The sequence below is a fragment of the Thunnus albacares genome, chromosome 11, assembly GCF_914725855.1.
Source record: "Thunnus albacares chromosome 11, fThuAlb1.1, whole genome shotgun sequence".
Taxonomy (NCBI): Eukaryota; Metazoa; Chordata; class Actinopteri; order Scombriformes; family Scombridae; genus Thunnus; species Thunnus albacares.
This window is the reverse complement of record NC_058116.1, coordinates 26,517,422-26,589,510: the sequence shown is the minus strand read 5'-3', so window position 1 is coordinate 26,589,510 and position 72,089 is coordinate 26,517,422. Positions and strand designations below refer to the sequence as shown.

General features: G+C 39.6%; 2 protein-coding genes across 2 annotated transcripts; one reads left to right on the top strand and one right to left on the bottom strand.

Annotated features, from left to right (window-relative positions):
* Window positions 1-28,269: 28,269 nt before the first annotated feature.
* igfbp5b (insulin-like growth factor binding protein 5b) lies at window positions 28,270-43,183 on the top strand. Its single transcript, XM_044365727.1, has 4 exons — window positions 28,270-28,984; window positions 38,707-38,921; window positions 39,257-39,376; window positions 40,926-43,183. Exons 1-4 carry the CDS (start codon window positions 28,651-28,653, stop codon window positions 41,055-41,057), a joined length of 801 nt encoding a protein of 266 aa, XP_044221662.1. The 5' UTR covers window positions 28,270-28,650; the 3' UTR covers window positions 41,058-43,183.
* On the bottom strand, window positions 42,347-71,592 carry igfbp2b (insulin-like growth factor binding protein 2b). The gene is made up of 4 exons (XM_044365728.1): window positions 70,958-71,592; window positions 59,321-59,472; window positions 55,531-55,671; window positions 42,347-50,808 (listed from the first exon to the last, which is right to left on the bottom strand). Exons 1-4 carry the CDS (start codon window positions 71,316-71,318, stop codon window positions 50,653-50,655), a joined length of 810 nt encoding a protein of 269 aa, XP_044221663.1. The 5' UTR covers window positions 71,319-71,592; the 3' UTR covers window positions 42,347-50,652.
* Between the last annotated feature and the right edge of the window lie 497 nt (window positions 71,593-72,089).

Here is a 72,089-nt window from a genome sequence, read left to right as displayed (position 1 = left end):
CGCATAGTCTTCAGATGAAGATGATTTAGCCCACTCACCAGCATTCACTGTGTAAAACCCATTTAGTTAGAAAATTGATTATCCCCCCACCCCTAAAATCATCTAATTCTGTACAATTTGATGCTATATTTAAAGAGGGAGCTGTGTTTTCCTCAATCTTGAGTTAATGACACAACCAACTTATTAACAACAGAAAAATATCTGTTATGGGAATATATAATACACAATGTTGGAGGTCCCCTTTAAATAAAAGTTTGTGTGATCCCTACTTTCTCAAAACTCCAACAATCACAACTGTTTATGAAGGTGACATCATTATATAACAAGCTAAAGGAAGTAACTCATTAATGCCAGCAAAACCACATGATATTCCAAAAAGGATAGGACATGGTTTACAAGGCAGAAAAGGGAGGGCCGAGAAGCCTGTTAAAATGTGACTCGTCCAGATAAGTAATTGCTGCTGATTTTGCCAAAGACATAACATCATAAAAGCAGCATTCATTTAAAACTGACTTGGCACACACACATATAGCCTCCCTAATGTGAACAATATGAGAGTGTATGGGTTTGCAACACTTTAATACATGCACCAGGTGGTCTATTTAAAGTCAAAGTGAGAAAAAGAAATCGTGGTGTGCATGTGTGTTTAACACTGAGAAAGAGTGGACAGTAACATTTGTATCTTTATAGCCAAGGTTCTGCAGCTTTGGATAAAATGGTCATCATGCAGTATAACTGAAACTGCCGCAGTATCTGAAGTCCAAATGGTGCCTTGTCTAATTCTATCACAAACAAATATGCTACCGATACTGGTGATGATGATGAAGTTGACTGTTGATGTCATGCAACATGCATTAGATAGGAAGACATCATAAATTAATACAAACCAGAATGCAGTCATACATTTGCATACACTGGAGTCCAAAAAACAAGCAAATACATGAATGAACAATTTACAAACTTAGACCTTCATGTCAACCTTCATGTCTTTGTTACCATATGTATATACTGTATATTGTGTATATTATTCATGAATCAATGTAAACTTAATTCTATATAACATCCATGGAGAATCCTGCACTTTACATCCTTAGCAATATCCACCTGACTTGCACTAATGTACATTGTATTATAATCTATCTATCTATCTATCTATCTGTCTATACAAGATATTTAGATTACTATTAAAGCATATATAATTGTAACCTATTGGACAAATCAAATGAAGATAAATTGAGCTTTTCAGTTTCTGCTGGTTGTTCCTGACATTTTGAACGCATTCTTTATCGCAAGCAGATTACAACAACTTCAGTGAGAGAAAGGTGGTGGATAGCTATGTTGAAGTCTAAACAAGCTATCAAAGTAGACAACAAAGAGAACAACACTCGCAAGAAGCCGTCTGCCGTTGTTGTTAATGTCATGTTTCTTCCTCCTCTTCCGATGAAATGCCAATGAAAAACTATGAAATTCCACTCTACTGTCACCATATGTTTTGTCACCAATATGACAGCACTTCTACAAATCTCTGATTTCCCCATACACACTACCACGCCAAGCCACGCCATGTTTTTAGATTTACACACTCTGGAGGCAGTTTTGGAAAAGCTCAGTTTTCAGAGGGGAAAAAAAACACTGCTGTAGTCTGAATAGAGGGCCAAAATCGAGAGAAAGAGATGCATATACAAATTTAGTGTGGACATGGTCTCAGTTTAAGTGTGTAGCAATTAGTTTTTATAATTTGATTGGAAATATGTACTACTAAAACATATATCAGTTAACATGATAATGGATCTTGTGGCCCTTTGCCAAAATTCTGTTGGATCTTGGTTATTTCAGCTGATACTGTGCTCTCACTGTACATATTCCCATATTAACTTGTGTTTAATGAAATTACCAAACAGAATGTAATATTCCAGAACAGGAATACTGTGTTAATTGTGCAGAGAAGGAAAGGGATGGGTACTTAATGGGAGCCTGGCAGCTCAGTTTTGCCCCGGGGCCAATTAGCAGGTTAATTCGGCCATGATTTGTCATTGTAGTATGTAGAGTACAAAGATAAATGGGACTCCCTTTCAAGTTCTGCCAAATCACACCACTCACACACTTCTTCCTGAATATTTTTGAATCAGCCGACCTCAATATCTAGAGAATGGATACAAGTTTTTAATTGTGCAACTAACAATCTTTGGCTGTTAGATAAACTAGATGTAACATTTGAGAGAAAACAACTACATGAATAAAATAACTTGGATCATTAAGGACCTCAAACTGTGAGGCTGAGAAGCGCCATATACTTGGCCTGAATAGCACATTACATAATTTGTATCTATCCGTATCTTTGGCACCCACGCGTCTTACTGCACTTAATGAGATGGATGGAATTTAGTTTTAGGAGTTTAAATTCATACTGTGACTCCTAACAAACGTCTCCTCATAATTAATCTAGTTTGCAGCTGGCCAAAAAGGGCTCCGTACTCATGTCACTGCTCAGATGTTTCTACTGTATGTCAAAAAGTCATGTTAGTTCCATCTTCTGTGGAAACACAAATACACTGATGCCTCCAGCAGATACTGAATATGCTTAATGTTGCATTTCTGCTGCAGTTGTTTTTTTTATTGTTGCTGTTTTTTGTTTTTTTTATACGTGGAGGTTTTTTGTTGTCCTATAGAGATTAGCAGAGATTGATTTACTGTCTCATTTACTTGGATTTATTCTCATCTACTTAAGACATAGTGTTTACAGACCAAAAATCATTTGTTATTATGTGCTGCCAATGATCTGTCATTTGGCTTCTTCGTGTCCTGTCAAATTCAGCAGGCTTTTCTGAAGGATCTGATGATGGATGGGAGCGAGCAGCAGAAATGGACAAAATGTCTCATGCCGCAGTCTGTTTCTAGTAAAAGTTTTATGAGCGTGTCCTCTCCCTCATTGATCTTATGTCAAGTGGCTCAACACAAAAAACCAGCAATCAATCATGTCACACCTATGGAAGGAAGTGGTGTGGCCTCTAAAGCCGACAGTTTGACACGTATGCAAAAATGGAAAAAAATCACAGCGGAGATTGATGCTACACAGATTATATTTTACGACTAGCCTGGGAAATATCATTTAAGTTCTTCATACCCCCCCCCCCCCAAAAAAAAAACCCCAAAAAAACCCTACAATAAGCTGAGCCACATCTGTATTTTTTGTTATGACAGCGCTGTGTAACATGAACAGCTGGGGGAAAAAGCAAAACAAACCAGCAACTCTGAGATGAAAATAAATTGTCTTTTTAAAAGATAAACATTTCAGTTTCTGGAAAATTTCACCACAGTGTAAATGTGTGGACAACAAGGAAAAAAAATCACATTTTGAATATTATCAATATTATCTACTTATTTACAGTAAAACAGGGTTATTTAATAAAGCTTAAGGTTCGATTCAGATTTAGCTTTTGTCATTGAGGATTATAAACTAGTGGTGACATCGACTGTTTCCTGGTTGGTTTGTGCCAGACAGGGATGCCTCATTGGAGGAATGTGAGGAACTTTTCCTGCTTGAGCTGGCAATGTTCGAAAGCTTCCCATGTGTGTGTAAGACTTATACCAAATGAGTTGGAAGGTCTATATTAACACAGAAGGGTGGATCAGAAGGCCTTGCATAGCCATGATCTCACCACAAAGCAATTCAGACTTTAAGTGCAATAACACATCAGTGTTTCACTTAAGTCTAATGGTGGAAAAGCCTTAAGAGCCTTAAGAGTCCAGTGAGTTTGAGAGTAACATGGTTCCCAGTTCACAGTAGTCAAAGACATGCAGAATATTTCATTTTGTCGCTCCCCTGCTGTCCCAAAGCTTTTTGCCCTTAAACTCCCCCCTCTGTGAAAGCTTGTTAATTCGTGCAGGCTGGTTCCACATTGCCACACCATCAGTCCAACACAAAAACCTCAAGGCATTGTTCAATCTTTGGGGACATTTAGAAATCTGTGTGTGGGCTGGTTAGCTACCTCAGCCTGTTGACAACATTTACAAATTATCAGAAACTTTATAAGTCCAGGGCTCATTGTGTTCATTAGTCTTTTGTATTGTAGTTTCTAAAGAAAAGAAACGCTATGACGTTGCCTTAATGACCAAACTGTAGCCATGGCGTTTGCCAATTGCTTTGTTAGACTCCATTGCCACGTCTTGGTGGGCATAAATGTCAAACAATAGCCCTTTTTTAGTCACATGCACAGAACTGTAACCCTATGAATCACTGTGGCTTTTTCTTGTCCTTCAAGGCGTTGTTTGGGTACAAGGAATTCAGGCCTTGGCAGCTCATTTTTGAACAAAAGCTGACGCTCCACATTATGTCTGCATTACCACTTGTGCTCATCACAATGCTACCCTCCCGACGCACACCCAAACCTTCGTCATTGCTTGATAATAGCGATCTTGTCTCCACCTGTTTATCTTCGCTCCATCACTTGCTTCGCTTTCACTCTGGTATGCACAATGCGTCGTTGTGCGCACAGCGAGTCAAGCAATTAGGATACAGCCTCTATCCAGCAGATGCCAAGGCTCATTCACACTCAAAGATGTCAGCTCTAAATCTTATTTACTGCTTGTTATTCTAATGACACATGGTCATGCCTTTTTGGCTTCTTTTCAAGGACTTGCAGTATGTACAAAGCAGAGTCGGATCACTCTGAAATGAAGGAATGAAGTGGTCATACATAAACTAATTACAATGCTAATTACTACAATGCAGTCCACCATATATGCATTCTTCAAACTGATACTGTAGTCATGTGTTTAGCTCAACTGAGGTTGCCTCCTACAAAAATACACTGACACCATTACAGATAACTGCACAGAAGCTCTCCTTCAAACTGAATGCAATAGCGGTAAACCTAAATATCTAGAAAATAGGCTTGTGACCATATGTTTGCCGCAGAGAATACACAGAACCAATGATCAAAGTGAGCTACAGCAAGACACTACACCCTCAGCCACAGCAGGTGATTATGGCAGAAACGTTGGCGCTTGTAGCCCATGTTGTGGCCTGGAATCATAATAAGCAAAATGTGGGAAGCTTCTTTTATGTGCAACTCCCTTGTTTAACATCTTTTAGTCATGCAAATATTTCTTAAGTATCAATTCAAATGAGCGCACTGTGATTCTCATCAAATCCGCTTACACATTTTCATATTTATGCTTGCTCACAGCCTCCTCTGCATGAGTTCAAACACAGACATACACAGACAATATAACTATTTCAAGTGCCTGCCAGCATTTGAGAAGTAATGGCTAAAACGACGTGGTATGACAGGTCCTCTCTGCTTTATTGCCAGAATGTATTAGTCTTACAGTTATATACCCCTGTTCTTTGTGTGAACTATGATTGCTGCAGGATGAACTAAAACACGTTTTATAAATTCTAAAAGGGATATGATGGGCCTTGGCCATATTTCTTTGAGGCTGTTTCCCCAAGGGAGGAGATGTGAGAACGCCCAACTTGACTTCAAGGAAAGACAACATGGTCTCTCGCCCCGCTTCGGCGGGATGCAGACGCGTGCTCTCCTAAAACAATACTGAGGAGCAGTCAGCTTCATTTACCATGATAAAGAAAAACACCGCTTTTTCTCTTAAGATCTAGTGGGTGAGTACTTTTCAGAGAATGTTGTAGTAGATATTTCCACCCAATGTTTCCATTACTAGTTTTGATGACTAACAGTGGTTCAAGGGTGACGGTGTTTTCATCTGCTTGGCATTGACAAAGACTGGGCCTTATCGCCACGCTACATCATGTTAATGTCCAAGTATCCATCCCTCTTTTCCTACATCTTTGTTTTTCCCTCTATCATGATGTTTTCATGTCTGGCCCCCTCTCCCTTCCTCACCTCTTATACAGTGTCTGGGCTCGTCATTGTACCCACAGGGAGTATCAAGCTTCTAACCTCATTGAGGTGTAACTTCTCCCTGGTACCAAAAGAATCCTGCTTTTGTGAGTAGGAAACAAAAGTGTTAAAGTCATATACAAAAGAGTCATTAGGAGAACTGTTGTTGGAAAGTGAGTAAGCCCTTAGATCATGGTAAAATTAGTTGACGGCACTGTTTTCTCTGCATTCCTACGACATAGAGCTCAGAACTTGTAACCATCCTCAGAGTTTTCTTTATTTGATTTAGATACCATTCATCTGTCATGTACAAGTTGTAGTTACATCATTCATTGTCTGCCTTATTAACTCACTAATTTTATTTCAAAAGTTGACATTATGAACATAATGCGTGAAAACTCTATCCAGAAAATGTTTGTTTGCTGAACTACTGTTTTTATTCAAAACATAAGTGAGATCTTCAGATAGTTGCAAGCTTGCAGCAATTAGAATAATTGAACAAGTCTATTGTGTTGAATTAAAAATGTTTTTCTTTTGCTGTTGCAGCTGCTAATATAGCGTTCTTATAAACAACAAATCCCACGAGAAGACCAAAATCTTGTCTGTGCAGCCAAAGCCTGATATATCTTATTCCTTTATGTAATGAAACGTCATTGCTATTTCAAAACTACTAAAACAACTCTTTCTTGTTCCCTCACTATCATTAATATGGCAACTGTAGTTTAATGTAGTCAAACCCACATACACCTTCCTAATGTAAATACTCACTAAAGCGCTAAATTTGTATACATCCTCAACTGAAAATAGTCCCTAACAAATGCATGATTCCCTCCTGTTTGAGTAACATTTGCCAAAAATTACAGTGCCCGGCAATTTTAGGAAATTGCTGAGCCTTTTTTTTTTTTTTTTAAATCAAACAATATAATTGTGACCTGTTTTTTACAAATTTACATTTCTGGACAAACCGATGTGCTCGGGGCTGAGTACCACATACAGAGTCGGGAAGTTGGAAATTATTGAGAGAAAGAAACCGTCTGATGCATTTTGGTTTGAGTTGTCTAAACATGGTTTTGGTCTTTCCATGGGATTTGTTGACAAAAACAAAAATCTAGAATAGCGCCAGACTTATCCTTTAAAGTTAGTAGGACAGCAGGCCTATCTTCCATGATGCTGTGCATGTGGTCTGACAGCATAATCTGTCCTTGAACAGTCCTGAGCTGGAAGTTAACATAAAAACAGTCTAGGTTACTGAGGCTGCTTTCTACTTGAACATGATTTGACCATGTTACAGTATGCATTCAAGGGTTAATTGTTTAAAAGAAAACAGAACTGTTTTTTATGGGTTCACAGTTTTTTGTGCTGGTTCGTGCTATTTTTTTGTTCCTCTGAAATGTTTCCACAGACTATTGTAGGATCGTTAATACTGTATGTGTGAGATTAACTACAATTTTCTTGCAAATTCTCCCCAATAAAGGGTTTAATGTGGGCACAAAAATGTTTGAACGACATTTCAAGCTATTAGTTGGTCTTTTGTTTTCAGAACTTAGGCAATTTGATAGAACTCAGAACTCAGACAATTTGAAAGTTATAGATTTTGTTCAACCTCAAGTTCCCTGTGTTGGCCTCAAAAAAGACATAATTTCACATTAGAGCAGGTGTCTTCTGAACGTTCTCATTTAATGTTTTCTTAGGGGGCATCCTGCTCAGGGGCCTTATGGGACCAGATGTGCATCTTTGGTTCAACCATAACTGCCAGTTTCTGATAGATTAGTGCACAAAAATAGCAATTTTCCAGCATGTGACTGATGACTGTTACATTTTGATAATCAGAGGCAATGGGATTAAAGGGGTTCAAAGCATCATTGGATCATTTTTGGTGTCTATCAGAGAAAAACCCTGCTTTCATCAATTTTGCTCAAGATGCACTACATCAAACACAGTTGTCAGTATTCATGAGTGGGAACCCAGTGAAGGATTAGGATCTTGTCACTGCATTAGGACTTGTATTGGTTGCGTGTGGGAAGGGTTGTGTGCACATGCCTTATGTGGTCTTGGTGAAGCCACTCATTGGTTCATCACCATGACAGTTAAAATGGCTGCTGTGGAAACCAATTTTCTTTGCCATTTCTTTTTTTTTGCAGGAAAAAAAAGAGAAATCATTGTTTAAGCACATGATTGTCACTATGATTTTTCATATAATACATTTATTATATATATATTAAATAGATTTTTGGGGCATTTTTATGCCTTTATTAGAGATGACCATGGGGAGATGACAGGAAATGGAGAGGAAAGAGCAAGAAAGGTTGTCTGACCCGAAACTGGGGACGATTATAATGCATGGCTACTCTGATGTCATGCAAGAGTAGAAATATTAAACAAAGGCCAGGAATAAAATACTGAAATATATCTATACAAATAATCTTTGAATTATCCATAACTTTTGGTAAAATTTAAAATCACATATTGCGGAAGTAATCATTTTGCAGTACAAACTGTATTGCACTGAATCAGTCTTCATAAATCTGTCAATGTGTCTGAAGGTCACCACACCTACAACAAAATTGTAATGTGGGGAAAACACAAAAAAAGAAAAACCTTTGTCATATCCTTTGCAACATTGTGTTACCACTATCTAACTACAATGTGTATTGCGTTCTCTATTTTTGTGGCATGATTGTGACATTTAGGTCCACACAATGAAAGATTGGTTTCTGCAGGCACATTTGCTGTCAGACACAGAAACACAACCCTGGAATGTCTTACTTGGTGAAAGGAGAGAGACAAAAAACTTACTGAGGTATTGTATTCAACTTAAAGTTTTGCTGCAAAATAGTAAGTAAATTTCTCAAAGTTTGCAAAGTTAATCCATTTTTTCCTCAAAGCTGCAGCACAAGATCTTCGCAGGCATGTCTGTACTATCACATAAATGTTCTGTTAACATTATATTCTGTGTACAACTCTGCATTTCAGTGAAGCGTACAATGTGAGAGAAGGCAATGAAACTCAGATACGGAAAAAAGGGAGTGGGGTCTGTGGCATCATGTTTTACCTTTCCATGCTCAGTTGCACGGTACATGAGCATTATCAGATTGAGATTATCATCCATCCCCAGCTGTTCCCTTTCACACTGGCCCCCGCATCCCCCCTACTATCAACTTCACTGCCACCAACCATCCCATTCCTTTCTGTTCTTCCCCTTAACTGAAAAGCAGAGAAGCAGAAAGGGCCAATGTTTTCAGCAGCGTGTTGGCTTATCGTCATCGCTCGATCACTCAATCCTAAAACCAGGCAAAAAGATTGTATCCAGGGCATGCTTTAGCATGTTCTTTACATTTTGATAGAAGTGAGAAAAGAATCCATTTTAACTGTACATCCAGTCATATAGCATATGTTTCAGATCATGACTCCTCATGGTGATTTATTTGATTTTCCAGTCTCCTTGTGATCAGATAGCGCTGTCAACACAAAAAAAATCATTTTTTTCTCCTTAATAACCCTTAACTATAGTACATCTTACATTGGTAAATGTCCAATTTGGTGAGATTGCATTTCTACTTTTTGCCGATGATACAGTTCTTGTAGTTGTAGTAGCATCATTGGTCTGTAATCTTCAACACACACTGAAGCAGTTTGCAGCTGAGTGTGAAGTGGCTGGAATGAGCGTCAGCACCTCCAAGTGAAGTGAAGGAGTTAAAGTATCTGGGGGTCTTTGCAGGCCTCGTACCAGACCATTGTGGTGAAAAGATTTATCGGTCAATATACAGTGCGTTCCGACCCTCACCTTCATGCTTTGTTTGGGTAGTCAGCAAAAGAATGATACGAGGAGCTAAAAATACTTTCTTTTATAGGGTGTGTAGTCTTACCCTCAGGGACAGGAGGAGGTGGAGCTCGGACAGACAGAACGACCTCAGAGTTGAACCGCTGCTCCTTCGCACTGAAAGGAGGCAGTTGAAGTGGATCGGACACCTCCAAGGATGAAAGTCAGGAGAACACTGAGTCAACAAGGAACCACATGACACATGACCACTTGATCCACAGTCTTGGATGATCTGCTGATGAGGACATTAATGATACTGTTCTATCCATTCTGTAAATGTCTACTGTACATTCACTTTTGTGAGGATGTTGCCTTGATGTTGACCTTGAGAAAACCCTCATTAATAATTTCACTGCATGGGTTTCCATTAGATGATAGTCATTGGTTTAACATACTTTGAGATGAATGCAGCTAATGAGGTAAAGATATTTATAAAGATATAGATACATCAGGTATGTTGACTGTCGTATGGGCGCTCCAGCCACATGGAAAGAAATAAGGGACCAGTATAGGAATGTTAAATAAGGAGAGCACCACATGAGTACAGTTACAGCGAGGTAAATGTATAATACCCTCCCCGTTTTAATAACCTCTGGTGAGGTTTCATTGAAAGTTCTTTGACCTCCAGATGCAGCATTACAACTGCTCAGCGTTCATGCACAGTAGTTTTACTGCGTGACTCCCAGGTGTGAATGCATATAATTGTATCATTGTGAATGATGCAGGATGTTGTTGAAAAGCAGCATGCATGCTCAGAAAGTCCTCTGTGAATACATTTAATTTTTTTTTTTTTTTTTTTTTTTTTACAAATTAAATTAGGAGAATTTGGATCAGCCTCGTAAAACTTTTACTGCGTGCATCACATCATCCAAAAACGACTCACTAAGAATGTTGAGTAGATCCAGAAAACCATGAAGGTTTTGGTTACTGTGAAAAGGGAAAGAGAAATAAGCCACACACCCCTCCCTTCATATGTATTTTCGAATTATTGTTTATCAAAACTCGATCTCAGCCAGAGGGAAAACCAATCAGATTATTCATGAGGCAATCATTAGCACGTCATCGCAATGTGACTCCCTCTTGGTGCTATCATTATGGCTAATCAGATTAGCATCATTGTGTCATTACCTCAGAGTACCTGTGCATCATTTCACTTGATGAAATGTTCTATGAAACTCCCAACACATGGAACATCTTACTATACAAACGCCCATAGCAAAAGACATTGGAATATGCTTATACTTAACAGGCATGTGATACTGGTATTACCTCATGCTGGCTTTTACACACGCATGCTTGTGCACAAACAAAATACACACTACAAATGCACAGTCTCTCACACAGACACACGTATTGTACATACACAAATCTTTTATTGTCCCCTTTCTTCATTTCTTAATATATGCAAAAGTATATTAAAGACTTTCAACCCACTGAAATATGCAGGAGCCATCTATGTCTCATTGGTGTCAGTTTTATCATTTATTGTTTTATTTTGTGACGCTTTTTCATTGGATTGATGAAAAAGACTCATTGGAACTGATGAAAACACACAAATATAGGAAGGGTATGAAGTTTGACAAGAAACTTCATGCTTAAAATCATTTGTGACATTTGATTAGTGTCCATGTGGCTTGATTTGCCATGGTCCTGAGCGCACGCAAAGAGACAGAAAAGTAAAACTGGTTGAAGCTTTTCTTCTTGTTTCTCCTTTAATTGCTGAGGAGAAATACATACAGTATAGTCCTATTTTTCATGCACTTTAAATCAGTGAAGCAGCCAACTCCTCAACCACTACTGAATCAATTTAAAAAGAAAAACATACCCCCCCACCCCCCTCAAAAAAAAAAAAAAAAAATCTAACCTAACCCACAATACGACTGTTCGAGGAATACTAACACAACAGAGTAACTTGTAGGGAAAGACTGAAGAAGGGAGAGAGAAGCGAGCGAGTCAGCAGTTTTTTTGTTAGAGTGGCTCATCACATCTTGTTGTGGCTTGCCAACATCGCAGCGCCTGAGGTGCTATGAGGCTGTCACGAGAGAAGTAGATAGTGGCTCACATGTGTAACTGGATCTGCATGGCACAGAATCTGCATAGTGCTGCTGCTGCTGGGTAAAAACATGCATCTGCAACAGCATGTTTGTTAAGAAAGAGAAACGAAAGCACTTTTTTTTTCCGTCACTGATAGAAATCTATTTTTGAAATCAAAGTTTAAACAGGTTCAACAGGGCAACTCAAATCATAAAATACAATAAAACTACTGAATGATAAAATGTGGTATTTATTTGTCTTCATAGCACAAATTTAAGGTTGTTATTTTCCATGAAAATCTTGTCAAACCCCTTTTACTTCAGCTTCAGTAAGTGGCTGTTAACTGAAAGCAAACTGTGAATGCATATGTGAATAATGTATACAGTATGGGAGCATGTCTGTTGGGAATAATGTGATGAGTTTTTTTTTCTTACTGTGCACTACTGAATGTGAATAGAAAGTTTCTGTGTGCGTGTGTTTTATGTATATGAGACTTATACCAGTAAAACCAAAAAGACTTGTGGTGTGTGTGTATGAGGCGCACAGGAGTGTGACTCCTTTAATACATACCAGTGTGTTTCTTTAGATCACTCACCAAATATATGTCAATACCTGGTAAAATATTAAGACAAGGCTTAGGATTTATAGACTAGATTTTCTGGATCTATTTAAGCATAGCACATAGAAACATCTGGATCATATGCTGCTTCATTTGTTCATTTTCAGGACTGGTTTAAAAACTGCATTGAGTACAAATTCAAAAATGTTGTTGAGCAAATGCACAGCGAAGAAAAAACTTACTAAAACTTAAAATGCAGCTGAAAAATCAAACAGTTGTTTGTGACGTTGTGACACAGCTGCCGTATTCCTTCAGCCCTCAGTATCCCAAAAGACAATTGTTCAATGGTGCGTTCAGGCAGTCCTCATCGGCTCATAAAGTTGGGTAAACATTATATGACAACGTTTAGCAGGTGTTCGCATTTAGGTGGTCATCGGTCACTGGCAAAAACATCACAGGAACTGACCTGATGAAAATGCCACTGCAAGAGATAAATAATGGCAGACAGGCCTGCGCTGGCAGCCTGTTTATGTTGTCAATCATTACATAGAATAAGAGTTACATGGATACCAAACTTTGACAGTTATCTATCATATGTTTAAGTAAAATGTCACAATTCTAGTAGCCTATAAACCTGAATATCACATGCCCTGGTGACTTAGTGGTTAAGGTTCTGACCAAAATACCGCCAGCGAGGACAGCTGAGTTTTTGTAAGTAAATTTATCCCCATATAGCAGAGAGAAATACTCATTTCAAATCAGTGAAGTCAAAATAATATTTCACTGAGAAAGAAGCAGCAAAGAAAAAAAAAGGTCGTTTTGTGAACAGTTCAAAATCACTGAGGAGTGTGCAAAACATTTACCAGTAACCTTGACCCAACATTTGAAGCAATTCAAGCAAATGCAATTGTTTAATTTGAGTAGCAGAGGCACTAATGCTGATCCAAACTACATCTGCTGGATCTGTATCTATGTTTTTTTTTTCTTATTTTCTTCTTATTCTCCCCTGCTTTCTATTACAATATGCACCATTAGGCCAAGATTTCAAGATTTATGCTCCTCACTTTAATTTATACAGCAGTGTATTTCTGCCACTATGAGAAAGAAACATTTTTTTTGTCATAAAACCTTTTCCTCATTATCACAAAATACTTGCATGTGAGCAAGTCATATTTTCTTGTTATTATTACACAGCAACTTATCTTGTTGTAAAAACAAATGTTTCTCCTTATGAGATAAGTGTGTATGTCCTTATAAAAAAAACATTTATGTGTTGCTATAATTAAATACATTGAAGACATTAACAATGACTTGATTACATTTTCCATGCTTTGGATGAGACAAGGTGTTACATATTAGGTGTGTTTATATTTTGAAAGGACTTCTTAGAGGTCATATGTCTTTATTCATCTGGAGAGACATGGAAGGCTACAAGTTTACAAGTGATAGACCTGGAAAACGACTTTTTTGTTGCTGTCGACAAATCCCATGAAGGGACCAAAACCAACAATGTGTTTGTTCATTTCTCAATAATTTCTGACCTCCCTATCTGAAGAAGGTCAAAACAGGTTCTAAATTTTCAATAAATGACAACACTCATCACATTTCATTGTAGTGTACCTCCAACCAAGCCTCTATTAAACCATTTACTGCTCAGTAAAAATTATTAACAGATGGAAAAGTACAGAAAAACATCAATAGTTGGAAAAATAAACACACATCAGCGGGCACCTCCCAACCACACACACACAAACACACACACACTGTATTGCTTAAGTCTCTATTGTAGTCCTCAAAAGATAAAAGGTCTAGAGGACATGGTTGTTTTTAATAAATTTAATTGAAAATAGATAAAAACAGTGCTGGAGAATTCTTGAATTGTGAACAGTATGTGGACCTCCCATGCCCATGTACACATAAACAAGTTCTATGCGGTACAACTTTTACTTTCTTTTTTATTTCTACTGGGTCTTTTTCTCATAATAAGTGCGTATAAAATGTTCTAACATTTTTATAACAGTACATGTTGGTATGTGAAAAATAATGAGAAAAATCTGCAATTATAAAATGAAAGATTCTTGTTGTAACTAGAACAAGTATGTTAGCACCACTGCAAACATTTCGTCGTTTTAATACCAGAAACAGGCTTTACTGTGTTGAGGGTACATTTTTATGCTTGTAATTGTGTCAGTATGGGCTATTTCACATGTAAACTGGTGGAGGAAGAACAGGAGTTTGAATAATTTATATATAAACAGATAAAATGTCGTCTTTTGGTCATTTTTTTCCTATCAGCCAACTGAGGAACCACTCCTGATAAAGCAGCACCTATAGCCGACTCCTTCCCTGATCAATGGTCTGTTCCAGGCCACAGAAACAGATGTTCTACAGGTTGTCCAGCTCTGAATGGGCCCTATTGTTGGGGATTAAGACGGAGCAAGTGTCCACACCAGGTCAGATGTCACATTAGGCAAAAGGCACCAGTTTCCACAAGTCTTGACCTTTTAAATGAGTGCAATGTGATACAATGCATGGGTCAGCAGTCACATGTTAAAAGTAGGCCCACATGTTGACAAAGACCCTTTGACCCCTACTGCCTCAAACCTAGCCCCTGCCCCAGCCAGGACGTGTGGCAACGGAGACTCTCCTGGGATAACAACCCCCTGAGGCTCCTGGGTAATTAGGGGACTCCATCAAGCAAGCCTGGGTCCTGGCCTGGATGAGGATTGTAAGAAGACTAATCTTTGATTTTGATTTACAATGGAAGTAGACATGATTTAGATCTACTTTTAAGTTAATGATGATAAATGCTTTGCAAGCTCCAGGCACCAACCTATATCTCATTCCAATGCTGTAATTTGACAACCACTGAGTCTAAAGAGCATTTGAGCTCTACAACCACTGTTTTGCAAACAAAGGAACATGTAGATTGGTGCATCATTTCATAATGGACCTCGTCTAATTTTTGACCATGGCTAATCATTTTTCTTTAGAGACATCTCTTTGGTTTCCACTCTATTAAAACTGCTGTAACGTTTGAATGGGAGCAGTCGCCAAATTGCAATTTCAATGGTTATTTAGTTGACAGTAGAAAAACTTCCAAATCTCATATACATTCATGAGGGTGGAATTATATTAATCACTAATTAGGGTCTCTGAAGTGATTTATGATAAAGGTTTGCTGCCTCGTGACAAATCTATGGCGTTGGTTTAGAGCTGAGGTAGAGCAGATGCGTTATGGAGAGTCCAAAATAGCCCCAACACACTGGAGGTTTTTCTGACTTATTAATGTCAACACCAGAGTCCTCACAAAACCAGATGGAGCCACTTTATTTGTTGGACTGATTGCACCTACTCAAGTTTATCTCCAGCCGTTCATATGGTGCGGAGAGTAAGACGGGAGAGATGTCTGGTCCAGTCAATGTTGTAATTTATGAAGTGCTTTTAAAACCAGGGTTGCCGCAAGGTTCTGTGTAACAAAGCACATAAATGCATGATAACAACACTGGAGAACACTGCGTAAATTTTAACATATGAGGCCAGATCTCATTCTCTTTCCCTCTCTTTCGCTCTATCTTTTTCTTTCCATCTGAGTGGAAACATGTGACAGAATAACTAGTAAGGTGCACAAAAATCAGGGAGAACCTCATGTTTCATCAAGAATGAATGCTGGGACCATTTGAACCTACACCCTCTCATTCACTTGAAGGAGGGAGTGTGTTCAAACTTTTGACTGGTACTGTGTATATTTTTATTTTCTTACCTGAAACTTCACCTTGTTTCTCAAAAACAGGTGTAGGTCTGTATCTCCTCAACACAATCATGACAGAATAGAAACTGCCATTTAAAACATGAGCTGTTATAGTATGTCAAACGGCCTCCACAACTCTACTACTTTTCAAGGATGCCTGTAATATCCACTCTCACTTATTTGATACAGTGCGATGGCTAAACAGCCAACATGAAAATTGGAGAAAGGTCTTAATTTAAAGCATGACATAATCTAGACTGTGAAATTTGTATTTTTCTGCTGATTTACCGTTGCTTTACAATGCATAGTTTCCACTTACACTTATAACATGCACTGAAGCCTTGCTGAGGTGGTGAGCAGCACTTTTTCCACAATTTTCCCTTTCAGACAATAGATGTAACACTGCTGAAGTTGACCAGGGCACCAACTGTCTATAGGTCAAGGAAAGATTGTACCCCTTTAGGAGGGGTGGCTCATTTATTGCTCAAATGCAGACTTGTTTTTGACATTAAGAAATGTGTGTGTGTGTGTGTGTGTGTGTATGTGTGTGTGTGTGTGTGTGTGTGTGTGTGTGTGTGTAGTTATTTGTATCAGGAGACCGTGAACACTAAGTTCCACCAGCTCAGTCTACAGAGGGGTGAACCCACAATAATCAGCCCAGAACGGTACCGACCCACCGGGATTTCTCCCAAACCGCCCGATCCACATCCAAACCGAAGAAATACTGCTCTTGGATATGATAAGCGTGAACTAGACGTGTCCTCTTCCCCTCAACATCACCATTTATAACAATGAAAATGTATTTTCAGTCAAAACCAACAGGCCTTCCCATATGTCTCAGCAAGTACTGAGTGTAACCTCCTCAAACAGTGATGCCTTTGTTATCTGTGGCATTTATTTTATGGCAGAAAAACTGATTTGGGCAGTAGAGGTCATCTAAAAGGTGAGGAATTAGCAGCATAAACACAAACCTTGAAATCTCAAATGCGATAAGGAGAGCTTTAAACGGTACTTATTTCGGCGACTTAGGCAATATGTGTTGAAATACAGTCACTCCATCACACATTAATTATTGTGTGTGAAAGGGAACGTTCCACTTTCCACAAGAGGAATGCTGAACTCACTGCAGAAGTCAATTGTGCTTCTTATTAGGTTTTTAAGATATAGGAACCATTGGATACTTCCTGCCTATATAAACACACTCGTTGGATCTGCTTACACAATATCAAAATCATGGCCAAACACATCACACTTACATAACTACCTCTTCTTCTCTCCCTCTTGTCGTCATCGCTAAATTTCTGCATGTTTAAAACAAAAATGAGACTCACTGTTACCTCCTGCAGATATGAATGTGTAGTTCATATTTCTTGACAGCATTTCAGAGGGAACGTGAAAATAGAAATGCAAAACATCCTGTTTTACAAAAACAATAAACCACTTCCAGGTATATCGTTCCAGCATGCGTCGAAGGTCTCTCTCTCTTTTTTTTTTTTTTTTTTTTTTTTTTTTTAAATAGCGTGGCTCTATGCTGCCAGAAGCTTCCTTGTAAGCTGGTTTTGAAAATGAATGCCTTTATGTTTTGGTTTGGACCAACTGAATAATTTACTATGTAATTACATACTCTGCAAAAGCCTCTGTGTCCACTCAGGCCCGTTTGGGATTCTCTGTAGCATTGCAGTCACAACCAGAGCCTTGACCAAATCAAAATTCAAACCCACTCTCTAATCAAAAAACTGGAAAACACACATCCAGAGGCAAAGTTTTATGTCTGCATTTTGCTAAATACCCTTACACCAACAATTGGGGTGTAATTTCTGATTTGCAGCTTAGCCAAACTTTTTTTTTTTTTTTTTTCATTTGAGCCACTGCGAACCAGCACTCAGCTGAAACGTAGCAGTCTGCACAAGCGCTTTTGCAAAACATGTCCCGTCATTACAGTTGGCATGAGATTCGCTGAGAAAAATCTCAATATATTGAAGCAAAGTCACCACTGCGGCTGATGGGAAGTACCCATAAAAAAAACACGGAAAAAACTGCTCTCAAGAATGTGGTCATTGTCACACAGGTTTATGCATGATTGTTTAGACCGTAGACTCAAAAATAGACAGCAAAAAGAATGGGGGGGTAAGGTTACCTTGATGGTAGATCATGTGTATTATAGCTCTCAGCACAGCCTTTAGCCTTTTCGTACTCAAAAAGGCATGAGAGATAGGATTATAACTCGGGTTGGGTATCGTTTGAATCGATTCCGATTCTCATCGATTCCCAGTTTCAATTCCAATATGATAAAAAAAGAGGTCAAATGTTTAGATAACAAAAATATTTTTATTCTTTTAAGCGTTTACTTTGACTTTTATTGTTTCATTAAAATAACTAACATTCACAAAGTACAATACATACAATAAAAACGCATGATCCACAGTCAGTACATACATTTTTTTGTGATTGCTGTGGTATTTGATACTCCTCAGTTTTCTCTTTGGTCACCTTTCCCTTTATTGACAAAGAGACTTGATGTCATGGCTTGCTGGCTGATGACACACCTCGGCTAGGAGACTGCAAGACATCAAACACTGAACATTCTTTCAGATTGACTCCATACTGCCATACTGTTTGGTCAAATTTGATGTGCAACCTGACTTATAGCTAATTAGCTTCCCACATGCATTGCACTTTGCCTTGTCTTTTTCTTTAATAAAGTGAAGCCACACCTTTGAGCATTTTCCGTGGTCCACCTTCCGCTACCGGTGTGACGTTAGCCATTCATGATCATATCTAAACAAATGGACACGCTGTTGCGTTGATGCATGACGTAGACAGTTCCTGGCAGGTAGCCAGGTCTTTCCGGATATGTGGAATTTGATTGCAATAGTAAAAGGTTATCGCGTTTAGGAACCGATAAGCATAACCGGAATTCAAATTTTTTTTATGGGTACCCTGTCTGTGGCATTTTGGATTCAGTTCTTATTTGGAACTGCCTTCCGGTTCCCAACCCTACTGATAACTACTAGGTTTGATCTGTTTGAATCCCACGGACAGCAGGGAAAATCTCCAAAACACACTGGCTATGTAGCGCTTAGTTAACACGTCCTGCCTCGGGTTGACACTGTGGCTAGCAACAATGTTCATCCATTCTGTATCCTTCGTGTGCCATGTAGAGATATTTGATCTGTAAAACACAGCCTGTTTGACTTACACCATCACTGATGCACATGTATTTTAAATTATAAACATATCAACCTGTTACTGCTATTGATTTACACATGTGGACTGTTTTTTAAATATAAAAAGGCTGTTGGATAAGGAGGGTTTCACTCACTAAATCACTTGCCTTCTGAGGTCTGTGGTTGATTTGTTTCTAAAGTGTGTGAACCTGTGTGACCTGATCAAGTTATCCACTGTAAAGTACTTTTATACACTAGGTATGGGTAGATTGATACATACCTGAAGTATTGATACAATACTACGCCTTTTTTGATGATCATTACTATCATCAGTAGGATCGATGCAAAACAAAATGGATCTGTCTCACATTAGATCGCGTCCTGAGCACATGAATCCTCTTTCTAGTGCATAGACTCTCCACTTCTCTGCTGTTGTGTGAATGTGTGCAGTGATCACCTTGTTAGTTCAAATAATTCACACAATTTATTAACCATTAAACACCGTCTTGTGTTTTAGCATGCATGTGATCAAGTCATTAACAGAGAGTAGAATAGGAAAAAGAAATGACTAATGTTTGGCAGATCACTCAGTGATAATGAATGTGTACTCACAAGCTTGTTTATGATGCATTAAACTCATAAAACATGAAAGTACATTAGCTGCCTTTAGTAATAAAAAGTGGTGGTATTGACATTAGTAATCCTGGCCCTGGTGTTAATTAGTATCAGATCGGAATCAGATTTCATAATATCACCCACCCATGGTGTACACTTGTGTGCATGTTGTCTCTGCACACATCTGTATTTCGCTGCTTGCTGTGAATCTGATGGTAGAGCCACAAACAACATAACAACTAGTAAATCTGCACAAGTGATGCTAAAGAGGTAAGACAGAAAATAGAGAAAAGAAGAAAAAAACACTTGCGTGCACGTTGTCTCTGCACACATCTGTATTTCACTGCTTTCTGTGAATTTGACAGTACATCCAAAAACAACATAACAGCTGGTAAATCTGCACAGGTGATGCTAAAGAGGTAAGACAGAAAATAGAGAAAAGAAAAAAAAATACTCAGTGTTGTACTTTTACAAAACCTGAGCTCATATTAGTTTATATAACTTCTAATATTGTGGGGAAATAGATGCTAAGGGATACTAACATGAAATAAAAATAAGATTTTACATGTTTTTATTTCCTGGTTCTACTTTGACCCACGGTATGTGCTCTGTTTGTGAGCACAAGCAGTTACAAGGGATACAGGACATAAGATATTCACCTTAACTTTCATCTGCAGATAAATATTAGTGCCTAGCTAAACAAGGAGAACGAGGGTGTTTTCTCCCTAAATTTCATTGGTTGGTGTGACACTGTCAGAGTATTCCCTCAAAAACTGTCTTTACTGTCAAAGCTCCAAATTGGTCTTCAGTGGACGAGACTCACAGTGAGATCTAGGAGCTCCATTTTGGCTTGATGACCAAAGATTTCACCACATTTCTCTCACGACTGTCAGATTTAATCTCAAAAACTGTCAGATTTCATCTCAAAACAGACCAAAATCGCAAAGTGTAAAGGGGCCTTAAGGGGTCAATAAAAGGGCAAACCTGGATGTTAAGGGGTCAAAGGTTACTCATGTGGTTGCTCCATTGACTCTCTAGTGATGCTATTGTATTCACCTTAACCTCACTGTAACTTTACCTTAACATTAAACCAAGACTTCACCTTAAAATGTCATGATTTATGTAATGGGGACTTTCTTTTTGTCTCCAAAAGGAAGACGAGTCCCCACAATGTGACTGTGTTAGCAGATTTATGTCCCCACATCATTAGTAATACAAGTACACACACACGCACACACACACACTGAGCCTGGCATATCATGTTTGATCTTCTCTCCTGATACCAAGGTTCAGCCACTGCTGTCCAAAATGCCATTCATGCTCAAAGATTGGCCCATACGTGAGATGCCCGCTATCAGAGTCTTCTGCACCATGCAGCATCTGGCACGGAAAGGGGGGTATGTTGGATAAAAGTAGTGCACACTAGCTTTAGCCCAAAAAGAGATGACAAGAACTTAGTTTGCTTGGGACTGTTCTCCATTTCTCTAGAATGCTCGTTTTATTACTTAAATGCAACTGACTGCTTGTACTCAGTTTCCACCCTGACATTTGAAGTTAGCTATTTTAATAAAACATAGCTTTGTTGCATAAAATGGACTACAAGTTATGTCCTGTCAGTTTTGCTACTTTCTTGTTTAGCTCTTCATTTCTGCTTTTGCGCTTCTTTAATACTGTTGATTAATGAATAATTGTAGGCTACTTTTTTTTTTCTTCTACTGTGTATATAGTTGTTTTGCACTCGATGCTTTCTTCAAATGTTGCCAGCGGAGGAATTTAGTTTAATTTATAGCGGAGGAATTCTAATGTTGATCTTAGTGTAAGACATTCTGGATAAAAGTGTTGGCTAAATGCCTAAACTGAAAAATTGAAGACATTGTTTGGAAGTGTTTAAAGAATACTTGAGGAGTACTTGATGTAAAAATTCAAATATTTGTAAGTATGATTAGTCACTTTTGACCTGGCGTGCTGCCTCCAGGAACACACATACCCACACCTACAGACACACACACACACACACACACACACACATATATACACAGAACAAAAAGAAATTTCTTTTGTCAGGTTGGTTGTCGAAGGTGGACTGTCAATTACAAGCATAAGGAATAAGAAAGGAAAATATGCAGGAGGCAAAGAGAAATGTAGCCTTAAGTAAATCATCCTTGAGGTTGAAGGAGTGAAACAGCAGGGAAGACAAACCACAAATACATCACCTTTTAACAAAACCCAGGGTTAGCCATTTCAAGCTAAAGGTTTGGCCAGGGACCAGGCCACAAAGCAAAACCATCCGATGGTGCTCACACACTCCTCCTCCTCCTCCTCCTCCTCCTCCTCCTCCTCCGTCTCTATATGGCTTCGTGTTTGAATGGGCTTTGTTTTGGAAATGCTTTAGGCCAACCATACATTAATAGACTATAAAAAGACTACCACTTGTGTAAGGTTTTACACTTAACAGCCAGCTTATCTCAGTCTGCAGAGTTTCCATCACAACGCTCAGATAAGCATTTGCACCGGCTCACATTACAAGATCATGCAGGTCTTCTCATGGTCACGTCGAGGCGGTTCGATGTCAATGGAAACCCGCAGGACGCTCATCACCAGAAAGTTCACCGCGCTGTTGACAATGCCACTATAGCAACACTGTCAACTAGGGAGATGCAATCCATGTGGGAGCGAGCTGAGTAATTCTCACTATTTAACGAATTAAAAGCTTCGCGCATGCTCCCCGAATGATCAGGAGTGATCTGATGTTTTAGAGAAATAAACCACATTTGTGAGATTTATTTTTTTCTTTCAGAAGTGAGTTTGGAATTGCTTTCATTGAGCCAATGCACATATACAGCTGAAACCACCGAGTTCTCTTCCCAGTCATTTAGAAAACGAGTTTTAAAAGGCCTCAAGTGGTGAACTTCAAATGTTTCAAGGCTGATATTGATATCATTGTTTTTCTATTGAAGTTGTCCATAGCTCATAATTTTCAATGATATTCAATACAGTTCATTAAGATTTAACCATAGTCATGCTCCAAAAAGTCAATATTTTTTATTCTTGACAGCAAAGAAAAGACTCAAGCAGCATTTATACCATAATAAGATGTTAAGGCTCTCCAGTGACCCCCACACAAATGAAACAATTTTAGTTTAGTAGCTCCTTGTAACAGAGATCCATTGCTTTCACAAAGAATGAAACCACTTTCAACCACTATTGTTGCATCTTAGGAAACCTCATCCTGAATCATTTCTTACATATATCCAGTCGAAGCTCTTTATCTGTAGTGTACTGGTCGAATCTCTTTCTTTGTTTCCATCGTGCACGCTTACATTAACACTTCCTCGTGTCTTTTTCACACTTTTTAAACATATTTTTGACTCCACAGAGCTTTATTCCACAGTTTAAATGAAAGAATGCAGACTGCTAACGATGTAATTCCTGGAGCCATGCTGTCTGGTCTCAACAGATATACACAACAACACCTTTCCGTATGTCCTTGGAAATGAGAATGTTTGCGTGCCCTAGAGTGTTTGTGTATCACACACTCCTCTTGTGTATATGTAAAGTGACGACTTGACAAAGTGGAAGAAGAAAAATCACAAGCTGCATTTTCTGGTGTTCTTTATTTTCCATCTATGGGGAATGCAAGGACATAAAACACAAATACACCTGCCCCCCCACCCCACAAACCCCTCACCCACACACACACACACACACTGACAATTAAACAGCTCATTACAACACATAAACATAAATGTGCCGTCTCTCTCACACATACATAAACATGCAATTAAGCGCACACACACATATATGGGTACAGTAAGCATTGCACATCACACGTACATATGTTTGTTCTCATAGCACATACTGTAGAGCTTAGCAAGTTTGGCACATGTTGCTGCGATTGTCATAATCAAATCAGTAGTTTATACCTGTTGGTGCTTAGTTAAATAAAAAGCAGACATTCTCAACAGCACTGTATGCCTTGAAACTGTCAACCTGTCAACAAAGAAAAACAAAGCCAACCAACTGAACAAACTTATCAGCCACAGCTGAAAGAAAAATTTGTTCTCTTTTACCAGCATTGTTTGAAATTCTTCAAAAACACTCACATGTGTGTTGAAGAATCATCGGTGAACTTACAGTATATTTCAGGAGAGGAGAAGAAGTAAAGGATGAGTTTGGTTACACATCCTATACGTTGTCCTGCATATTACACAGCTACTTACCATGTACACAACTCAACTTATATAAAACATTGATCTTGAAAATGTTCCACCCAATCTATTAAGCTTTATTATAGATAATCAGTTTCTGCAAAAAAAAAAAAAAACAACCAAAAAAAACAGTTATTCTAAGTTGTGACATCTAAACCATATGTACTTAGAGAAACTGCATCCACAGCCTTAAAAAACAAATCAGTAATCAAAAGCTTTTGGAAAAGATTAAGGATTCTTAACCAGTTTGTTGCATTAACCAATGAAAGCCTTTTGGGAGAAGGCGGCGCCATTTCATTTAATTAACATAAAAAGACATGGCTGAACCCTCAGAATACATGAATCAACCAATCTGAAAAACAACAAAGCGATTAAGTGAATTACAAATGAAAAGCCCAGTATCCAAAGGAATTAAATTCATACTGACTATTTCGCAGCTCACAATTTACAGTCTGTCCCAATGCAGGAAATAGTGTGCCCTTCATGTAGAGAGTTGTAAAGTAAAATTGTGTGGTGGATGGGGGTGTAGCGCATCTGACTTTCTGTCTGCCGTTTTAGTTGCATAACTTTAACCATAAAAGAATAAAAAGTACCCACACACTGCTAAATTGTTCCCAAATCTTCTGTAATTCCACATGGACACGACAACGTTTACACTACTGATGTTTGCTAACCTTAACCGTACCTTTACCATAGCTTATTTACCACAATCTTTCCTTAACTTTAAACATACTGTAGTTGATATGCATGGATGTTGTGGAAAGATTACTGTTTTAAAAATATCACTGAATGTAATCTGAGGTTTTGCAGAATTGTCCAATATTGTTCTGCGTTGCACTAGTGTTGAATCTAAAGATAGGATGAGATATTCTTGTGTAGCGAGTCTGATAATTAAAGGTATCACAGATTTAAAATAACAGACAATCAATCAATGGCCAAGGATTCAAAATGCGTCACTTTAGACAGGTTTTAACTTTAAATCTTTGATGTACTGACCCCGGTTGGTTTAAAGTTGGTGAACTTGAAACCACACCCATCAGCGATGTCCCACTGCACTATAGCGCACTACTACCTTGCATCATATTGTATATCAGCAGTGCATCAGTTATGTAATTTGGACAATGCGACCACTAGATGGCAACAAAAGCAAGATTTTCAGACTTTTGTTCCTTTAATGAATCTATGACTTCATTAAAAACAAAACAAACAAACAATAAAATTCTGGCGTGACTTTTACTAATCTTCTTGCCCCTCGATCATAGCTAAGATCCAACAGAAACGTCTACCAATAAATTACTTTAACTACCGCTGCCTAGCACTTTCTTGTTTTGGCGTGAGAGGCGAGCTTTTTAATCTCTGTTGTCGACTTGCGTCACGATGCTGGCAGCTCACTTGAACTACGGCGCCACTGTTGAACAGTTGAAAAAGCCAGAATTTAGAGTACAATCAGGGGATCAGGGACATTGCAGTGCCAGGTGATGAGTCCTCAGGTATTCAGATCTTGTTTTCTGTGTTTGTACCACCAGAGAAAGAAATCATTCTGTCATAGGTGTTAAGAATTTAAACTAAGGTGCAGCATGAAACTTTAAAGTTATTGCTCCTTTAAGTCAGAATGAAGGACGGATAGAGGGACGGGACAGAGGGAAGAACAGATGGATTGATGCATGAACAGATCTCTGTGGAATCTGAACTTTTATTGAACAAAGCAAAACATTATGTCTCTTTAGTGATGGTAACATGTACAATATTGTACATCCTTAACTGGAATTTGTATTGTGAGCATATTTTCTTTGAAATTTGTCATCCTCACTCTTCATCCATCGTCTCATGCCTAGCTAAGATTTGGTGGAGGCATCATTAATCCATTCTACTTTACTGTCTTAATCCTGTTGATTATCGCTGCTCGGGTTTGGCCAAAGAAGCTCAGATTTATGTCTTAGTTTGCTCTTGAAGGGTTTTGCCGCTCCCATTGGTTTTGGAGGGAACACTGACTCACCACAATCCTTCGCTCAGGAGCTGTCTGATGAGAAGTTTAACCATCACAAGTCACTCTGTGCAGTTCCTGTGGCAGCTGGATTAATTTGCGACCTCTTTTTTTTTTCAGAACCTGTCCCTTTGTGCAAAACTCTAAAAAAAAAAAAAAAAAATATCGGTCCGCTCCAGATGTTTATGGTTGAATGCAAAAGATGGGAAGTGATAGCATGGATGGAGGCATGTAAGCAAAACCAGAGGAAAAGCCATGAGGAAAAGAAACTGTCCAGATATGTAAACGGTGGTTATGGAACCCTTACACATCGTCTGTAAACCAAGTTTTAAACAATCACGGCTGAATTGAAGTAAAGGAAACACTAAGCATGAGCCATACCAATGTTGTGGTGAAAACAAATGACATTTATGACAACTATTCCAAAGAAAATTAGAAATGCCCATGTGAATTCAACTTCATACAAGTGAGATTCTGTGATTATTATCCATGGAGAACATTCATGGTTTAATATAAACACTCGGTTATCAATTTTACATTCATACTGACCAATCCAACAGCAACATTTACTCTACTGTACAGTATCCAGCCTACTGATTTCTGAAGTATAGAGGACATGTGAGTAAGCACCACTACAGAGTTTATCATTGTTAACAGTGCCTTCTAGTGGTCAACTACTAAACTAATGTGAGTAAATCACTTCTCTATGGATCCTCATGCTGCAAATTCAGGGTTAGATAAAATGATAGCCACGTTTAGGAAATGACTGTTGCCGTTTATCAAGCAGTGAGTGGCTATGAACAACCGTACAGCTTCCTGACACTCTCTTACTGAAGGAAGAAGAAAATCTTCCCTAAAAGCTGCAGAGATGGAAATAACAGCCCTGGTTGGGGCTGATTTAGAGTGCATATGTGGTGCAAGCAAGAGCACACGCTGAAGCAATCAAGCATTATTCTGCATACAGGCTATAAAATAATAGAGACCAGTTGCACTTAAGTTGTCAGGCTGTTGCTTCAAATCTCAGAGTTCGTGACATCCTTCCCCCCATTTTCACTCTTTCTCTTTTTCTCCTCTGCACATGACTCTCTCTCTCTCTCTCTCTCTCTCTCTCTCATTCGTGTGCGTGCGTGCGTGCGTGCTTGTGTGTGTGTGTGTGTGTGTGTGTGTGTGTGAGATAGAGAGAGAGAGAGAGAAAGAGAGAGAGGGAGAGAGAGGGAGAAAGGGGGGACATGGTGGATTTCCCTTCTGGCTACATTTGTAACACAAATGGTGTCCAATGGAAGCAACAGGTGCAGGCTTTAAAGGTGACTTATAGACCAGGGCAGGTATCCCTGTTATCTAAACAAACAAACAAACAAAAACAGTTTACTGTGGATGAATTATAAATTGGACGCAACTGAAATAATTGCAAATCCATGCACCTTTTCCAAACCATTATGTAAGTGAGTGATTAAATAATGAACACGTAAGTCAAGTGTGAGGCGTGAAACTTTTTTATCTGTTCCGACAACGAATGCAAAGCAGCACTTTAGATTAACTCTGCCTCGTACTTTCCCCGTAGTGAGGATATTCCATTAAAGCCGTGACAATGAGGCAGTTATGACTCAACTAGGGGGTTACCGATGATTTCTTTCTTTTTTACTTCAACGGAAGAATCACTGTGTAAGGAAATGATTTTTCCTTGAATACAGGAATCGCCTACAGTTTTGAAATCCCCAAAATCTGTAGTTCGCACGATTGTATTTTTGAACAGTGATCCAGTGAACTGTCAAAGTTAGACAAAAGTAGTTTCCTTTACGTGCAATTTATCAAGACAGACTTTAAATGTACAACCATTTGTTTCTGGGAATGTCTTTGGGATTTATCTCACACGCTGAGGGGGAGAAAAAAAAACTTTTTTGACACAAAAATAAGATTTTATTGCTGAATTTTGTTAAGATTGAGAATCTTTTTTGTTTGTTTTATTGTTTGGGGCAGTTTCAGTATCTTTAATGAGAATATGAAGCTGCACAGTACACAGTAAAAAAAAAAAAAAAAAAGCCTGCAGGTTTTTGAGGAGTGTTCTGCTGAAATGTTTTGATGAGGGCTGCGTTGGTTTTCTGCTGTTGCCTCTTCCACCTCGGCATCAGTTCAGCCTTCAGGGTGAAAGAGCGATCCTGCTGCTGAAAAAAAAAAAGTTTGGCCGCCTGCCAAGCCGTGGAACAAGTGCGCCTCCCTTCCCTGCTGTTTAGCGTATTCATAGTTAGGGGTTTGGGCTCGGCTGTTTTTAAAAAGGCAAGGCAGCTCTCAAGTTGATCAGTCTGCTCAGGAAACCTCTGTTGGAGAAAGTACTGGAGTCCAAAATTGAAGGGGGAGAGGAGTTGAGATTTTGTGCAGAGAATTGCCTTGCTCCTGCAGAGGACATCTCGGGAAAATAGCACACATATTTTAAATTGGTCATTTTAAGAACTTTTTCACAGTGCACGGCGAAAAGCCTGCAATTAATGTTTTTTTTTTTTAAATAGATAGCAACACTCTTGGATAAAGACTCTTGGCTTTAGCTTTAAAAATCGGATTATCTGACTGAGGCATTGTGTTCATTAGACCAGTCCACTTTTTCCCCTCCTCTTCGCATTTGAGGTTTTATGCTATAACTGAAGAGAACACCAACGATGTTTCTGAGTTTTTGCCTCTTGGTGACATTTATCTTGGGGCTGTCCGGGTGCTTGGGCTCATACGTGCCGTGCGAGCCTTGTGACCAGAAGGCGCTGTCCATGTGCCCTCCGGTCCCGGTCGGCTGCCAGCTGGTCAAGGAGCCGGGCTGCGGCTGCTGCCTAACATGCGCCCTGTCTGAGGGACAGGCGTGCGGCGTTTACACCGGGACGTGCACCCAGGGCCTCCGCTGTTTGCCGAGGAGCGGGGAGGAGAAACCCCTGCACGCCCTTCTCCACGGCAGGGGAGTGTGCACCAACGAGAAAGGATACAAACCTGTCCACCCGCCTATAGGTAAGACGCGCACCGGCTGTCCGCCTGAATGCATGCCTGGATCCAAACGATTCCTTGAAAATGTGTGATGGTGCAGCGATTAGTGGCGATGCCAAAGTCTCATATAGACCAGGACAGCAGAGTGTCCACTTTGTAGGCTGTTAATCAGTGTTTGATGACATCTTGTCCCAGGCGGGGATCCATGTGTGCTGATGTGTGGTATTGAAATGTCCGCGGGAGTAAATCAAAGTGAGAGTGTGTTTCATAACTAATTCATTAAATTAGTACATTATTACACATTATTGATTATTTTTCCTCAATTTTGATCCATCACCGGAGGACCCCAGGTGCCCCCCTTCTCTTCCCTATAAAGACCCGCTGCTGTTACACCATGAGTAGCCAGATCCACTGCTCTCTGACAGACCGTTTGTTTGACAGATGGTATGAGGTGCCATCTGATTAACTTTTATCCACTGCCTTGATTAAACTGGCTGCGGGAGCTTATTCCTCCTCTCCTCTCGTGTCTTTGTGGAGACAGAAATGCACCTTGAGTGTGTCGCAGGCTTAGCATCCCACAGTAATGACACTGTTGCGTTAGGCTGCTCTTTATGAATCCTTCCACTAATAGCTCACACGGGGTGAACAAGCTCTCCGGTTGTGGGCTTATTGGTGGCTGTTAATCTGTTGCGAGCGGCTCGACGCTCCGCTCCGCTAAACGCACATGGTATGTCCCGGCTGAGTTGAGCCTCTTGTGCGGGACAGTGGTCATCCAGCAACACCCGGGGAGAGGTTGACAAGAATCCAGGCAGCCCGCAATTAAGAATGTTCAGTTTCGATATGATTTTATTTACTTGAAAGTAGAGCAAATAGTTAAACGGATTTATTCCAATAGTTTCCACCGTGCGTCTCCGCTGTTATCTCGACAGAAACGCTTTCAAAACTTTATGAAAATGGGTCTGTGGGCTGCCTGTTTATGTGAGGAATATTGGGAGAAAAAAAAGCGTGGAAACCCCAAAGTGGAGTTTACAGGCTACTGCAGATTGCAGCCTTTAATATGCAGCACTGTAACAAGTGTCTGTCAAACCCACTATTTTCCATCCTCATGCCGGAGCGCATCATGTAGTCATTTTTTTCCCTCTATTTTGCGCCTTTCCAATATATCGTACCTAAGTGGTGACATGAAATCTATCCAGGCACGAGGGAAAAATATAGTGTATATGTGGGCAGGAATGGGGTGCTACTTCCCAAAATTTTGGTCTTGTCATAGTGGAATTTAGATGGTAGATTTAGGCTGCAGGCTACCCCTAGGATGGTGTTTAGAGTCGGATTACCACTAAATCTGTATGCGTTAGAGAGAGAGAGAGAGAGAGAGAGAGAGAGAGAGAGAGAGAGAGAGAGAGAGAGAGACAGAGACAGAGACAGAGAAAAGAGAGAGATAGTTAGACAGAGGGAGAACTGAGTTGAGCCAATGGTTTTTGAATGATTTAAGACATTTCTTGGTGTAGCAGAGAGGTTCACTGTCACTCAAGAGGTTTAGCAGCTTGTCAACAACTAGATAAGTAGGTGGTAACCACAAAGGTTTTGGCTACGAGCCACATTCTATAAAATAGGCTGCCACTGGGCTCATTTTGGCTGTGGACAGTCATTAGGATATTTGCACCCAGTGAGCAACCAGCACCCCCTCTGTCTATGAATACCATTGTTCTAAAAATACCCTGCAAACCTTATAGTTTCCAAAGCAACATTAACTGAAATGATTTAGAGGTATAGGATATCAATCCTGTATGTCTGTGTCCAGCTCATGTGTGTGTGTGTGTGTGTGTGTGTGTGTGAGTGAGTGTGTGTGTGCTCTCACGTATACTTGGGCGGGGCTGTGTGGGTGTCTGGGTGTGCATTGTGTGTGATTGTTGTGAGTGATGACACCTCAGGCAGTCTTGTCTCACAAACACACACATACACACACACACACACACAGACAGAGAGGGAACTTGACTTCTTTGTTGGCCCACAGAGGTAATCAGAGCATCTTTTCCTGCCTCTGGCAGTGCATTCATTGCATGGGCGCTCAGTCACAACGCAGTGATTCAGCAGAATGCCTCTGGCTCTCTCTTTCCTCTCAAGGGCCTTCTGTCAAACAGCTCCACGGATGGGAGCTGGTGAGGTGAGCTTCTAGTTTCCTGTGGTGTGGGGTTGCAGCTGTCTGTGTGCTGTATCAGCTGAGAAAGGCAAACACAGGGAGGAGGAGCTCATGTGTCCACAACTCAGGAGGCCACGAGAGCTGCAGCCTACTAAATATTGACTGGGGCAGCCAAACAATGGGAGCGAGGAATCTTTGCTATCCTACAGTCCTCTCTCTCTCTCTCTCTCTCCCCCCCCTCCCTTTACTGCTCATGTAAGAAAAAGAATGCTCACCATCACTCTGTGTCTGGGTTCAGGTCCCAGCAGTACATTAATTCATGTTTTGCTCTTGCACTGTGATCCCAGGAGTTGCTTGGATTGTAAGGCACAGGAGGTGGTACATGCTTTGGGGGCACTCAGACTTTGTTAGCCCCCTAGGAGTGAATCAGACCCTGGAAAGCTTGCCAACAGATATGACTTCATGGCAGCAGGCCCCTCGTCCTTCAAGCTACTGAAAGGGCCTTATGTTCTAACAGATTGCTCCTTGCCAAGAAACAAAAGATGATTAGGGGGTGGTTCCAAATCCAGAATACTTGACTCACACATGAACAGAAATACTATGCCCCTTATTAGCATAGCAACAGGAAACCTGGTGCCTTTACTGACAACTTTAATACTTTACATTTGTCTTGGCTCTTTGAATGTGTGTAGATGCAGTTTTAACTTGTTGCCAGACAGTTTCTGAGTTATTTCAGCCACATTCTTAATAGTTAGTGGTTTTTCACATGTCACATGTCTTTGTCATTAATATTTACAATCATCAGCAAGTCAAGCAACTGCAGACTTCTGATGCATGTTTGCCAGAGAACTTCACATATGTCACACTGTTGCCTTCTCATTTGTAAGCACCATACAGAATCACTTGTCATCACATACTTTTAGAAAGCGATTCAACTTTGAGAATTACCATCTGCTTTTTCCATGTCCACAATGTCACTGACACAGCTGGTTATTGGGTTGTAGCCGCGAAACTAAAGCAAGTGGTAAAAAGTTGATTCTCTCTGACCGTACACTTAGACTAATGGCAACCAGCCACCATGTCTGCTGTAGACGTTGCGTGCTCCTACAGACATGCCACGTTAGATATAGCTCTGGTCACGTGTGGTCCCAGCTGCCTGACAGCTTCATGATGGTCTCATGCGAAAGGAAAGACTGTATGTGGCTTTCCATCCGTCTCACCTTGAACATCTGAGACAGTGCAGTGAAAGCTTAGCATGCTGCAACTGATCTGTTGCAGGTGCTAGGAGAAATATTTGAAAGGTCATTTTGTCAAGATATCACATGAGGACTTCAAGGAAAAGCACACAAGTCGAAGAAAATGTGATGCCAAGAAAAGGTAGATACTTGATGTACAACTGGTTTTGTCTGCACATAAAATTTTGTGGTACAGTGTGATCATAGGGACAGTCTACAGCACTGGAGCTGTCGTTGGAAAGCCAATAACCTCTTTGGCACACTTGCCTGATTTCTCCCTGTAAAAATTTACAGTGGTATTTGTACAGCTCATTGGTCACTGACACCTAGCCTGCTAGTGGCAACAGCTGCGAAAGAAATCAGCACTCACTGTAGTCTTTCTCTGTTAGGAGCATGGGGTAAAAAAATGTAAAAAAAAAAAAAAATCATGGAGGGCCACATGCTGGGCTTTAAAATGGTATCACATGAAATCAGACTTGACCTGTGTGCTGTAATATCACCACTAACATCTGGTTACATGTAGCATAGTGGGAGAAAGGACTGAGCAGCTGAAATCATCTCATTGTCCTCACCCCAGAGAGGAGTCTAAGTCTTTGAAATTTCCAAGTGTGAGCAGGATATAAAATAGGCCTCTTAGTTTCTGAGGATTGGGAAAACAATAAAGGCTCTTGTCATGTTTCTGAAATGTAGCTGTTACCCAGAATGTGAGACAGGTGGACGTTTTATTGTTCCCCGTTCTGGTCGGTTAGTACATCTTCGGCATTGAACAGTGCTTTCTGCGAAATGCTTCAACTTTATATAAGCTGTACTGTATCATTAATGATTCACAGTGTTGATAACATTAGAAGCATGAGAAGAAAAGCATTTCAGTATAAAAAAAATATGTTAACTTCAAATGATGTATTTATTATATCACATAAATAGGCAGTTTACCCTTCGCGGAGTGTGCTGTGAATCATGCCATTATACTGTAAACCCCACAAAGCAAGTGTTAACCACGAATTAATGTTGAAGCTAGTTCTTCAACCGCCGTGATGTTTCTTTTTATACTGCTCGGAGATCAGCTTTATACGGTACATCCAGGAGCGTTCGACTCTCGCCAAAATAGCTGCTTCTGCCACTGAGGAGTTAGAACATAGTCACACCCAGCAATTGTGTTGTGGTGTTGGTGACCCAAAAGGAGGTTGCGTCCGTCCATGTGGCTTGTTGAAAACCCAAACTCAGATGTGGGATGAGACCTCAGACCAAAATTATGAATGTACAGTACAACGGCCATGCGCATTACTCTGATAATGTACTTTTCATATGACTGCATGCAACATGGACTGTGCATTTATTTGCACTGCCGGAGCTGTAAACAGGTCAGACAGTTTGTTACATACAGCAGCATTTCCCTCTTGGAATTCTTGCATCCTCTCATAAGTCCTGTTTTGCAATTTATAATCCTTGAATTGTTCTTGTTGCTATTTATACCATGCATTCAGAAACGCAGGAAACTTTTTGATTGTAATAAACATATTCTGTATGCACAATACCATGGGAAGAGTTATTTCCTGCATATTGAGAAGCTGATTGAAACCAAGTACAGGGCCGAACAACAGAAATTCCATTCAAACAACAGGATATAAGGGTCCAAACATAATTCCCTTAGACTTGTGGTCAAACAAAAAAAACGGACATAACATTAGATAACATGCATATTTTCTTACTTCTCTAACTGGTTTGGAATGGAGCTCTTTTCAATGATCAGTCTCAGTCTTTGTGCACTGCTGTCAAGTCATGTGCACAAGGTGTAATTTATCGGCTGTTCAAATCAAAACCAATGTCACCAAATGAAAATGCAACTGACTGTCCATGTCATTGTTTTTGTTTTTTTTTACTCCAGTGATACAGACTTTGTCAGTTTAACTGCAAATTCTTTTGCTGCCACAGAGTTCTAGCAGTGGTTACTTTGCCACAATTTAGAAAAACCTCTTTGACCCATATTCGTTTAGTCATCAGGACCCAACTTTTGTGCTGCTGCACACACACATCCTCAGTGACTTGCAAAACTCCACAGCGGGCCTGGTTTGTTCACACCTCCCTCCCTTTCTGCTCTAGAAACTGCAGGGTTATCAGGCCATGGCCTTGCCTTCAAATATTAAGTAGCGGAGGCAGTCTAAGGCTGAAGGATGGTTTACTAACGTCATGCTTTATATGACACAGGCCCTCAGGCTCATTTATCCCTATAATTATCTTGTCCTACCCCCTGTTGAGATTAAACAGCACCTCTATTCACTACTCTCTTACATCTTGTAAAGATGTAATTTCAGATGCTGCACTGAGACTGACTTAATCAAAGGCAGGACGTAACAAATGTGGTGTAATGCTGGGAAATCCAATGAAAGGTGGAAGAATCTATTGTCCTGGCTTTTTCTAAATGGTATTATTATGGTCTTACAGATCCAGTAGAGAGAAAAATCCAAAGAAGGGTAGCTTATCTTTCATGTTTGGACCGTTGCCTGTAAGAAACTTGGGATATTCATGAAGCATAATTGTGTGCAGATGTTAATTTTTAAACAGAGAAGTATCAGGTGCACCTCCTTTGGCTACTCTGCCCCTCTTGTCCTAATGAAATCTTTAGCTCTAGCAGAGGGAGAGAGATAGCAGCACAGCTTTGGGCTCAGCTGAATGGAAGAGCGGCACATGACTTGGCTCACTTGGCTTCTGTCCAGCATCTTGGCTGAGTTTCAGGAGTTAAACGCAGACCCTCTAAGCCTCCTTTACAAGCTGGGTACCCTGAGCATGGAAAAACTGAGATTCTGCAGCTGCACCGAAGAGCCCACTTCAGAAAAGATGAATTTGGTGATTTTGTGAGTGGAAGAGAAAAGAAGTCAGACGCTATTGTGTTTACAAAAGCTACACTCCATATTGTCGGCTGAGGATGGCACAATCGACAACACTACAATATCAATTCATCAGCTCATACCTTCATTTACACTCAAGGTTCATTTTTGTGTAGATTCAAAACCCTTTCCACCCCAAACGCTGTTCTCAGTCAGACGTTCTCTCAAAGTGACTGACTTGTGGGCCATGGCTCAGACCTTTCTTAGTCTGGGCATTTTTATGCTCATATGAGACACATGAAACAAGAATGCATGTTAAAAAAACACAGTCTGTATCCTTTAACAGCATATTTCATTGCCAAATATGTGGCTTTTTAATCAAGTGCGCTGAGAAATTATTGGACTGTACAGCAGAAAAAAATAGTTTTTTCCACAGTGGTCACATGCATGGTGTACATAGGAATGCTTGTTTGACGTATTTATTTATAGCAAGTAATAGCCTCGTAGTCTGAGCGGGGAGACACAAGGACATATCTAAACACAAACCAAGGCCTGCCAAGTCATGAGTTGTGAGATTAATTTCAAAGAGACGGCAGTGCAGCGCAGAAGCCAAAGACCCAATTCTGGTAATCACCCTGCCCCCCCCTCCCCTACCAGAGACTCCAGACGCTCATGCTGTGTCAGGCTCTTTGAACATCAGTTTCTCGGAGTTCGTGTCCTTGTTACGTCTCAGTGCCTTTCTCCATGGTGGCTGTGTACTAACAGGCCAGTCCGCTAAGTTGGCATCTTGTTAAATCATATTTTCCAACGTATTCTCTCAGTTCCATGCCTATATACAAGTATGGAAGTTGATTTGTCTTTCAATAGCAGTTGGCCTATAGTCTGTAGCCAACATTCCTCTCTGGTTCAGTGCGTCTGGCCCTGTGCACCACGGCGGGTTTCCTTGTCAGATAAATATAACCAGGGTCATCCACTGGCACCATCGCTTCAGCCAGTTGGGGCCTGGCAAAGTCCCCACAATAACTCTGTACTTATGGTACAGCTAAGCCAAGGGGGGAGCAGAGGGCTTCTTTCTGTGGCCTCAAAGCACCTCTGGCTGGGGGTCCTGGCTTAAGAGGCTGAGCCCCAAAGATAGGAGGGGGGAGGGAGGGGCTAGGTTAAGGATAAAGGACCTCAACCTGTGAATATCCTATCAAGATGGACTTTCAGATCTCTGAGACTATAGTGCCCCCTGGGGGAGTTATAATTACGTTTAAGAACTGCATAAAATGTGACAGAAATGTACAAGCATTTATATGAGTCCACAGAGCAACTGGATTTTCCTCCATTTGACATTTGAATCGGTTTAATACAGGACACGTCGCTGTAAAGTTACTGCACTCAGAGGCCTTGGTCCCTCCTGAAGTTTAGCAGGCCAGATAACGTGTTAGCAAATTTTCCAGGCACAGTGTAGGCAGTAATGCAACATCTGATGCAGTTTTCCCAAGTTGTAGAGTCCTTACAAACATGTGCTGCCTCGTGCATCTGTACATACTGTATGTGTAACTTCAACTAACTTTAAGACCAACAATTCTCCCTGAAAAACACTGTACTTAAATACATCAGACAAGTTGTTGTTTGTAGATTATTAGACAAATATCAAAATATATCGTACTTTTCTTGTTCTCATGGATACAGATCAGCTGTAACTTGTCTATGAATGGATTTTATAACCATACAATAGAGCATTTGAGGGTTGGACAGTGGGGTTGGCTGAGAAAAGATGAGTTTAAACTCCTGTGTTAGCTGTAGGAGTTCATCAGCTGTTGACTGAGCTCCAGCCTCCCCTACTCTGTAAACATATGGGAAGCAACATTTGGTGGTGCAAACCCCCGAAAAGCACCTGGTATTGTATTTATGTTGGAAGGACTAACAAGCCACAGAACTTCACAAATTATGCAGTCAGTAAATTAACATAACAATCAGTATTATCAATACTGATTGTAAAATATTGCAAACATAAATAACATCTCTAAATTTTACTAATTTATCATTATACATGATTAGAAATATGTTTGATGATGTATTACCCTTTACAGAGCAATTCTGCATTCCTGAATTCCACATCATAGTTCCAATAAAATTTTAAGAGCAGTTTCATCACGAAATAACCCCGACGAACAGTAATTTGAGTTTGATGTAGGCTGCTGCCAGTGTAACCCATGGGCAATCAGTCTTTGCCTTGTCAATCACCATTTTGCCCAAAACTGAATCAAACTTTAGACTTAAAACTTGCAGTGTCCTCAGGTACTATTTGCTAGAGTCTATCATGAAGTCAAGTACTTCTAGACACAGAGAACAATGCACAAGATCATGGTGAATGTCATGAATTACTGATAAACCCGCTGTACACTTCCAGCCCAGCCCCAAACAACAGACAGACAAAAGAAGTCTCTAGCTGGTGAACATAGTGGAGGATTTAGCAGCTAAAGAGCCAGATATGTTTCAGGCTAGAAACATGACTCCAAATGGATGCTAATGGCTGCTAGATTTGTAAATAGCCAACCACTTGCTAACATGTGTGCCAGAGCAACATTATGAGGTTGATAATATGTCCATTTTGTGTGCACAGATTGATCTGCTGCTCCCATGTGACCAAATAATCAATTAATGTTGCTTATAATTTTACAACTCATACTCCACCTCAATTAACCAAAGGGCGTAGTGGTTTAAGATGTAGACTGTGTAATTGCAATGTCCCCAGTGACCTTTGTTGCATGCCATGCTCCATCTCTCTCTTCCCATTTCCTGTCAGCTCTCTACTGTAATGTAACAAAAAAGATTAAAAAGTAAATTAACTAGCAAACAGACATCTGATAAACAAGGCCGGATTAACAACTGGGCAAAATGGACAACTGTCCAGGGGCCCCAAAAGCCCAGATTCACTGTCTATATAATCTAACTGCTTGATTAATTGCACGTTTTATCATATAATATCAACTATGGTGGGACTATGTGTCAAAATCTAGTTTTAAGACCTGAATTGTTTTAGTTTATATTTTTCTCATTTGTTATAAAATTGAGTTTTATCATAATGCAGACAAAAAAAAATGAGGGCAAATTGGTATTATTCTATCATAGGAGTACTGTTAGGCTGTAACAAATAATTATTTTCATTATTAATAGGTCTGGTAATTATTTTCTTTAATAATCGATCAATTGTTCGGTGTATAAAGTGTCAAAAAATTGTGAAAATTACAATCATTATTCCCTGAAGTCCAAGTAAACTTTACACATGTTAAAAATGACTAATATGGTCATAAGAGGTTAATCCAACCATGCTGATGAAAACATTGTTTTTCTATGCATATATGTATAATATTATATGTATTATATACATCAATGATCTGTCACAAATTGTCAGTTTATGATTTAATCACAACGTCACTCAGACCTGCCTTCCTTACACGTACTACATTAAGATGTCAATGCATTCATGTAAAGCTTCAGCCTGTTAAATGTGATATGTGATATTAACTGACCATATATTTATTTGTTCCGGTGTAGATCGTGAGTCTCGAGAACATGAGGACACACTGACCACAGAGATTACAGAGGAGCTGCAGCCAGCTAAAGTGCCACTCCTTCCCAAAGACATTGTGAACAGTAAAAAAGTTCACGCGCTGCGCAAGGAGCAAAAGAGGAAGCTCGGCAAGCAGCGCTCCATGGGATCCCCTATGGACTACTCACCTCTGCCCATTGACAAGCACGAGCCTGAATTTGTAAGTATTGAATATTGGTGGTGGATGTTAGTTTGAAAGCACTGTTGTATTGAAGATTTTTGACTTTGGCGACTACTAGTGGTAGTAAAAAGCACTGTGGCAGAGAGCATTTCAAGCTGCTCTCATGTGGCAACTTACTCAATTGTTAAATTTTCATTTTAATATACTAAAATATACTTATATTGAGATTGAAGGAAGTGATTTTGAACTTCAGTCCCTTTGCATAGTTGTTCAACAGTCTTAATTAACTTAATTAACTTCTCACTTTCCCAACACAGAATGGCCTCTAATTATCGTGTTGCTGGGTTGTAACACTGTGCTGTCTTTCCCCAAAGGGTCCTTGCAGGAGAAAACTGGATGGTATAATTCAGGGTATGAAGGACACTTCTCGTGTAATGGCTCTGTCTTTGTACCTTCCCAACTGTGACAGAAAAGGATTCTTCAAACGCAAGCAGGTGAGTTCGCTTTGTCTTTGATTTTTGCGCATTTTACATTAAGATGGCTCTTCAAATATATATTTTTTTACTTTGGGGTGATTTTGATTTTGTTGTCTACTCATTTTCCCCACCATTGCATGTACTGCACCTTTAAGGCTAAGTCACACTAGCTTTTAAAACTGCAATATTTTGCAGCTCTGTCAATTAATGTATTTGCCACATTTAGTGGATTAGCTCACAGGAGCGAAGTACTGTACATCTGCGCAAATCTTTTGTATCAAGTTCAACATTGGTGAACTTTGACATGCTAATTTGAACCTTGACCAAGTTATGTTGACAGTGCTGACCTTTGAGGGAATGGAGACTGTCCAAAATGGAGGAAGCTATCATAGCTTATTAGCTGTGTTGCACAACTCACTTTTAACTTCCTCTGTCACAAAATAGGAATAGTTTACAGAAAGAAGTTAAAATACATCTTTTGAAAAAACTGTCCGAATTTATTGTACCATTAGCAACCAAGCTAGTGGTAATGATTGTGACTGACTAGTGGTAGTATTTTCCTGGCTGGCTAGCACATTAGCTGATAGCCCATCATCTATTTTCTGACAACAAACAGATGAACTTCACTGTGCCTCTTGACCGGGGGCCTTTACCTACACCTACCTTTGTAGGGGAAAACTGGGATGAAAGTAACACTTTTCAGATAAACGTCATTTTAAAAGATAACGTTACAGACAGAAACTAATTTTCATTGTGTTCAACAACTCACATGTGTGTTCTATCAATACCAGGTGCTATTTTGTACAATTTTGGAATGACTTCAGTATAGTTGACTTTGAACAGAGGTTGCACATTACTTTCAACCCTGTCAGTTGGGACAAAAGTAACACAATGGTATAAACTTGAATTGTTTAAATTATTCTTGTTTTATTAAAAATATCTGACAGTGTTCTTGTTAATATGTAATTGCAAAATTTTCAATTTCATCAGAAGTTTTACAACAGTATGAACAGTATAACTTTTAAAGAAAATTCACAGTATAACAGTCTAAAAATAACACATTTCGTTTGCTGTCTTACTAAGATAAATTCCCTTTTTTTATTCTCTGTCACAGTTGTGACAGATATAGTGCTCTGCGCCCTCAGTACATGCCTGGTGGGACCAGTGCAGACAAAAGAGACACTGCACCCACACTTCCCCAGGCAAGGAGGAGCTGAATGTCTCCCCACACATAAGACATTCCTCAACCTTGTCCTGGGAAACTGTAGGTGCAGTGTTTTGATCAGAGTAGAGCTTGCTCTAACACACATACAAAAGAAACAGCTGTTACTATCATCCCGACAATGACTCCCGACAGTTAAACCTGACTTACTTCAATACTGAAAACAGTTTTTCAAGTAAAACACTGCGACACTATGACATATCAACGATTTTTCATGTGGATATGCTTGCATGGGCTCGGAGAATATCACATTGTTACTTTCATCCCCTGTTACTGTCATACTAGCTTTCCCCTACCATCTTTTATCTATTTCCCTCAAACTATATCCTGTTTTCTGGCCCACAGTGCAAGCCATCTCGCGGTCGCAAACGAGGCATCTGCTGGTGTGTGGACAAGTATGGCGTTCAGCTCCCGGGGACAGATTACAGTGGAGGGGACATTCAGTGTAAAGACCTGGAGAGCAGCAACAACGAGTGAAAAGGGGAGGACCGCCCTCTACCCCCACCCCCCGCCCCCCTAACCACCACGTGACCCAGGGCCCACACCTCCTCTCTGAATCACACCTGTATGCGCCGCTCTCACTACAAGATTTTTGTTTTTTCAAATTGAAAAAAAAAAGGAAGAAAAAAATCCAAACGAAAGAACAGGCTGAAAAAAAGACACCTGTATTTTTTTCTTTTCTTTTCTGTTGTTGACCAAGCACTCATCTCCGAATGAGGGGAAAAGTCCCAGAAGATTTACTAGATCCCTTGACTATTGCTCATGGGACCCCTTGTGTGAGCCGGGTCCCCTGGCTGCAGATCCATGAAAATATATGCACACAATGGATATATTTTTATAGAAACTGGGGGTTTCAATACAACACTTTGTATGATGTAAAATTAACATAAAATAATTGTGAAGAAAAAAGCATAAGGCACATTGATTGAAAACAGTTATATTTTAGGCTGTTGAATCAGATGCCACTGTGGAACTGACGATTGGCAGAGTAATTTTTTTTTTTTGTCTGTTTTCCAAACAAAAAAAAAAAGAAATGAGAGATAGGGATATGCTGTAACAGTTGACTCTATCTGGGTATGTGGTTCTGTCAGAGCACTTATAAATAGGGGAACCTGCTAAGATATGTGTAACTTCACAAAATAATGTGTGCATGAATGAGTGTATGTGTACAGTGCGAATGCGTGGTATCAGCCTGTGTTGGTGTACGATGGAGTGAGCCTATTACTAAAAGAATGTCCTTTTTTTCTTTCTCTTTTGTTTGATTTTGTCACAACAAGTATTGCTAGCGCTTGAGGTGGTCTTGGGGCTGGCCTTCTCTAAAATGTAAAGTATGTCTCGGGACACGGAGCGTTCAGAAACAAAAGAGTAAGCAGATCGTTACAGATGAACCTATGTAAGTGGCTCTTTGACAATGTAGCTAGCCTGATATGCCAACTGTGCCTATTTGAACAGACACTGCCATGCAGGGCGACACAGAGCTTAGAGAGCGCTGACTCTATACTGGTGAAATAAAGATTACAGTTTTCAGCTTAAGTGATGGGACTCACTTCTGACTTTGATCTTTTGAGTTGAGTGCATAATCAAACTTGCCAAGTCAGGCCGGTTGCTTCTCTGATTCAGTTGTGTGAAGTGTAGTTTTGTATGGTTTTGTTTGTGCTGTTTTCTTTGCCTTCAGTGAAGTAAAGACCGCCCACTTTTGAGCCATGTTCCTTTATCAAATGGTTTCCCCTCAGTACTGCTACTACAGTGTAACCATGGTGTATTACTTTTAAATATAGTAATTGAATGTTGTTTTTCCTGTAGAAACAAAGTATGACAACAATTTAATTGTGCTTGGAAAAAAAAAAAAGATTTTAGCCTGTAAACGATTTCAATAGGTCCTCCATGTAGCTTGTCTGGAGAAGGACCCAGAGTCATTTGACTCTACGGCAGTCAAAGAAGCTAACTCTCTGGAAACCTTCTGCCGACACGCCTCCATGCAAAGTTTATCTGCTTACGTACAATTAAGGGGATCATGATCAAAACAAAAAGGTTACAGGTTATAACAGGGTCATTTAAGTAGAGTTGTTCTCTCTCTGTGTGCAAGTCACAGTGCCTTCCTACATGCAAATACATTTAAATAGTGACGTGAAAGTGACGCAGGGCAGTTTCCTTTTTCAGACAGCCCCTCACTGGGACTGACACGTGTTATGACGATAAAAAAGGTCTAGGTTTAGTTCTGATAAGGAGAAGAACAATGAATGTGGTAGGTCCTTTGAATGGTTTCGGCAACACATTGCGAATCCATTTGTGATCTCCACCTGTACCTCGGGGGCAATTCTGATCAAGAATGATTTGTGAGGAACTGTTGTGTAACTGCACTCAGTTAAACCTCCCTCTTCTCTTTCTTTGACAACCAATAAGCTAAGATTCTTGCTTTTTCTTGTGAATGCCAATGTATATGATTGCCAGAGAGGGGAGTCCAAAGGATGTGTGGAGGTAAACGAACCATTTCCTTTGTTTCAACAAAAGAGAAATGATATGTGCATCCAAAATGGCTTCCGGTTGTGAATATATTATCAAGGTCTCCTTGCCCCACTTCCAACACCAAATCCACACTACCACTTTCGAAACAAAAAAGCAGCTTGCACTTATTTCAGTTACTCACTATTGATATTGATACACAACAACGTCCTAAGATGTGGTATCATGAAGTTAGTGGAACACAAAAAAAAAAAAAAAAAAAAAAAAAAAAACAGCCACAAAAGCTAAATGTTGTGTTATTTTGTGCTTACCTGTTAAAGGTGGTGCTTTGAGGTAATATTTGTTGACAGGGGCTGTGCAGCCCATGCCTGGGACCTCCAATACAGCAACATCTTTTAGGGAAAAATAGATCGAAAGTAACACACAGCTAGAGATGTTCTCATGGCCTATTGCACAGAGATGAGCGGAAAGATAGAGAGGGGGAAAGAGATAGAGGAGAGAGGAAAGAGGAAGAGCGAGCGCCATGGGCAGTGGTCACAATCAGGGCCTAGCCACTTCCCCGATACGGGGTCACCAATTGCATGACATTAGATACAGTTAGCAAGACAGTTACCAGGAGTCATGGACCGCAACCAGGAGAGTATTGAGTTCCAAGTTCATTTTAATACTCTTGAGTCCAAAAACAGTGAAATATCTGATATCTGGGACCAGTTATTGTCTAGATTCATTAAGGGTGTGAATACTTCAAAGTTCCAGGTATTCATTTCTTTTGTTTGGATAGCAGGTTGAGGTTCAGGGTTAAAAAACAAAAAAAAGTCTCTCCTTTAGTAATGTCAGTGACTTCCTGTTTCCCACACCTGTTTGCGAGTAGTGACTTCCTCAGGTTTCTCATCTCCTACATGGTTTGAACTCATCTTCACAATTCATACTTCAGTAGTACAGTAACTACAGCTTTTTTCTGAATACATAACACTTTCTGGATGTAATGAGACAATAAAATTGGTTATCATAATTTGGTGTTCACTGGCTTGTGAAATAGACCCATCGGTGGCAGGAGGACAGTGGGAAATAAAATGGTCAGTATTTGGAACTACATAAGACAAATAAGAAAAAAAGACAAAAAATCTCAAATTATTAAAGTGAATATCACTGTGTAATATTTATTCAACTTGTAATTTATGTACTCTTTTAACCTTTGTCTTTTTTTGTTATGACAAAGCATTTATTTAAATAAAGTTATGTATTCATTTAATCACTCTGGTGAGGTTTTTTATTGTTGTATTTGTAAAAGGAATGAGTAACCTCTAAATTGACTTGAAATGTACAGTTTGAAGTGGAATCATCCTGATAGTAAGCACTGACTAATCTCCAAGGCTCGAGCTGATAAACCTCTTAGACATAAGTCTGAGACACCCAGGCTAGCCTACAGGATCTCATGCAGCATGCAGGATGTGACTTTATAAAGCCTCGCCCGAGGGCAAGTCACCTGGTTTTCAACACCATAGTCAAAAAGATTGCACAGGAACAAGGAAGTCATTTAACATGAGTTTGAACTTCAAGGGGGGATAAAATCTAGTGGGACCAGCTCACTCTTCAAATGACTGGGAAGACGGGATTTGTTGCCTGGAGGAGGCTTCATCATGTTATGGAAAACCTACCTTTCTTACTACTCACAGGCAGAATGAACTCCCCAGAGATACCTCCATTTACAGAGACATACAAGCACAAATGCATATGTGCATACCCAGACATACTCACACAGTGTGAGGAGAATATGAGCAGCTGTGGAAGGTTTGGTAAACATGGCAAGAATCAGCTATTTAGAGTACAGGAAATCAGACGTGAGGCATATTTGTCACAAAGCAGCTCTTTAATTGGGTCTCTTTAAAAAGAAACAAACAAAAAAAAGTGATGTACTGAAACACAGTGGGATGACCTGGTCAGTAAAGGTCAAACACACAAGTCAACAACAATGATCAGCAGTTTGTTCCTCAGCATGTACTGACATTCATAAGGATAAAACATCTAATAAGATCTAAGGATCTGTGCATGCATCTGTGAAGTGGGTTGTCTGGTCATCTTTATTTCCACATCAGTTCCAGGAAGTGACAGAATGGGACTTTCCTTTTTGGGGGCCACCAAAATCTTTCCCAAGGGACCTCAGGACTTTGACCAACTCCAGATGTGGGTGACTGATTCAGGGCATGAAAGAGTGGAGGGCCCACAGTTCCTGTATAGTAAGCAGATCAAGGCTGCCGTAAAGGTTGTTGTGGTATGTCTGTGTGTGTGTGCATATGTGTGTGTGTGTGTGTGCGTGTGCGTATGCGTGTATGTGGTAGGGAGGGCACAGACTTTGACTTCGGGGAGGAGGAAACATGTGTAGAAGATTTGATTTGTGAGGTAGTGAACATGACAATTACTATTTGCCTTCAAAGAAACTGACAACTGCACTTAGGACTTCAAAGCATTTATGCCCCTTTTATTACATAATTAGGCCAACGATGTTGGATGGCTGCATCTAACGTCAACTCACGCACCTCTCCCGTCTAAAGCCAGTCAAACTGCTGTGTCGAGCGTTTCTGTGCTGCTCAGACCTCGAGGTCTTGCACAAAGGTTGGATATTCTTCCACTCATGTGATTTAACAAATGATTAGGGCTGTAAAATCACAAGCAATAGCTTTGTAGATGCTTTCACTAGCTGGCGCATCGATTCGCCCGTGGCTCATATCATTAAATGTGACTTTTAGAAATGATGATGGGGCATTTAAAGACGTAAGCAAATGGCATGCAGATGTTTACACTGCATAATTGCAAATCACTGCTTGTGCTCTTGTATAATGCTATCTCTTAAAGAGGTAATAGTGGTTCTTTTCATCACCGGGATGGAGATGAAAGGATATTTGAAAGAATGTACAGCAGTTGGGAGTAAATCACATGACTTAGTGGTTGAATCCTCCGATGCCGGTGGTAGAAGACGGCAGACAAGTGTCTGCTAGTCTTCATTCAAGCCCTTTCATCAAAGATGGACTTAGACCCGGAATCCCAAATGAGGGGTTCTTCAGCGTGGATCGGATGTGACTGTGAGAACCACAGCGGCATGTTAAGTAAACTAACTTTGAGATTAAGATTTGACATCCCACAAGCCATAAAAGGGGTTGAGATCCATGCAATTACTTTGGTGAGTACAACGCTGTGTTAACCAATGGCCAGGACAACAAAAATTAAAGTTGTAATAACCCATAATTTTCCTTTAAGATAAACGTTTTTAACTTTGAGTGTGTCTCCATGCCCTGGAGACATAAAGATATTAACTTATCCAATCTATTCTTCTATTTTTGCCCCTTTTGCACAGTGCAAATATATAAGTACATAACCGACACTGTTACATTAGAACTACAGTGAGGTGAAGTCTTCCCCAACCTCCAGGTTAGCTTGTGTTCCACCAGCTTCAATTACACTGTGACGTTTGTATAGAGGGGTTTTTCATCACTCTTTCTATGAAGCTGAAATTTGATACTGGGCTTTTTTGTCCATATTCAAAGATAAATGTCTCTCCTGTTGTACTTCCTTCTAACTTTGAAAATACCTTGTCATTTAAACAAAGATAAAACAACAATTATTTTGTTAACATTCAACAAGTACAGCTTGTGTGAGTCTTAGACCCACCATCAACATATCAAGGGAAGTTGTTGAATACTAACAAAAGAAATAGTAGCCTGGAAGTAGGGCGGATCTTTGGCTCTCTAGGCCAATATACACGTGCTTTTGCACATACACACACGCACTCACGCTTGCACACAGATACGCACCCCCACTCTTACTCCCATTGCTAAACCACCCTCCTCAGCCCATTGTTCCTGATCTATCAAACCTAAAACAAAAGACACTTGTTGTGATTTGTTTTCAAAAAAAAAAAGGCCAGCCTCGAAATATCATTAAATGTGCTGAACAACTCAAGGACACCCGAGTCCCATGTGTGACACCAAGCCAAACTGTCATTTTTTCAAAAGCAAACTCCCTGCCAAAGACCAGGCATTAAGACAAAATAAAAAGTAATTAAAAAAAAAAAAGCAAGCATGTCACAAAAACTGAACAAAGCTGTAAAGCTGTAGCTGAAAGAGTGTTCATATTTTGCACAGCATGATTAATTGCACTCTTGGACTTGTGCTCGCCTAACTGGCACACTGGCACATGTATAAGGTTACAAGGCCAAAGCCAGTCAGGAGTGGTCTCATATGATACACTTTTGGCCAGAACTTCAAAGAAGTCTCTCTTTACACCCAAGTCTTGAAAAATTTTGATCACAAATCAGTGGTGACTTTTGTTGGCAACTTTTGCAAGTGTTGCAATTTCAGCCTTACGCAAAATCTACTTAATAAATATAAAACATATAAAAACTTAACATATGTCCTAACCGTGGCCTGTATAATAAAAAATCTCATTAAAAGAGACATAATCGACCTTTAGGATAGACTTGGATTCCTCCTGAATATAATACTCATATTCCATATGCATGTTGATAGAGTTATGGTTTGCTGTAGTCCTTCCTTCTGTCCCTGAAGTGAATACATTGTAACAATGAGGGACAAAAATTTTGTTCTGTATTAAATTATTATTTAAAACAGTATTATAAAACTGCATTCCAAACCGCTGAAGCTACTTTCATGCTAATTTGAGTTAGCCACATTGAGTGGGTATCTTTGCCCTGGCAGTCGTGTGTAGTTTTATTGCTGGTGTTGTTTCCCAGCAACAAACCTACGTGTGACTACCGGGAAGTGTGTCTCTGCTGCAGCTCAGCAAGGAAACACTGTCCTTGGAAACACAAAGGGAATTTGGTACTAAAAAGACTTTACATTTGGAACAAACCCACTTGAATAGCCTCGAAGGAGATTTAAAGTTTATCACCAAAGACAGTGGACTTTCTTCCTTACTTTGTACAGTGTAGTCATTTTAAAAAAGTATTGAGTATTGTATTATGTCAGACTTGGAAATATCTTGAACCTGTGTCAGTCAGTTTAACCTGAAAGATACATCCACACACATATGTATTTGTCTCACATCCATTATATGCTCAAGAGTTGCTCATTTTCTGTTGCTCATGTTACATATTTACAGTTCTTGGTCTGTTCAGGTTTGTACAGATGATTTACACATGTAAATACTCGTAAAATTATATCTATCTGAACTCAGTGTAGGTGCCTTGGAGGTCTGGTCTAGAGTATCACCTTAACACACAAGTCATGAAAAAGCAAATAAATCTTTTTTTATATCACTGAAATTCTTGAGAATGTTACCGTCATCTAAACTTAAAAAGGACTTGTTGACATGTCAGAAGATTATGAAGTTATCGTTGTCAGTCACAGCATTTCCAAATACACCCTTAATTGTAGCAGACGTTAAAATATATAACGCAACTTCTTGGTGATGCTGTATCTGCTGAATAATCCAATTGTGTGTACTGTGGCTGCAATGGATTATAGCTACACTTTTGAAATATGATGGTGGCATCATGTAATGTCATCCATTATGATGATGATGAGAAATCGCTTGGCTGTCGAAGCGACAGTAACACTGGATCGCTGACAGCCCATGTATGGCAGAACCGCTCCAGCTCAGCCTGTAAAAGTGAGACGACACTGTACAAAGTTATACTTCATTACGAAGATGGTCCCAGTATCCCATTTTGGCAGGGGCGTCCAGAATAACCAATAGCATCCCTGCAACGGAAGTCTTCATGTTGGCTACCTCTCTTTAAACCATAATCTGTAGCACAAATATGTGTGTATGAGTGAGTTTGTGTATTTGTGGTTGGTTTATTTATAGACATCTTTACCCACTTAGTATCACATTTGTCAATGTCAACCCCCCATCCTATTCCCTCCTCATGTCAACACTTCATTAGTAACCCAAGCAACACATGGATATACTGTACACACACCCACACACACACACGCATGTCTGCACGCACAGCGATAAGAATACTGATGCCACAGAGTTTCCAGCGTTATTACCGTAAGTGCATTTTTTTCCTCCAGTGACTCTTATTTGGATAGTGCTGATAGGAAAACTGCTGACGAACAACAACAACAACTCTCTGCTAAACAAACCGATGGGTGTGGATTCATGGAAACACTTATGTGATGCTTTTAATTTAGCGTTAAATTAACATGACGGTCTTACCAGGAAATGTCATAAAAGTGGCAATAAAAAAAAAGAACGACTTTCTCTATTCAGTGACTGTCAGAGCAAAGCAGCATTTAATTCATATACAGCTTACAATGTAGGAAGCAAACTTCACCAAGAAAATTCACAAGATATAATCATACAAAAACATAAGCTTCTCAATCATCAACTTAGTTGTAGATTTTTGTGTACAGATCTGATATGTCAAAGGATTTCAAGGAGCACCTGTAAGTCTTTCACATTTCAAGAAAATAGAGGCTTGTCTGCCTGAACTGACTTCAGTGGCAGTTCATTAGCATAGCATCAAATCTGGCATGAGTAGCAGTTGACTGGGGCTGGTGAGAGACAGATGTTCAGATGTGAATGTGAGCATTCAAATGTTCAAGGCTTTCCCGGAGTTGCAGTTCTTCGTTTTAGGAAATCATGGAATTACACTAAAAAGTAGTAGTATTAAAAAGTATGTGAACATGTTTTTAATTATGGGTTTATTTAAAAGGGGCATTAATGAACAGAAATGTGCCAAAGTAGGCCAAAAGGATATTTTTTATCTGTTGTACCCAGAAATATCAAATCAAAACAGTTCCGAATGCTGATGAAAGCCTCATTAGGTTTAACCTTAAAGCTGCATCGATCCGTATTTTTATACTAACAATGAATCAAATTACGACATATAATGTGAAAGAGGTTGTTCATAATGACAAACTCACAGAGAATTATCACCTGACTTGGCGGTTACCCACAGTATGGAGCTTTTTCACGTCTTTCAGCTCATTGTTTTGGATTTCTGGGCCCCCCAACTCCACTTTCATCAGTTTCATTTCCAGCAGCAGCAGGTGCCAACAAAAAGCTCTGTTAAACCCAGTATATCAGCGTCAAAGCTTACAACAAGCTAATGAACATAGTGGAGCATTTGGCAACTAAAGAGATGGTTGGTGGAGACCAAAACAGAGCTAAAAGAGAGTGAATATTGGACTTACATGTCCGCTGGCCACAAACACAACTGTTACTAAAGTTACTCTGTGTCTGTCTCAGTGGACTATTGTTTTCTGACACTCTCACCGTAGCGATCATATGTCATTACTGTGTTTACAGCTTGCTCTGCTGCCCCCAGGTGGCCCAAAAATAAAATTAAATAAAAAAAAAAAAAATGATTGCAGCTTTGTCTTCATCAAATCCCATGAAAAGACCAAAAATAAACAATGAATTCATCCCCCTACCAAGTATTACCTGTGCAACCAAAGCCAGTCGTGTTGAGAAAAATAGAGAATAACACCAGCCTTATCCTTTAAACCAGTTTAACCTTAAACACAGTGTCAATTAAAAAAGCCCTTATTTACAGTGACTTCTTTACATGTTGATATTGAAGAAACCCTATTCATGGCCAAATCCTCACAGATTTTTGAAGTTTGAAGGAAATTCAACACTGTTAGCGGAAGGCTGCGGTGGGCATCACTCTGAGCTCTTCCTGAAACTGGTTACAGTTGGGATCCCCTCTGACTCTTGGTGTTGCTGGAATCTGGACCCCAGTTAAGGGGTCAACGCACCAGCACTCGCCCCGCTGGCCGTGGGTGGACATGTTGCACTGGAAAGAGGGAAGAAAAACACAAACTAGACAAGTTGGAAAACACTGGAAAAAAAGAGGGAGGGGTAAAGATACGCAGTGGGAAGTTGAGGGTGCATTAATGAACCATGGCGTACGAGATGGGCTTGAGATGTGTGCTTGTGTATGTGTGGACTTGTGTGTCTTCTGGTAGTTGGGGGGCCATTGGATGAGAGTGTGGGCCATGGTTCGGGTGGGACAACACTCACCCAATAATAGCCCATCCTCAGGTCATGCCCCCTACTTACAACCCACAACCCATCCACAGCCACACATGCACGTCACAGACACTCACACAAACACATAGGGGCATGCCAGTAGACCAGTCCCCCCCACCACCCCCACCCCCCTACCCCCAGCGAGCCCCCCCTCTCCTCAGAAATGAGGTCGTAATTGAAGTGGACACAGTTTACGCCGCGCACGCGGGGTGGCCGTGTAGGGGATGGCGAAAAGAATGAAGAGCTGGGGGGAAAGAAAAGACTTTCCATTTTCTTCCTTCGATGAGAAAGAACAAAAAAGTGACAGTTACAGTAATTACTCCACGACAAGGAGGGACAACTCCAAAAGGGAGCTGAGTGTTGAGGAGGTACAGTGTTCCTCCCTGGGAACCGAGGACTCCAGTCCGAAACAATGCTGTTGTTTGTGACCAGTGATGAAAATTGGCTGAATGGTTGAGAGCCCTGCTTTAGGAAACGGTGGCGCCTATTCAAATCTTCTTTTCTGCTCTACTATCCTCGTAAGAAAACACTGGATATGTGACCTTGTTTGTCCTCCTCTGTCTGATTTCTATGGATGAGCAGAATTCTAATTCAAGGCCCCAGTCGGAAGCACAGTTCGTTCCTCGGCTTAACAAAAGTCTTCCCATGAAGTACGCCAAACAGTTTTATTGCCTTGTAACCTTGAGCTCAGAAGCTGTTGCCTCATTCATGATGACATCTCCCCACGCATGTGTGTGTGTGTGTGTGTGTGTCTCAGAGCAGAGTACTAAGGAAGAGGAGGAGGGTGTGTGTGAGTTTATAAAAAAAAAAGGGGGAGGAGGGAGGAGGGTTGTTGTGGAAAGTGGTGGCAGGTGGGAAAAAGAGAGAGGATGTTTTTTTGTTTTTTTTTTCTGGGGTGATTTTGCCAAGCTGATACTAGGGATTTGTTTTGTGTGTGTGTATGTGTGTGTGTGTGTTAGTGTGCATGTGTGTGAGTCAGAGTGTGAAAAAGAAGAGAGGGGAAATCCAATGAAGAACTTAAGAAAATTATGTGTGTGTGTGTGAGAGAGAGAGAGAGAAAGACTAAGTCAGAGAGAACGATTTGAAAAAGGAAAGTGGGAAAAAGTGGACTGAACCAAAACCTGTTGCATGTGCAGGCACAATAATCTTTCATTGATACTGATCACAACAGAAGCTTTTTCCTACATCAAAGTCAGCGGTCATGATAATCCAACCTAAAACAACTGCCAGCAGAATTTAAAACCTGATGACATCTGCAACCACTCCAGCCTCTCTCCTCTCTCTTGTGTTACTTGCTCACCGTCGAACAGTAAGTCACCAGTGAATCCTTCTTGCTGCCGCACTGCGCTGAGCTGAAACTTTCAAACACGTCACTGTCACCGGCCAAAACCTAATGAGTGATGGCGCAGCAGGTGTTTTGCCTTCAACCCCTGCTGTGATATCACTGATTGTGGTCGGTATTGTGACATTCCTGAAAGTTTCCTTCCATAGAGAACAGCCGTTTTCTGCAGAGTGATTCGGTTATAATTTAATGTATAAATAATAACAGATATGTCCACATAATACATGATATGAAATAACCACCATCTAGGTGAGTAATGGAATTTGAATAAAATGTGAATAATAAAGAGAGATGTTTTTTCCAGTGGCACAAACTAGTATCAGGTGCCAAATTCAGTCAAAGGACATTCTCTCACCTAGTTTTTAAGATGTGCGTCATTTTATAGAAATGTTCCTTAAATTCCATCTGACATACTGTATTTGGGTATCTCTGGAAACTTTGGCAAATCGGTTTGAATGATGCTTGTCTGCACAACATGTGCTTGTAATCAAGGTGGAGGCATTTTTGGTCAATCTTCATCAAAAATTGTCCAGATTTTGTTAAAAAAAAAAAAAAAAAAAAAAAGAACCAGACTGGTTTAAACTGATTTTTTTTTTTTACCAGGACTTTATGTCTCCACAAATCTTAAAGTGTTTGTGCTCCCCAACCACAGAGAACACAGTTGACCACAATTTACAGTAAACAAGGTTCTCTGTGACGTACGCAGCTCAGACTATTCTCTGCTCATAGACAGCGAGGACAGAAATCAGCTGCTTACAGTGTGCACCGCTAGAAAGAAGAGAGCAATTGTGATATTTCAGCCAGATATTTGTATGAATTATTTATTTTTATCTAATAAAAAACACCATGTGTTAATGCATCCCTGATTTTGAAAGACAAACAATGGGCCTTAAGATCAAACCAAATTTGATTTCTATGGCCAGTATTCTATCAAAACTAATTCAACAAACGAAATATCAAGAACAATACATATTTGCACTTTTTTTTTTACACAAGACAATACAGTACTGTCATTTTTACTTACAGAAGAATACTTGTGTGCAAATCTAATTATATACTTAGGCCAGGTGTATATGCACAGTGGATTATATTTCTTGAACTTTATTAGATTGAATAAGCAACATTTTGACATTACCGGTTTTTCTGGATGTACCAGCCTGTTGGCCCTGGGGGTAAATATGAGCCGGGGCCCCATAAACTCCTGTTCCTCACCACTCACTGTGCACAGTGAATGTGCAGTGTGCTGTGTGGCATTACGACCCCAAGGTCATATTGTCACATACTATTTGTATATGTGTGCATCTTATGAGCAGCTTGAAGCCACTTTGTGTGTGGTTGTAGATCTCTCTCTCCCTCTCTCTCTCTGTTGAACCTGCTGTGACTCTGTGTGTCTAATGGGCTGCAGGTGAGCTGCTCTGATAAGCTGCGTGAATGATTGTTTGAAAGGCTGACTAACAAAATGTGAATTTAGGAATATGCAATGACCCCATCTTAAGGCCTTTATGTAATTTACTTTAATGGTGCATATTCTCAAAACAAATTTCCAAGTAAAATAAAAGAAACCATTTGACATACAGTAAGCCAGGAACTTTTGGGACCCAAGCTATAAATAGGTATCTATACAGTAAAAATTAATGACATCATTTGGACATCACTGTTAAAATGTGTGTAAGTACTGATGCTGCGTTGTTATTGAGAAGGTGTAGGTATTAGAAAGAGATTATGATTCTTCAACACAAAATGTTTCGGATTTATCTCTTCAATATCCTGTTCTTCTTCTGCAGGTCCTAAATGTTTCCTTATTTACTGGATTTTTGAATAGTTACATTTACTCCATGTAGTCACATGATCTCCCTTCCTCCCAGTCACTGTTCCCTATTGAATCTGAATAACTACAAAGTTGTCATTGTGTGTTCGTAGTTATCTTGTTGTGTAAAGCATCTTAATAAGTGCTCAAATTATATAATATATGATAATATATTATTATCATTATCATTATCATTATCATTATTATTATAAGTATTAGTAGTAGTGGTATTGTGCTGCATCCTATTTTAAAATATTTTTATATTTTTTATTCTATATATCATTTATTTATAACTTCTAAATCTAATATAATGTTTTTTGACATTGTATTTTGAGTGTCTTGAAAATATTGTCACCCATTGTCACTGGTAGGGTTCAAACTTTGTAACGTTCAGTCTAATAAAGTATATGACCTATAATCCAGTGTCCAGTGTATACTCTACATTACTTGACTTTATTCCCAATGAAAGTTTGTTCAAGTGAGAAGAGTTAAGTAGCTACACTAAGGGGCGAATTGCGGCTGCTGATAGCACCATGAATTGCGTATCATTTGCAACAACTATCTGCCCCATCTCAAGGTCCAATTCATGAAATATTGTGCTAATGATATTACAGCCATAACACACCCATAAAGCTTTGCAGTTGAGTGCAATTTGCCCTTGTCTTGCGTCTGATTGCAATTATCAAAGTGGCAAAGCAAAAATGTTGCCTTTTCCGCCAAGAACACAGTAGAGAGGACGTTGGCAGAGAGAGAGAGAGAGAAAGGTCCTGACCGACGAGGTGCAGAGGTATTCCTCAAAACTTCAGGCAAGGAATTTCAACCAGCATGCCTGGCATGACGATTCCTTCATCTGGCTACAATCACTGCTGCAGTGATCACTGGAAAGTCGGGACGTCACACCCCTTATAAATGCACTTCAGTTTATCACCAACGCTAATAATTTCACTCTAACTGCGTGTGGCTGTTTGTGCAGGTCTTTTAGAATTGGACTGTTTTTGCATTGAGGCTCATTTGCATAGAAAGGGGCCAATTTTGCGCCAAATGTATGCATATTACCTCATTTAAATACGTGCAAATAGCAGAGGAGCACCGAGACGCTATTTGCTTGGCAGCACAGTTAGGGGTGCATTTCACCCTTTGCGGCTGCTTTGTAAATTACACGGACAACAAAGCCGCGCAATCCTTTTGTGAATTCGCCCCTCAATGTATAGATCGTGTCGTGGATGAGCGTCTCTTTGAATTCAACCAGCTACAATGGTCTCACTCAATAAACGGTGTGTGTGTGTGTTTGTGTGAAGCGGTGGCGATCCGAGATCAGCCCTCTGTCCATGGCTCACCTGTTTGAGGTTGTACTGTCCGTTTCTGTCGCAGTTTGGAAATTTGAGCACGTACAGGTTCTCCAGTGGGCCTCTGTTATCTTCAGAGGTCATTTTAGAGATCTCCTCTAAGACCTTGTCCAACTCCTGCTGACAGGCATTCTGAAACGACGGGGAAGGAGACAATCATTAACACCAACACTAATCGTGAATCTTTAAACGCTTGAAGTGACTTACGAGGAGACAAGAAATACAGTAAGGTCACATTTGACTTAAGTTTCAGGCCAAGCAATGTGCTCTGTTCAAGAAAAAGAACGGAGAAATCAAATACTTATGTGACTCTTGTAAAAACGTCACAAATACACACGTTTAAAGCTAACATTTTTACGAGGTGCAGTCAGGCAGGCAGAAAGCCCAGCCAACATTATTGATATAAGTCTGGTGGAGAGGAACATGAGTGGCTTCACTGCTTAACTCAGCAGGTGGCCATGGCCACACACCAACACACACACACACACACACACACACACACACATAAAAACCTATGCAGACATATGTTCATATATATACACATGCACACACAAAGACACACACACTTTACTGTAACACACATACACAGAGAGTGTATCAGGCTGCCAGTGGGATCAAAGAGGTCCAGTCTTATGATTAGTTGGCTGAGGATGAGAGAGAAGGGCAGGAGGAGGCGCAGTCTGCCACGAACCTTATCAGACATCTGAACATATGGATGAAAAGTACTCTTTCTTTCTCTCCCTCTCTCTCTCTCTCTCTCTCTCTCTCTCTCTCTCTGGCTCTTTCTTTCACACTTTCTTTTACACTCTTTGGCTCTCATAATAAAGACACACATAAACCCAACCCCTCAGTGCATGCACCCGGCAGTTTCACTGTTCACCTCCTTGCTCTCAGTAAAGGACAGGATTGGACATTTTCTATAGTACAATACTCACATGCCATATGTGCGCTTACAGAGTCATTAGTTGTTGTAATTATTCCTCCTTTCTATAATGGTCATGAAGAAATTCTTTCATTATGCAATTACTGTGAGAAATAGGGAATAAAATCTGCAGCTCCAGAACAAAAGGAATTTTAGGTTCTGTGAAAGCTAATATAAAGCTTAGTACTCTGAATGAGTTAAATAAAGATCTTCCAAATTTAAAGTCCTTTCAGTTTAAAATGTCCTCTGTGTGTTTCCACAGTGTTTGTTTGCTGAGCGGTGGTCACATGTGAGTTTGATTTGGTTAATTCAGACTGAATGCTGAAGCCTCTTCATTTAAAGTTTAGAACGTAATTTTTCACGTAGTGAAGACTGTGGATTTTGTTCTCCGTCTCTTATGGTTTGAACCCACTGAATTTCTTTGAAGAATGGACATATTTGCTTCTGGTCACCTCTTTCACTTCATGTAAAATCCGTTTTGATTGCATTATTAGGAGGGGATTGCATCATGAGCATTATGGAGAGGAGGAATGATTAGTAGCACTTACACTGAAACCTTACAGTAGATTATGATGTTTCGGTGTCAGTGACTCACACTCACACTATTCATTTTATCACCATGAAAATATTTTTTTCCCCCCAAAATCTGTTGTTCATGAACAAAGAAAAAGAAAAAAAAAACACTTTGTTTTCGCTTCATTACCATACACACATTTTTCAATTTATCAAGTGGAGCATCGAAACGAGGCCAAAGGTCAGAGAAAGAGCTTTTGAATGTAAATGCAAATCAAGACAACGGGAATTACAGGATCTTAATATGACAACAGTAATATGAATATGATGCCAGAGAGACTTTTTTTTTAATTGTTAAAAAACAACTATATATACTAGTGGCGCAAAGATAACATATCTGACATGACCCCAGCTCCGACAGCGAAGCATGCATTTTGTATACCGTATTTGACCTCACGCGACCACCCACAACGAAGTGCATCCATGCTTGACACCAGCCGTCTGAAGTCCCTCCCCCTGCCCAGTCGCACGACTCCTTTTACTGCATTCTCTCTTTTGTTGCTTCTAATGATCTTGACAATTGTTTTGTGCCCTCCCGCTTATGATTTTTTGTTTCATTTTGTTTTGTTTTGCTGCAAGTGAGTGAGTTAGAGTAAGTGAGGGAGAAAATGAGTAAATGCATATCATTGTTTGCCAAGCAGTGACATAAATGCGTAGCCCCCCTGGGCCCAAGCTCATTTGCATGAAACAGAAAGAATATCTGTGTTTGTACGCCTTCCCATTAAGGGATTTCCAGGAACGGTTTTTATTATTTGTGAAGCTGTTGTTGTGAGACTGTGAAATGTTGAGTGAGTGTTAAAGAATGAAGAGGGGAGGGGGCAGCGTTGTAATGTATAGATTGGGTTCACTGTTGCCGTGCATTCCACAGGGGAGAACGAAACACTAACGCTTTTCATCATGAATATGTTCATAACAAGCGATATTACAGATTACGGTGTTAAAGCTTAAGAAAACTGTCTTAGTGCAGCTTACGTTGCCATTTTCACACATAATTTGAAAATGCCCCAATATATGCACAGAGGTAATGCTAAAAAAAAAAGGGGGCTAAGAAAGATTTCACCATCTTAGTCTAATCTGACTAACAATAATAACAGTTGTTGTATTACATAATATTCTCACATGCTGGGACACTAATTGAAAGTATCAGCAGAAGACTTCAGGCGGTTCTATTAAAGCTCATTTTATTTAATGTTTATTTGTATAAGGGAAAAGTATATAGCTTGAACTTACACCACACAATTTATAGTCTAGTTTACGATGCCCGTCCCTGGATGCACTTTTAAAATACATAAAACTCAACGGTAATATGCACATAAAACTGCGCAAGCCTCAATGATACATATACATACATTCAAGCACAAAACTCAACAACAAAGTACATACAGAGCAGCAAAAGAACAACAACAAACAACTCACATAGAAACATACCATAAAAGTTTCATAAAACACCAGATCAGTCACGACTACATGACTAATCCTTCTTCATCTTCATGTGTATGTACTTGTATTAATTGTGTTGTTGGTACAGACATCTGTTCTCCAAGCTGGGGGAAAGAGGGGATGCGGTCCCCATCAGGTAGGTCATAAAAGTTAAAAGTCTTGGTTCAGGTCAGAGTTAAGGTTAAGTTAAAGTAATGGTAGGAGCTGAGGTTAAAGTCAGGGTAAATCCCCTTGGGAAGGAATTTAAATCACGGCAATGTCAGTGACAAAAAGTGTTGTGAGTGTGTGAATGTGTTGATGTTTGTTTGTTTGAGTCAAAGGGTGCCCAGAGGAGGGCACTACTGTACTAGACAAGGTGGTTCACACAGTAGCACGTTGTTGACCTTTTGTCACTGTTTGCTCGCCTTTGATGTTGATACCGAGCGTTTCGCAGCACTCACAACCACACACAACTGCTGAAACAGGAGCTATAAGCAACAACAGCACTATATCCATTCAAAAAATGATACTGCACTAAATAGTGATTTTATTGAAATTTCTAATTTGTTTGTTATCTGAATGAGAGCCAAATAGAGGAGTAAGACAGTAACTAACAGGGGGAGCTGCCAGTCCTGCTGGTGTAAATATGTTTATTTTTAGAATGAGGACAGACACTGTTCTGAATTTCAGATTCAGATAATCAATCCAGATGTATGAGAGTAAACTAGTATTTTTGTCCTTGGAATGGTGTAAAACAGCCCTTGGTCTTAGACACAAGATAGGAACAAGTATTTTTATGATTTAGTAGTTTGTTTGTATTTGTTTTTTAGTATTTTTAAAGGAAGTTAATCATGAATTGTCACTTGCCTGAGGCACTCTCTGGGTTCGAGGGTCCTCTAGCTGATTAAACTTCATCTTGGTTTTGCGCTCATTCAGGTGTTGCTTCCTGGCAGACTCCTGCCAAAACCAAGTGTCTATGGCAGGTCTCTTGGTGAGTGGATTCGCAGTCCCATGCACTTCTGCAACAAACAAACACAGAAAACAACATAGACATTCAGTTGATCTGCAGCATCAGTATATAAAATCTCCCTCTGCCTTCTTAAAAATAAACCTTCAACCTTTTGGCATACTTTCTGGCTTTGAGAAGGATTCTGCAGCTTTTCTTTACAAAAATGCTTAATTTAAGTCAGTTGTTTGGGCATGGAAATAATATGTGGTTTGTCTTTTAGGCATGTAGTTAAAAGTTCCCTGTGGAATTTCTGACCTCTAGCTGTGCTATGGAGAAGTTTTTTTATGTGTGGATCCCCGTTTTGTTTGTCTCGGGCATGCGCACCAGGATGTACAGTATATGCACGCCTACGTGCAAGCTGATGACACGACATATGGTCTGCCAATGGTTTCACACTATTCCAGTGATCTATAGGTGGCTGTAATGCAATGCAGTGCAAGACAGGCAGCAATGTGCTAGCAAAGGCAGGGAAGAAAACACTGTGAGCCAGTAAACATGAATGTAAACAATGCAGGATTTTAAGAGGACGGAAATGCATTCACCACATTTGCTAGACCTCAGGGATACAGCCAATGTGTTCTGGTGAGTAACACTCAGTGTAAACATAACTTTTGTGTGTTTAATGAACAGATGTTAGACACACAAACACTATCCATCATATTTACTGCTTTCTAAAATACTCTCACACACATACATTTATCTATTCTTTAATTAAACGCTGCCATTAAAAGCAAGCATTTTTCTAATAACAGGTCCTTTTACAAGTCAGTCTCGTTCTGGGATTAGAAGACAAAGTGATTCTGTGTCCTTAAGGCATCCTGTGTCCCTACCTCATGTCACAAATTCTACACTGGACAGTCAGCCATTGCAATTGCTGTAATTATGTTGGCGACAGTGTGAAGAGACCTACTAGATCTTTTCTGTGAAAAAGCAAAGTGCTACATCCAGCTCATGTAGCTTTATAATGCCGGACCTATGACGCAGTTGGCACAGATCTCCTCTGAGCGGTGGGGTCACGCTCAGTGTGTTTCCTGCTGCTTGTTATACCAAAGTATGCCCATCGTTTTGTTGGAGACAGGAGAGACAAAACACAAACAACAAGCTTACACGTTAATTCAGAACAGACACAGACAAAGTATAATAGCAGCTTAATACACAACATCAGTCCTGAAACTGAGACCTAATTGCTGCTGATGACTGTGACTGTAAAAAAAAAACACAAAACAAAACAAAAAAAACACATGGAAGGTTTAATATCGCATAGACATTTATCAACAGAGCATTAGTCATCAGGGTCATGATGATCTGAGATCCTAGTCCGACTTATTTCAACAGGAAAACCAAGACAAAAGCAGAGATTGAATTAAAGTGCTGAGCTTGCCTGCAAGTTATGGAGTTGAGTCCAGACTCGTGAGGAAGCACTTCTGATGGAGGCATTTCATGCTGAGTAAGGATTTTTTCGGTACCTAAACTACCTGCCAGAGGCTGTGTGTGTGAGAGTGTGTGCATCTGTAATTAGAATTGTAAAAACAGGAGCAGAACTTTGAGGTTGTAAATCATGCCTGAGAGGGAAAGGTTCCCCAGTGAATCTTCAGAGCTACTTACACATGCTTTGACACTGTCTGAAATGTTTCTATGCATGTTCATGTGTTAATGCACATGCATGTGAGTGTACTTAGCCAGGTGTAGAAGTGTGAACAAGTGTGGACACAACATTGCAACAAACGCTTGTCTCAACATTCATCCATAAATGCTTATTGGAAAAAAATAATTCTGCCAATGAGGTTTGAAAAATTATTTTTTAAACTTATTTTATATCGAGCAACCAGATCTTGTCACTTTGAACAGAATTAAACTTGAAAGCTTGAACTTGAAAGGATGCCAGCAGGAACCTCTGAAGCTGTGATTGTAACCATTAAATAAAAATAATGGATGCTTGAAGGAAGTTATATGCTGTGAAATCTCCAAGTGATATGGTGTCTGTGTATTTTTCAACTAAACAGTAATGCCTGAGTACTGTCTGACCATCCACTGACCATCCATTGACCATAATCCAACCAGCACAAGCCCAGTTTCTCATTTAAGACCCTTGATCAATTAGTCAATCCTGGTTCTCCTGGTGTCCCTATTACTTCTAATGCAGATTGTGAAAGGTTTTTAACTTTTTTCATATAAGACTGAGGACATTCAATCAAAGACTCATCCTGTAATCCCATGCCTGCTCTCAATCATCAACAGTTCTTTATTTTCTGGATGTGTCCAGCCACTTCTCAGAATCCTGGTTCTGATCCCTCTGATTATAGCAACTATAGACTGATTTCTAAGCTTCCCTTTATATCAAAAATTCTTGAAAAAATTGTCTCAAAATAATTGTTGGAAGTCCTGATCAACAATATTTTTGAGAAATTTCAATCAGGTTTCCGACAGCAGCACAACACAGAGACTGCCGTTGTAAGAGTTGTCAGTGATATCTTCATGAAGGCTGCTGGTGAATGCTCGGTACAGGTCCTGCTTGATCTTAGTGCTGCGTTTTGACACAGTGGATCATAACATTATTATTGAAAGGTTGAGAACATGGGTTGATATCCCCGGGACTGCCCTCAATTGGTTTTATTCATACTTTTCTTACAGAAAATTCATGTTGTCTGTTGATGGCTTTACCTCCTCTCAAGCATTGTCTATGTATGGGGTGCCACAGGGCTCAATTCTAGGACCAGTTTTATTTTCTCTGTATTTACTCCCTTTGGGCCACATTATCAAACAGCATGATATTTCATTTCATTGCTACGCAGAAGCAATGAAATGAAATAGTTAGTTATCTTCCCTACATAATTGCCTAGCTGCGGTTAAGGACTGGATGGCAGTAAAATTTCTTCAGCTTAACTCCTATAAAACGGAAATACTCATTATAGGCCCTGAGTACACTTATGGCCAAGTTCTGCCTGCTCTTGCTCTCTAGCCCAGCATGTGGTACCCACTGTTAAAAACCTTGGAGTTATTTTAGACCAAACCCTCACTCTTGAGTCCAATGTTAAAAGGCTAGCTCAGTTGTGTTTTTTCCACTTGAGAAATATCTCTTCAATTAGATCTTTTATCTATTTTAATGATCTTCAAAGAGGTATTCATACTTTTATCACTTTTTATCTGGATTATTGTAATGCAGTGTTTACATGCCTTGGCCAAAACATGATTGCACGGCTTTAGGGTGTCCAAAATGCAGCCACTAGACTTTTAACCAAATCACGAAAACATGATCATATCTCCCTTTTTTAGCTTCCCTCCACTGGCTGCCTGTCCGTTTTAGAATTGGTTTTAAAATTTTACTCTTGACTTTTGGCTGAGCCTAGCTGAGCTTCTAAATCATTACTCATATGCCCAGAACTTGAGATCCTCTGATAAGGCCCTGTTAGCTATTCCCCATTCAAGACTGAAGACCAAGGGTGGCAGGGCTTTTGCTGTTAGGGCTCCAACTCTTTGGAACAGCTTACCTGAAGAACTTAGACTAGAAAATGTACTGCCTTCTTTGAAATTGTCTCTCAAAACTTACTTCTACCGTATGGCTTTTGCTTAATTATTTTTTATTATGTTACTTATTTTATCTGTTAATTTTGTTACTTTTACCTATTATTTTATCAGTACTTTTAACTGTGATGTTGTATTTGATTGTTTTGTTACTTTGTAACACTTGTTTTGAAAAGTGCTATATAAATAAAGTCATTATTAAAGTTATTATTGTTGCATAGACTGAAGACTAGAGTACAGCCTCACAGAGCCATGCTAGTGGCTCTGTGAGGCTATACTCAGACACAGCTGTGAGTTCAATTAGCTTTGAGCTAAATGCTAATGTCTGCATGCTAGCAGGTAATATTTACCATTGTCACCATTTGACCTCATGACCACGGAGGATCATCCTGTTGGGAACATGGATGTTTGTACTAGGCCTAAATTTCATCACAATCCAGTTGTTGAGACATTTCACTCGAACCAAAAAATGTGCAGATGGCATTAGATGAAAAGCCAGGGGATCAACAAAATCAATGAATATCTGTTCAAAGTGCATCCAATAAGTCGTTATATTTCACCCTGGACCAAACTGGCGTACTGACTGACTTTCCCATCCCTAGAGCCATGCTGCTACTTTGGCAAAAATTCAGTCACAGATAACATCCTTGTTCCTTTATATGTTTTTATATCTCTAGCCACAGGGCAATCTTTCCAATCTGATGAACCCAATAGGCAACACACCCCAAAACCCTGTGTGCCCACAAACAACCTTATGTTTCAAGATCAGATTATATTCACTATTATTGTATTATTATATTATATTCACTTGTAACAACATAGGGAAAACTACTGTAGTTTTTCTTTCCCTTTCAGAGGTTGGATAGATTTGTGAGGATACTGCATTGACACTTGTACAAAAGGTGATAGCACAGGAAGGTTAACGTTATTGACAAGCTAACAACAGGTACAAATATAGACAGGTATTCCCCAAAATATTACACTGAATTGAAAAAGACTATTTCTCTAGCCATGTTCAAGACCTTGTTTTCAATAGGAATGTATAGGAACTCATGACAGCATTTTCTAGGAAGAAAAAAACATGTCTGTAGCCAACAGCTGTCATCTAAATGCTGTGTTGTTTATCCTGTCTTTATCACCATAGAAACTACCTGCCTTGAGCTGTTGGGAGTGTCAGGTCTGGATATTGCCTTTGAGCAATGCTTTCACAGTTCTCTCATAGCACAGAATGAGTAATGTCTTTCCAGAGTTTCTTAGCATGAATGTATTTGCCCTGTTATCGTTTACACTGGAGCCGTGTCTCAAAAACTTCAATGTGCTTCCACGGCTAAGAAAGTGACCCTACAATACTTCAAAACATTGTGAGTGTAAATGGTTCCTCTCAAGACTCACCCACTTCAAACATTTTACAGCTGGCAAACAGACAAAAAGCAATTGAATAATAAAGAAGGTTTTGTCTAGCCAGAGATCCCTTTCAAACCTTTTACGGTTAGCTAGTTCTTTCAACTCTTGATGTTGCTATGCTTCCATGTGGCCATGTGTGTCATCCTAACCAAATAAAGCTGCTTTTGCAGTTTAAGGGGAAAACTGTTGCCACTTTGTGTTCCTACAGTGTTTTTTAAACTTAAAAGACAATAAGTACATTCTACGGTCAAGGTGATTTTCTATTACAAAATGTATGCTTTTCGCCATTGACATAAGAAATCATACATGTGTTCTGTTGATAGACACAAGTGCAGAGAACCAGAGTACATATATATATATATATATATACATTTTTATTCTTCAAGGAAGTTTCTCATTTTGGAACCTGTGACAAATTAATAAAGGCAACTAACCTGGTTTAAATAAAAGTATCAATGCCACACTGCAAGAATACTTCAAATTGATAATAAAAAAAATATGTAAATAAATATAAATATTGAACTTATCATCAAGTGCCCAGAAACACAACTCCACACAAAAAACAGTGTTGCTCCATAACTGCTGGATGCTTAAATAAGCAACTGTTTCTAACAACACCGTATCAACTTAAAAAGTGATAATGTTGTGTTCACTTGTTTCAACCATAGGGTTTTAACTTGTTTCTGCTGCCCCCAAGTGGCCAAAAAATCAGAAGAGTAATATTGATGCATTAACATGGATGGAGAATTTTAATGCTGTGGTAAAGCTGGATGGATTCTGTTGTAAAACAGAATCCATAACAGTGAAATTTTATTCATAAGTTATTCATATGATTTTTTTGTGTAAAATCTTAGCTGTCAAATTAAAAGTATGCATATGATATATTTCCCTCTGAAATGTAGTAGCATAAAATGAATTTTTATAAAATGAATTTTTATGCTACCATGTAAAAACTACCTCAAAATAGTATTTAAGTACAATACTTGAGTAAATGTGCTTGCACTACTACTGCTGTACAATAAATCTTTGCTCATTAATGTTGTAATTGTATTATGCAACATGTGACTTTTCAACATGAACTGTTTTAAGATCAGCATGAAGGGGGGAGGGCTTCCTATTTATATCTCAAGAGGAGTTTTCGCAGAATGGCAGGTGCCAACATGCAGTTCCCACCTAATGTGATCTCTTATGGCTTCACCTTTTCCTGTGGATGTGGGGCGCCCACATACTGTTTGCACACACATCTACACAGAGTAATTAAAGACCTCAGAGGGCGAGTGAAGGAGAAGGAGCAAGTCTCAGCAGAGGATCCCCTGCAGGGCAACAAGAGTAGTCTTAGACCATTGACAACATGAGGAAAGAAGAGGGGGGATAATGAGAGAAACAGAGATTTTCTAGGAAAGTGTAAAAAAAGATTATACAAGGTTCGCTTGAGAAGGAAGTTTGTCAGTAGAATGATTGGTGGTCTGCATTGTTTACATAGCAAAGAAGACTCAATCGACCCTCTATCACCAGCTAGTGGTGAGACAGACACATTTGTCTAAAGTGCGTGAGCTAGCAAAAGTCATTATATGAAATTTTTGCATTTCTTGATTCCATTAATATAGTCAACTCCATTATGAACAATACTTGAATAAGGTTTGCCAGAAAGGTATTTGCAACTTGTTGCACTAATCAATTATTCGGCAAAGTGAAAAGAGCTGCTAGTAGTGACAAAACTACTCCTGACGCTGCAGTTTCCCTCAGCTCTATGGAGCATTTTAGTCTCTTCTCTTTAGCTTTAGGTTTAGGAAAAAAAAACACTGACACATCCTAAACACTGTATGCTACCTACCCAGAATCAAACAGCAGACAAAGTTACTGACTAGCTTGTGAACATTGTGGATCAGAGCAAGATACAGACAGATGACAAATTAAAGGAAAAACTGGTACAGGTCTGAATGCTTGACCACTACAGTGAGGGGATTCAGTGGCTCTGTTATGCTCTGGGGGGCATTTTGCTGGCATGGTTTAGGTGCACTTGTCCCCTTAGAGGGAAGGGTCACTGCAAAGAGTCATCACCTTTATCTTATGATGAAACATTTCTATCCTGATGGGAGTGGTCTCTTCCAGGATGACAATGCCCCCATCCATAGGGCACGAAGGGTCACTGAATGGTTTGATGAGTGGGAAAATTATGTGAATCATATGCTATGGCCTTCGCAGTCACCAGATCTCAACCCATTTGAACACCAATGGGAGATTTTGGACATTAGACAGCACTCTCTACCACCACCACCAAATGACCAAATGAGGGAATATCTTTTGGAAGAATGGTGTTCATCCCTCCAGTAGAGTTCTGTAGACTTTTAGCAACATTGCCAAGGTGCATCAAAGCAGTTCTGGTGGCAAATGGTGGTCTGTCACCTTACTAAGACACTCTATGTTGGTTTTTCCTTTAATTTGTCACTCATCTGTATTTCCCTAAAGAGCTGATGGAGACTATTTGACTGTAATTAGCCATGTGACTCCAAATGACTGCCAGTGTTGCTCTATGTATGCTGAGTGTGTAAAAAATCACTGTTTGCTAACATGTATGTTAATGTTGTGTTTCCAGCTTACACCAAGTGGCCAAAAAAAAAAGAAAAAAATACTGCTGCTTTAATGACTGATTAAAGAACTTCCAAATAATAACATTTACTCAGCTGATATTTTGCCTGAAGCAGTTATTGCTGTTTTTGTTACCAGAATTTCTTGTTTCGTGAAGTTGCAGTTACCTCTTTATGGTCATGCACCGTGTAGAGTATAAAAAAGAAAAAAGAAAACATACAGGAAGTGTACAGGAATTTGTATGGAGAAAATTAGTTATTTGTGTTTCCATTTTAAGGAAGTTCTGTCAATGATATCCAGTTGAGACCACTGGGTCAGATAGCTATCAGAGACTAATATCCATCATTCAAAGGGTGAAAAGTGCAAAGCTATTTTCCCTCCTTAATTTAGTGTTTTACCAACAGTGAATCAACCCCAGTATATAAATGGAAATTATTAATTTAATGCTTTTATGATTTCGTGGTCTTGGTTGGACAGAAAAAATATTTTTTTTGCAGGTGTTTTCAAGGAGTAGCTGATTCTGCCCAACTGATTATAGGTGATTATGTGATTATAAGCTTTCAGAGCAACTCTCCCTGTAACAAATAATTGAGTAATTAAATGTCCAAACTGCTGCTGGCAGTGGACTAAAAATAATTCTGTGGAAAAGAAGTATTGGGTTTCAACTTATCGAGTCATGTCAAATGGATACAGTGATGCTGAACAAAGAGCATGCATTGCTCAACAGACCTTCCCTGCATAAATACAGTACATGTTGAAATGTTAATGACCAATACAACCATTGTTGTATAACGGGACATCCACATCATTGACAGATGCTTTGGACTTCAGAGACAGTGAATTAATTTCTTTTTTCCTGGAACTGCCATAATGCAAAGAAGGAGAAGAGAGATGTTTTTATTGATTTAGAGAATGAAGCTCAGACACTCATCTGCTCATATAGTCTGAAACCTTTGAGGACCATGACTAGGAGAACTTTCCCAAGTCCACTGTAATTGCAAAAATACTACAAGTGGAAATGGAAGAAGATGTGCCATTTCTAATATTAAAAGGTTTTGTGAATGGAAGAATTTAAATTACAGATTTAAAAACATTAGTGCTATTATCCATCACCTTTGCTATGTGGAAATTTGTAAAAAGGACAGACAGCAATGATTAGACAGCAAAAGAAGTGTAGGCAGGCAGAGGTGATTCATATCATTTGATTATCTGCAGTATAAACATGCAGAACAATGTCAAAATTGTAAGTGGATATGAAGTGTGCTCACACCATGCAAAGCTTGAGTAACTCATTTGAGCTCTGGCCTGTTTACTCAGGCTGCTATGCTGTTTACCTGTGTTTGGTTCAGGCAGGTGAGAATAATGGCATTTGAACTATAACCACACCAAAAACGCCAGAAAAGTCTCCAGTCTTTTTCAAGTGAACAGGAGTAAGGTTGTTTAGCTGAGGTTACTTAGGAGTGAGAATGTATTCCCAACCAACTGCAGGAAACGACCCCAAAATGTGCATTTTAATGGGTACAGAGGAGACAGATGTTGACATCTGATAGCCAGCAGTTACTCATGTTTGGAAAGCCAAGCATAACACAGTGAACTGAGGGCAAACCACAGTCTCAACTGATGCTCATTTTCAGCTTTGCCTTTATGTGTTCTTACTGGTTTGAATACCAAAGACGGTAAATCACAGCAGAGAGCGCAGACAAGTCCATCACGCTTAGCTAAAGTTACAGAGACTGGAATTGGTTTTGTTTTTACTGCCCTCTCCCACCAGAAACGTTAAGTCTGTGGTTGCTAAAACTCTTAAAAAACAAATGAGGATTCCTGCAGACAAAATTCACCTTTGCTGAGTCTTTTTTCATCTGAAAATATTTCAGTGCATGACCTTTATCAAGCAAATTCTTTACAGAGTTGAGTCCAGATACATACATTTGAATAATTAGGCTGCACCTGTTGCCATGGAGACCTGCAACTTTCCCAACGCCATTCTGAGGAGTCTATGGTTGGCATCCTCCATATTTACTGCATGTAAACGTTTAAAAATGTTTAGGTTTTTAAATGTTTATTAAATCACCTTCCTCAAGTACCATAACTAATAGACTACATCAAAATAATACACTCTCAGTAGGAGAGCTTTGAGGATATGTGGATTACAGACATGTTATGGGTTCATCGGAGGGATACTGCTTGTTTGCACTCACAGATGTGGGCCTGCCACCGCCTGCCAAACACATTGCATATGTCAACATTCATTTTCAGGAATCAATAGTGACCCTTTGTCCCTAATAACTGTAATGTGGGAGAGCAGCTCTTGACATTTCTATGTCCCTGCAGGATTTCTGGGTTATTTATTTTGGGTAGTTATTGTGACCAAATACTTTTGATGTAGATGGGGTTTTTCTGACTTAAAAAGAGTCCCGCAGTGAAAATATTGTGATTCAGTGCACAACCTCTCTGTGAGATTTCAATCTAATGGATTTAACATTATATGCAGGTATGATGACAGGTCAGAACTAGCTGGCTAGATGATGCTGGCACGCTTGCAAAAATATTATTTAATATGTCCCAGTCCCTGATGGATATTCTGAGGAGTTTCTATTAAATTATAGTATGCAAGTATTTGGCAGTAAACCAATACTCACAATCTACAAAAGAAGTTATTACAGAAAGAACACATGCAGTACTTAATATCACTAAAAAACTCATGATCCAAGAATTAACACTCTGAGTGAAGCTGTAATTCAAGTACATTTACGGAAAAAAGGGCTGATTTCCTGAGAAGGTTCAATTTGCTTCTCACTCAAACCAACGAAAACTACAGGATGCTGCATGGTTAGCTTACTGGGTTTATATTTTGATATTCATCCTTTCATCAAAGTTACAGACTTAGAGGTTTATTGAAAACAGAATCATTGCCTCTCAGACAGTCAAGAACATGTTTTAAGTCTTGCAGAACCTGTAAACAATTAACTGCTTATGCTTGTTTGGAAATCTGATTTTTATCTCAGTGCTACATCTTAAATGTTTTGTTCATTGTCAAAGGATCCTTTGAAAAACTACTATTGTGTACTTGCAGTACAACCCAGACTGTGAGAAGATGTTGTTCTTGGGACCATTTGAGTTGATATTTAGTGGTAGTTCGTTGATTTTGTGGGAAAAATAAACATTTACAACTGTCATAGTTGATCCAATAACACTGGAAAGAATGAAGTTGTAAAAAAAAAAAGAAAAAAAGTAAAAGATCTGCATCCTCTCACTGTGAATAATGTAACAAACAGAGACAGTGAAGTAGCTAACAGAAAAAAGGTGATATCTCCTGCATCCACATTTTAATAAGCATCACAACCACTACACAGAATGCATTCATTGATTTTTGGCCATTTGGGGACAGAAGAACAAGCTCAAAACACAAGAAAACACAGCGCAACACAGCGAACATGTTAACAAACAATTGTCTATAATATTCAGCAGACACAGAACAACATTGGCATTAATTTGGAGTTGAGTGTCTGGCCACCTGACATATATTAGTCCAATATTTACTCTCCTTTTAACTTTGTTTTTGTCTCCACCAATTCTGGCTATATAGCTGCCAGATGCTCCACTATGTTTACCAGCTAGTTGCTAACTCTTAGTGCCTAGCATGTAGCAATGAGTTCATCAGAGTTTTTTCATTGAAAACACTGCTGCTGCTGGAACAAGGTTGATGAGAGTGATGAGACTGAACTTAATGGTAATATTGTTTCTACAAGTGTGTCAGTAAAGGTTGAAAAACCAAAACAATGATCTAAAAGATGCTAACATGCTCTGTAGAGCTGAGGGGAACTGCAGAGCTGGGTGATAATTCTCTGTGGGTTTGTAACTATGGGTGACCCCTTTTACATTACACATAGTCACTTAATCCAATGTTTAAAAAAAACTTCAAGTGCAGCTTTAATTTCCCTCTTTCAGTACTTTTCACTGCTTTCCTTTAAAGTACTTACCATTTGTAGCCTGGTGGGTCTGACTTGCCGTGACATCCACATCCACTTTTTGTCCACATCTTCCTAAACCCTGGATGAGCTGTTGCAAAGGTAATTCAGCATCCATGCTCGGATAGCACCTTAGGCCACTGGAGCACCTTGGTGTGTAGACGCCGCAAAATTCCCCTTCCAGCCTGGCACATACCGGACAGCAACCGCAGCCCGGCTCCCTCACTATTTCTGTACATACTGTTGTGACTTTGGGACATGCAGCCAAATGCTCAGCGGTGCAACTTGGGCATCGAAAAACCAAATCCCCAAGTAAGATTCCAGGTAGCACAAATAATGCAAACAGCAACCCGTAATTGAAATATATGACCATTCTAACGTTTCCTATGTTTATAATAGACTAATGAATTCCCAAATGACCCCTGGAGGACAACAGCGTGAACCTCAGGATCCTCTGACAGTCAACTGTGTGTGGGTAAACATTCTGATAACACTGACAGGGTCCTATCTGCTCTCATATTACTGTCTGGCTGTATGTTAGAAACAAGAGATGCCATTACTCTCACTGTCAAATTTTAAATCTTGGATTGACTATAGTTTGGTATATTTGTGCAAATAAAAATATATGCAAGGTTAAAAAGTGCATTGGAAGATATGTAGTGTGGAATCCCCAAAATCCCTAAACACAAAGTATTCCCATTAGCGCATAATTACATTACATTCAATGTCCTAACAGAGAGAAAGAAGGGGAACTTTACTTTTGTTATTCTTCCAGTGCAGTACTAAGCTGAAATGACAAACATAAATACAACTGACTCAGCACCATGCACACTCCCTTATAACATAATGTTTTAAATCAAAGCAAACCATAGAGAACCAGATCTTTCCTGGGGAATATTAAAGTTAGCGCTGAGTGTCTGTGATGTGGCCCTTTCATTTGCTGAATGTCAGCTGGCACTCAGTTAAAGGTGAAGCCAGGGGGGCCATCATTGCACTCCATTTCTACATAGCCCAATCATATTACCTGGTGGTGGTAGTTGACATAATGTGCTGTGTTACCAAATGCAGCTGGAAAACCTAAGTGATGATGGCCTGGTTGTCCTTCAGCACCAAACAAGTGATTGTTGACTTATCCCCCCATGGT

Excerpts from the sequence above, each read along its gene's own strand:
- igfbp5b (XM_044365727.1), top strand. The coding sequence starts at position 28,651 with ATGTTTCTGAGTTTTTGCCTCTTGGTGACATTTATCTTGGGGCTGTCC. Across the intron at positions 38,922-39,256 it reads ACAAGCACGAGCCTGAATTT|GGTCCTTGCAGGAGAAAACT; the intron begins GTAAGTATTGAA and ends CTTTCCCCAAAG. Across the intron at positions 39,377-40,925 it reads GATTCTTCAAACGCAAGCAG|TGCAAGCCATCTCGCGGTCG; the intron begins GTGAGTTCGCTT and ends TCTGGCCCACAG.
- igfbp2b (XM_044365728.1), bottom strand. The coding sequence starts at position 71,318 with ATGGTCATATATTTCAATTACGGGTTGCTGTTTGCATTATTTGTGCTA. Across the intron at positions 59,473-70,957 it reads GACCCACCAGGCTACAAATG|AAGTGCATGGGACTGCGAAT; the intron begins GTAAGTACTTTA and ends TGTTTGTTGCAG. Across the intron at positions 55,672-59,320 it reads GAACCCAGAGAGTGCCTCAG|AATGCCTGTCAGCAGGAGTT; the intron begins GCAAGTGACAAT and ends CCGTCGTTTCAG.